General features: G+C 41.9%; 2 protein-coding genes and 1 long non-coding RNA gene across 4 annotated transcripts; 1 reads left to right on the forward strand and 2 right to left on the reverse strand.

Annotated features, from left to right (window-relative positions):
* The first annotated feature begins 10,246 nt into the window (after nt 1-10,246).
* On the forward strand, nt 10,247-20,808 carry ccn4a (cellular communication network factor 4a). Its single transcript, XM_035795896.2, has 5 exons — nt 10,247-10,506; nt 15,876-16,164; nt 16,557-16,811; nt 18,768-18,961; nt 19,186-20,808. The coding sequence occupies exons 1-5, from the start codon at nt 10,459-10,461 to the stop codon at nt 19,489-19,491; spliced, it is 1,092 nt and encodes a 363-aa protein (XP_035651789.1). The 5' UTR covers nt 10,247-10,458; the 3' UTR covers nt 19,492-20,808.
* LOC118399641 (protein NDRG1-like) lies at nt 20,402-55,412 on the reverse strand. Of its 2 annotated transcripts, XM_035795894.2 has the most exons (16): nt 55,220-55,412; nt 40,882-40,957; nt 39,906-39,941; nt 35,344-35,449; nt 34,854-34,974; nt 33,814-33,876; nt 33,073-33,133; nt 32,550-32,636; nt 32,270-32,314; nt 31,986-32,089; nt 30,234-30,296; nt 29,280-29,331; nt 28,889-28,936; nt 23,218-23,253; nt 22,870-22,921; nt 20,402-21,834 (listed from the first exon to the last, which is right to left on the reverse strand). In XM_035795894.2, the coding sequence occupies exons 2-16, from the start codon at nt 40,936-40,938 to the stop codon at nt 21,590-21,592; spliced, it is 1,176 nt and encodes a 391-aa protein (XP_035651787.1). In that variant the 5' UTR covers nt 40,939-40,957; nt 55,220-55,412; the 3' UTR covers nt 20,402-21,589. The 2 variants fall into 2 exon arrangements, with proteins under 2 accessions (XP_035651787.1, XP_035651788.1); XM_035795895.1 differs by lacking the exons at nt 39,906-39,941; nt 40,882-40,957; nt 55,220-55,412 and adding an exon at nt 36,240-36,385.
* LOC127909961 (uncharacterized) lies at nt 29,351-30,181 on the reverse strand. The gene is made up of 3 exons (XR_008073165.1): nt 29,784-30,181; nt 29,613-29,710; nt 29,351-29,563 (listed from the first exon to the last, which is right to left on the reverse strand). It is a non-coding gene; the product is annotated as an uncharacterized LOC127909961 (long non-coding RNA).
* Nucleotides 55,413-63,399: the final 7,987 nt, after the last annotated feature.

Genomic DNA, 63,399 nt, shown 5'->3' on the forward strand with positions numbered 1-63,399 from the left:
AACCACCGCATTAAACCATGGCAAGGTGACTGGGAATATGGCAGAATACAAACAGTGTCGTTATTACCTCTGCAAGGCAATCAAACAGAGAAAATGTCAGTATAGAGACAAAGTGGAGTCACAATTCAATGGCTCAGACACAAGACGTATGTGGCAGGGTCTACAGACAATCACGGACTACAAAAGGAAAACCAGCCACGTTGCGGACACCATCTTGCTTCCAGACAAGCTAACCACCTTCTTTGGCTGCTGTGAGGATAACAAAATGCCGCGGCCCGCTACCAAGGACTGTGGGCTCTTCTTCTTTGTGGCCAATGTGAGTAAGATATTTAAGTGTGTTAACCCTCATAAGGCTGCCGGCTCAGACGACATCCCGAGCCGTATCCTTAGAGCATGTGCAGACCAGCTGGCTGGTGTGTTTACGGACTTATTCAATCGCTTCCTATTTCAGTCTGCTGTCCCCACATGCTTCAAGATGGCCACCATTGTTCCTGTACCCAAGAAAGCAAAGGTAACTGAACTAAATTACTATCGCCCCATAGAACTCACTTCTGTAATCATGAAGTGCTTTGAGAGACTAATCAAGGATCATATCACCTCTACCTTACCTGTCACCCTAGACCAGACATGGGCAAACTACGGCCCGCGGGCCAAATACGGTCCGTTAGGCTTTTTAATCCGGCCCGCCGAACTTGTCCAAATTATAGTAAAAACCTCCTTTTTTCCCCTTTCCCTGCAATGCCCACGTTTCCCCAATAGATGGCGCACTCAAAACACATTGACCGTTGTTGGAGTGGCGCGTATTTCTCTTTATTTCACTTTAATTTTCACTTCGTTTCACGTCACCATTAAGCCCTTCTGTGAAAATGAGCGGACCAAAGAGAAGGAAAGTGGACAGCGAATGCCGAGTGTTTAATAAGGAGTGGACAACAAAATACTTCTTCACTGAAGTCCGATCAACGGCTGTATGTCTGATATGCCAAGAAGCTGTTGCGGTTTTCAAAGAGTACAATATCAGCCGTCACTTTGCCACGAAGCATGCAAACTATGCTAGCAAGCAGTCAACACAAGAACGGGCGGCTACTGCTCAGAGGTTGGCAGCTAATTTACAGAGTCAACAGAACTTGACTCAACAAAAGCGCATCACAGATCCAAGTTAACTGACCAACACCTCAGATCTGTCCTGAGAATTGCCACAACAAAACTAACTCCAGACTTTGATGCACTGGCAAAAAAGGGAGACCAACAACACTGTTCCCACTGAAATGGTGAGTTTTTCTGCTGTGTTATGAAAAAATGCATATGGAAAGTTTGGAAGTGCATCTTTTAATTAAGAGCAATGCGCATTTACGCACAGCAGCGGTACAGTAGCTTAATTAACACGCCGCACATCGCTCTTAATTTAAATTTAAATTTTCAGCTGCAGGTAGGATATTTAATACAGCCTATGTCTGTGTGCTTGGCAACGATACACGTGTACTGTTTGCGCGTGAAGGCGAGGGCGTCCGTGGCGAGTTTGTAGAGCGCGCGGCGATTTTGCGGAGTTTAACACAAGTAGATATTATTGAGCTTGAGTATTTCGTTGTGTAATAATATGTTTTGAATGTTGAAAGTGATTCCATTTTTCAATAAATGTTGATTTCTTTAACTGTGCACCTTCGATTGAAACTTATTAAAAACAGACGCAATCTTGATAAATCACAGTGCGTATGTTATTTTAATCTATTTACATTTCCTCCTCCCAGTATCTGCGAAATAGTATGTAAATGCCATATCTTGCATATTCCTTGAGACAAATTTATTAACTGATAAGGGCTATTTTTCACATTTGAAAGACAGTTAATAAATTGGGTTGTAGTGTTCTTACTGTGCTATGAGGTTTGCACACACTACATTTAATGCTTTAGTATATCCGGCCCAAACACTCCCTCCAAATGCTCCTGGCCCGGCCCCTCTGTCAAATTTTAGAACCCATTGTGGCCCGCGAGTCAAAAAGTTTGCCCACCTCTGCCCTAGACCCACTTCAATTTGCTTACCGCCCCAATAGATGCACACTGCCCTATCCCATCTGGACAATAGGAATATATATGTAAAAATGCTATTAATTGACTATAGCTTAGCATTCAACACCATAGTACCCTCCAAGCTCATCATTTTGCTCGAGGCCCTGGGACTGAACCCCGCCCTGTGCAACTGGGTCCTGGATGTCCTGACAGCCCACCCCCAGATGGTGAAGGTAGGAAACAACACCTCAACTTCACTGATCCTTAATACTGGGGCCCCACAAGGGTGCATGCTCAGTCCCCTCCTGTGCTCCCTATTCACCCATGACTGCGTGGCTAAGCACACCTCCAACTCAATCATCAAGTTTGCAGATGATACAATAGTAGTAGACTTGATTACCAAAAATGACGAGACAACCTACAGAGGGGGGGTCAGGGCTCTGGGAGTGTGGTACCAGGAAAATAACCTCTCACCCAATGTCAGCAAAACAAAGGAGATGATTGTGGACTTCAGGAAACAGCAGAGGGAGCACCCCCCTATCCACATTAACGGGACCGCAGTGGAGAAGATGGAGAGCTTCAAGTTCCTCGGCATACACATTACAAACTGAAATGGTCCATTCAAACAGACAGTGTGGTGAAGAAGGAGCGAGCCTCTTCAATATCAGGAGGCTAAAGAAATGTGACTTGTCACCTATAACCCTCACAAACTTTTTCAGATGCACAATCGAGAGCATCCTGTCAGGCTGTATCACTGCTTGGTAAGGCAACTAAACCACCCTCAACCGCAGGATTCTCCAGAGGTTGGTGAGGTCTGCCCAATGCATCACCAGGGGCAAACTACATTCCCTCCAGGACACCTACAGCACCCAATGTCATAGGAAGGCCAAAAAGATCATCAAGGACAACAACCACCCGAGCCACAGCCTGTTCACCCTGCTATCATCCAGAAGGCAAGGTCAGTACAGGTGCATCAAAGCTGGGACCAAGAGACTGAAAATCAGCTTCTATCTCAAGGCCATCAGATTGTTAAATAGCCATCACTAGCACATAGAGGCTGCTGCCTATATACATAGACTTGAAATCACTGGCCACATAAAAAAAATGGAACACTAGTCATTTTAATAATGTCTACATATCTTGCATTACCCATCTCATATGTATATACTTTATCCTATACTATTCTACTGTATCTTATTCTATGCCTCTTTGACATTGCTTGTCCATATATTTTTATATTCTTAATTCCATTCCTTTACTAGATCTTTGTGTATTGGGTATATGTTGTGTAATTGTTAGATATTACTTGTGTACTGCACTGTCGGCGCTAGATGCACAAGCATTTCGCTACACCCGCAAAAACATCTGCTAGACACGTGTATGTGACCAATAAAATTGGATTTGAAATGTCGCTGAGTTAAAGCAGTTCTGCATGGAAGAATGGGCCAAAATTCTTCCAATGTGAGAGACTAACAACAACTACAGGAAACATTTAGTTGTGGTCATTATAGCTAAAGGTGGCACAACTAGTTATTGAGGGCAATTACCTTTTCACACAGGGGCATTGGGTGTAGCATAACTTTTGTTAATTAAATAAAGTATCTATTTGTAAACTCAGGTTCACTTCATCTAATATTAGGTTTATGTTGAAGATCTGATAACATTCAGTATCAAAAATAGAGAAGATCAGAAAGGGGGCAAATACTTTTTCACGGCTCTGTATGTCAAGTTCCCTGATGCTGCTGCCCAAGCCAACTACAAGGTAGAGTTCTAGGAACATTGGAACTTCCCTGATGCTGCTGCCCAAGCCAACTACAAGGTCGAGTTCTAGGAACATTGGAACTTCCCTGATGCTGCTGCCCAAGCCAACTACAAGGTCGAGTTCTAGGAACACTGGAACTTCCCTGATGCTGCTGCCCAAGCCAACTACAAGGTCGAGTTCTAGGAACATTGGAACTTCCCTGATGCTGCTGCCCAAGCCAACTACAAGGTCGAGTTCTAGGAACATTGGAACTTCCCTGATGCTGCTGCCCAAGCCAACTACAAGGTAGAGTTCTAGGAACATTGGAACTTCCCTGATGCTGCTGCCCAAGCCAACTACAAGGTAGAGTTCTAGGAACATTGGAACTTCCCTGATGCTGCTGCCCAAGCCAACTACAAGGTCGAGTTCTAGGAACATTGGAACTTCCCTGATGCTGCTGCCCAAGCCAACTACAAGGTCGAGTTCTAGGAACATTGGAACTTCCCTGATGCTGCTGCCCAAGCCAACTACAAGGTCGAGTTCTAGGAACATTGGAACTTCCCTGATGCTGCTGCCCAAGCCAACTACAAGGTCGAGTTCTAGGAACATCCCTGGAATCATCGGTTGTAAAGATGAATGTCATATTCCTATCAGGTGTCCCTCTACAGCAGATGCTGAGGAGTACAGGAATCTTACAAACGGCTCTCAATAAATGTACAAAGTGTGTGCTCTTCCAGTGTGCTCTCCGCAGTTCTCCAACGTTGTTGCACATTGGAAAGGATTTTCCGAAACTCCTTCAAGCTCAGCTAAGAAGGAGGACAACATAGTGGAATCATACTTGGTGACAGTGGGTATGCACAGACCAACTTCTTGTTCACCTCCCATCTTCATGCAATATGACTTGAGCAACAACTGTACAACCAAGTTCATATCCACACAAGATGTGTAGTGGAGCGCACGTTTGGTGTATGAAAGAGTCGTTTCTAGTGTCTCAGAAACATATTGCGCTTTCAACCAAGAAGATGCTGCATTGTCAAAATTGTAACAGCAGTGCTTCCCAATTAGCTCAAACAGCATGGCTGTTAATCTCATTGAAGATTAAGATGACCTAGATGTTCCCATGGTTGAGGCAGACAATGACAGAAATGGACAAGCCTGCAGAGATGCTGTTGCTATGCAGCACTTCTCACAACAAAGATAGCTCAAGTGACTGAAGCAAACATTAGCCATGGATAAGATTTTTAATTCACAAATAGAAATATTGGGACCATGAACTGGTGCTGGTTTGAGAAGAACAGTGGTACTGCTGCTGCTTCGAGTTTCTCTCCTCCTTCACTTTTAAATACATTAGTTTGCACTCATGAAATTCAATGGCCAGTTTGTCATGCATGCTCAGCCTCTTGTCTCTGTCCTCTGGCCCAGGTTAGTGACATAATCTTCCCTCCTGGTTGCTGCAGTTGTAGCAGGTTGACCTTCATCCTGTTGAGCCCCCTCTAAGCTATGGTGATCATCTGCCTCTAAAAAATTAGTACATTGCTGCATTAGAGAACATTTATTAATTATGTTTTATTATCAGAGTGCAAGAAATGACTGACAACATTACATATTCCCTGCTGTCTGGGGATGAATGAATGTGTCCTACCAAATCAGGATTGGAACGGTCACCCATCTGTACTGTCCAAATGGTCATCAGGGATACCTTGAGGTTGCTGACTATCAAGGATCCCAGTTAACAAGTCCCCCAGCTCATCTGTCTCTGGTCTTACCAATCTTGAGTCGCTCCCTACAAGCAACAGCCTTTTTTCTCTTTTAATTGATTTTTTTTTTCCACAGGACCATAGAAATAAAAGACAATATAATGTTATTTGTAATTGTATTGTATTGTTTGTTTTACATTGCTATCTCACAAATACATTTAGGCAGTGGTGGGAAAAGTACCCAATTGTCATACTTGAGTAAAAGTAAAGGTACCTTTAATAGAAAATAACTGAAGTAAAAGTCACATAGTAAAATACTACTTGAGTAAAGTCTAAGAGTATTTGGTTTTAATGTACATAAGTATCAAAAGTAAATGTAATTGCTAAAATATACTTAAGTATCAAAGTAAAAGTATAAATAATTTCAATGTCCTTATATTAAAGAAAACCAGGTGACAATTTTCTTGTTTTTTAAATTTTATTTATGAATAGCCAGGGGTACTCTCCAACACTCAAGACAAATTACAAACAAAACACCCCCTAAAAAATACACATATTTGTTTTAAACAAAAAAACAAAGAAAATTATCATTACAAAATAAAACAAAATGAAAAAAGCATCTCATTAATCCAGCAGATCAGAGGCAGTACCAGAGTGACCAGAGATGTTGATGTGTGACTTGAACCATTTTCCTGTCCTGCTAACCATTCAAAATGTACTTTTGGGTGTCAGGGAAAATGTATGGAGTAAAAAGTACATTATTTTCTTTATGAATATAGTGAAGTAAAAGTAAAAATATAAATAGTAACGTAAAAGTACAGATACCCCCCAAAATGAGTAGTACTTTAAAGTATTTTTACTTAAGTACTTTATACCACTACATTTAGGCCCCACTGTGTTGTGTTACACAAGAAGAACTAACTTTTCAAAGTGACTGTGATTTTGTAAAAGTGGGCCAACAATAAATACAGTATTTTACCTGAAGTTGTTGTCGCCTCCTTTTGATGACTTTTTCAATTGAGTTGAATTCCTTATAGATGCTTGTCCAGGCATTATTTCATGCTGTTTATTCTCCAAAATTGGGTGGTGTGACAAAAGTAGCTTCAAGAGGGTCACTGACATTTTTTTTAGCGTTATTTTCCTTTAACCTCCATCCATTGTTTGGTTTAGGTGACTCGCTCCAATTCCACACAATGCAACGTATTAGTGTCCCATCCCTGGTTTTTGATGCATCCTCAGATCAGTACCATGTGGATATCGTTAATCTAATCAGGCATCAAAGATTAAGTGGTTAGTCCTTATTTACCCTAGTCTGTGACTCCCTAGTCTAAAACTAATTAATCTGAAGTTAATCAACATCTCAGAAAGCAATTTTTTAAAATCTGGATTAATTTAAGTAGAATTAGCCTACAAGTTTAAAATGTCCTGCATTGCAGCAAAGTTTAAATTTCAGATTAAGATTCTACATCTGTAGCCCTGTATATACAATGCCTTCGGAAAGTATTCAGACCCCTTGAGTTTTCCCACATTTTGTTATGTAACTGGGCAAGGACTGGAAGATTAGTCAGGATCGAGGCAAATGAAAGGAGGAAAGTACAGAGCAATCCTTGATGAAAACCTGCTCCAGAGCGCTGGGGCGAAAGTTCACCTTGCAACAGGACAACAACCCTAAGTACACAGCCAAGACAACTCAGGAGTGGCTTCGGGACAAGTCTCTGAATGTCCTTGAGTGGCCCGGCCAGAGCCTGGACTTGAACCGGATCGAAAATCTCTGGAGAGACCTAAAAATAGCTGTGCAGCAATACTCCCCATCCAACCTGACAGCGCTTGAGAGTATCTGCAGAGAAGATTGGGAGAAACTCTCCAAATACAGGTGTGCCAAGCTTGTAGCGTCATACCCATGTAGACTCGAGAATGTAATCGCTGCCAAAGGTGCTTCAAAGTACCTAGTAAAGGGTCTGAACACATATGTAAGTGAGCTATTTAAGTTTCATTCAGTTTGAATGACACTATTGTGTTAAAACTAAAGTTAGTAGCAGATGCATGATGAATGGTTTATCACCGGGACACTAGGTGAAATGTGTTCAGTCTTGGTGTTATCCTCTAGTAGTGGATAGTGACAATGTTTACTGGGCCGGAGAAGAGGACAAGGTGTGTGTGCTCTGAGGGGTAATGTCAGTGTCTGTCTGTGTGCTCTGAGGGGTAATGTCAGTGTCTGTCTGTGTGCTCTGAGGGGTAATGTCAGTGTCTGTCTGTGTGCTCTGAGGGGTAATGTCAGTGTCTGTCTGTGTGCTCTGAGGGGTAATGTCAGTGTCTGTCTGTGTGCTCTGAGGGGTAATGTCAGTGTCTGTCTGTGTGCTCTGAGGGGTAATGTCAGTGTCTGTCTGTGTGCTCTGAGGGGTAATGTCAGTGTTTGTCTGTGTGCTCTGAGGGGTAAATGTCAGTATCTGTCTGTGTGCTCTGAGGGGTAATGTCAGTGTCTGTGTGCTCTGAGGGGTAAATGTCAGTATCTGTCTGTGTGCTCTGAGGGGTAATGTCAGTGTCTGTGTGCTCTGAGGGGTAAATGTCAGTGTCTGTGTGCTCTGAGGGGTAATGTCAGTGTCTGTCTGTGTGCTCTGAGGGGTAATGTCAGTGTCTGTCTGTGTGCTCTGAGGGGTAATATCAGTGTCTGTCTGTGTGCTCTGAGGGGTAATGTCTGAGGGTAATGTCAGTAATGTCAGTGTCTGTCTGTGTGCTCTGAGGGGTAATGTCAGTGTCTGTCTGTGTGCTCTGAGGGGTAATGTCAGTGTCTGTCTGTGTGCTCTGAGGGGTAATGTCAGTGTCTGTCTGTGTGCTCTGAGGGGTAATGTCAGTGTCTGTCTGTGTGCTCTGAGGGGTAATATCAGTGTCTGTCTGTGTGCTCTGAGGGGTAATGTCAGTGTTTGTCTGTGTGCTCTGAGGGGTAATGTCAGTGTCTGTCTGTGTGCTCTGAGGGGTAATATCAGTGTCTGTCTGTGTGCTCTGAGGGGTAATATACTATGAGGGGTAATATACTATGAGGGATAATGTACTATGAGGGGTAAGGTTGATGTGGTAAGTATGGAAAACACACATCTCAGATCACCTCAGAGCATCGCTCTCGTCAGTTTACCTGGCTTTACACATAATACCATAATACACAGATGTATTGCTTTGGTTTAGTACTAAGAGGTTTTTCCATAGTATGTAGACCAGCAGACAGCTACACTTGGTCGGGAGTGAGAACTCCCTGTGTTGGAGAGTGTGAGCTGTCTGTGCTAAAGTGACTGTGGATCTGAGACATAACCACCTTTCACATAAATCAGTTTCCTTAACACATTTTCCACACCAAAGGCAATGTATAAACCTTCAATAGGCCCATGTCCTTTAACAGCGAAGGCCGTTAATTCCAGACATTTAAAAATACATCACTGTCTTCCTGAACTGAACATCTGTGAACCAGACGAGTATTCAACCAGACACGCTTCATTTAATTCCTCTTAACTTTGAGGGGAAATTCAACTCACCTTGGTGGCCATATGAAAACATCCAAAATGACTTCTGCCTCCTTCAGAGAATGTAGGACTGTCCCTCCCTAGTCCCTAGTCACACAGCTACGCATAATAATTCCTGTTTGTTTACAAATGCTATTGAATAATCTACAGCTCAGTGGCATAGCTGGGATGCACATTGCTCAGTTCATGACCAGTTCGTCGGGGACTTGTGCAACTTAAAGTGTCATAAAAAAACACACTCCCCTCTCCAACATTAGAAACATTTTCACATGACCCTCCCCGTTTACTGTAAAGAACATTGTACACCCTCCCCTGCATACAATCAACTCACAATATTGTTCCATGAACAGGTTTCTGTGCCAATGCACCAGAACCAATAAGCAAAGCATACTGATTTCGGGCACTTCAACATTATGGTATGCGTCAACATTATTTTAGGAAGAATGATGATCCAACAGATAGCGCATCTCAGTATCAGAACTTAACATACAGACAGACTGGCCAGCTACTGTGCCTTTCTAGACATTATAAACTGTCCAGAATAGACCCACAACTGGTCCAAATGGAATGAATGGAATTAAATATTCAAATCCCAGGGCTTTTGCGTCATTATTCAAATGAGATTTTCAATGCAGTTTACAACCCAGAGTAGAATTTTGTACTCACTTGAAAACAATAACGCACTTTTTCATTTCATTGTGGTGTTGTAGGCTAGTCTAGGTAGGATACTAATATTGTCCCTAAACAAGCTCAATAGGGGAGCTTTTTGAACTGTGTGTCTCATGTCTTCACTGTTCTTTCATGAGCAATGACATACCTGGCCTCTCCGCATTTACTGAAAATTACTGCAGCTTTAAATTAATGTATGTGTGGTATGATTACTAGTTAGCATATTGTAGATCTGGATGAACGATCCCACCTACCACTATTGTCACTATGAATGGTGGATAGAGGGCAGTTAGACTGGTAGACTACATTGACTTGTGGTATAGTTTGCAAAAGGAAAAGCATAGTGCATAAGGGAAGTATCAAGACACCTTGACAGAGGGGAGGTGCAAGTGTCTTGGATGGAATACATGATATAGTAAAACCTGCAAAAGGGCGAAGGTAAAACAACCCTCCCCAAAGCAAAACAAAAGTTTGACAATCGTCCCCTATTTTGGAAAACCACCACCCTTTCCCTAATAAATGTCGAACTGTCCCTTATAGACAAGCCACCTCAACATCATGAAAGGCTTTCGTGCCTGAGGAGCAGAGGGTGAGAGTGGAGGAGAGGGAAAAGACAGAGCGCTATGCTAGAAAAATGCGGGGCTCGTCCTAAAACCTGACGTCAGCAGCACGAGCTTTAATAACATCTCCAGTCCCAGTCCGAGACAGTTGTCCTCGCGGAGGAGATGACAACTAGAAGAAGCATAATAATGCCTGAGACTTGTGCAGTGCAAAATATTTTGTTTTTAGAAAAGGAGTAATTCTGGGTTCAATGAATTTAAAATTCCTAACCAGTGATGAGCTGGCTCCTGGTGTGGATTCTTATAGCAGCTGGGATTCAAAAGGTGAGAAAGTGTCATCAGAATTATTTTTATTAACACGTGGTTTAAACTTTATTTAGCAAATATATTTATTTCTGAAATACCAGACCTGACTCTTATGATTTATTTAGATTTATTAGGCCTAAATCATTTAATGTGTACATTTCCAGTGGGGGAAAAAGTATCCAATTGTCATATTTGAGTAAAAGTAAAGATATCTTAATAGAAAATGATTCAAGTAAAAGTGAAAGTCACCCAGTAAAATACAACTTAAGTAAAAGTCTAAAAGAATTTGGTTTTAAATATACTAATGTATCAAAAGTAAATGTAATTGCTCAAATAAGTATGACAAGTATAAGTATATATCATGTGAAATTCCTTATATTAAGCAAACCAGATGGCACAATTTTCATGTTTTTTTTTTATTGACTTATAGCCAGGGGCACACTCCAACATTCAGACATCATTTACAAACAAAAATTTTGTTTAGTGAATCCACCAGATCAGAGGCAGTAGGGATGACCAGGGATGTTCTCTTGAAAAGTGTGTGAATTGGACCATTTTCATGTCCTGCTAACCACTCAAAATGTAACTACTTTTTGTGTCAGGGAAAATGTATGGAGTTCTTTAGGAATGTAGTGGAGTAAAAATACAAGTAATCAGAAATATAAATAATAAAGTACAGATATGCAAAAAAAAACTACTTAGGTAGCACTTTAAAGTATTTTTCACTTGAGTACTTTCCACCACTGCTAATTTCCAATTAAGATATAAACATAGTCGCTAACGATCAAAAAGCTATATTGAATATAGAATGGCCTACCAATATGTGATTCCTTAGTCACCTTTAGGCTTCAGAATCAGAGAAGATAATTCTGCAGAATTCACTCCTCTGGCATTGGATCTACTGTGATATTTCGAGTAAAATCACCCGGAATTCCTTTTACACATCTCATTCTTAGTCATACTTTACTGCCACCTTGTGGTTGTGTGGAGTCAGGTTTTGCATTTTACTCCAGATTCAACAAGTTATTGGAAAATACTATTATTTGCATGGCCTCAACAAACAGCAATGTTTCTGTTTTGTTTTCTAGTTTAATTGTCCTCATGAAAGATTTTAAAGAACCTCAATAGATTTCAAAAGTTAAAACTGCTTACATCGTCTCTGATTTGCTGGGCTCAAACCTATGTTGTATCACTCACCCTCTATCAAGAGAATTAACAATTGATTGATCACTTTTTCAGTCTCAGCACTTTACAGCGTTTGATGATATATGTCTGTTTAAGGTCACAAGGTCAAACAAAGGTCACACAAAGGGTCAAAAGGTTATAACCCTGAACACGTCATGGTATTCACGTTCATCTCAACTCCAATTTCAGCTGTCTAGATATGATGGGGGTTAGGAATGATGCAACTATGCATAAATGTACCTAAACCGACATGCACAAAGCTTGTCATCTCATTAGAAAACCCAATTCAACTTCCTGTTATGCCATATGTATATGGATATTATGACATTATTGACTACACCTCTCTACTTTCTGTAGCTCAGTTGGTAGAGCATGGCGCTTGTAACGCCAGGGTAGTGGGTTCGATCCCCGGGACCACCCATACGTAGAATGTATGCACACATAAGTCGCTTTGGATAAAAGCGTCTGCTAAATGGCATATATTATTATTATTATTATTATTATTATTACTTTCTTTCCCTTTTTAGGTTAAAGAAGGGAAGCTACATGAAGACAACAAACTGTTCATGTCATGATCAGTTGTTGTTGTGGTCCGTGTGGGTTTCATTACCTTGAGAAATAACCATAAAATTCATTGTGAGGCGTAAAGTGACATTTTGTGATTGTGTCCCAAATGGCACCCTATTCCCTATATAGTGAACTACTTTTAACCAGGGGCCATACTGCTCTGCTCAAAAGTAGTACACTATATAGGGAACAGAGTACCATTTGGGACATATCCGTGTTCTCTGATGTTGTTGTGTAATTGACAGCCTGATGACAGCTGACTGGGCTTCAGCAGCAGAACCCCCTGGTTACTGGCTCTGTGCTACAACCGTGATTAAGCCTCGTTGATCTGTATTAAGTCTCCTATGCACGTCATGAATTTACTATTTATTAACAGAATTCTATTCGAAAAACGTAAAGGAAGCTTAAGAGAAAAAATATGAGAAACTTAGAAGATGATTAAGGGGTCTTTTTTACAATTAATTAATTGGAGAATAATTGTGTGTATAATTTACTTGGATTAGAAGCTCTTTGGTTTTTAGGATATTTAACATGTTGAGGCTGAAATGTAATTAGCGCTTTGTTTTACCCACATAATTTTTACCACAAGGACAAGTTATAAGATAAATAACTGCCTTAGTGGAGCACGTAATAACACCTTTGATTGGGATCTGTTTCCCTGTTTGGGGGTGTTTGAAGGATCAACTTTTATAAGTGCCATTGCATTGACCACAGCCATTACACTTGTAGTTTCCATCTAGTAGAGGCACAAATACACGTTGTGCAAGGATATCTTAGGGTGGTAAATCAGAGTTTACCGATTGATCTCTGAGTTTTCTGCCCCGCGAGAATACGACCAATGGATGGTGCGAAAACACACTCCCGATACCATCATCGGATCTTAGAATGTGCCAATGTTTGTGAATGATTCTCTTAATTTGTTCAGAGCACTTTGACTAGCGGGTAGTTTGAACGCAAGAATGCTAAGGGTTGTTCTTAAGCACGACGCAACACGGACTTCCTGGACACAGCCCTTAGCCTTGGTATTTTGGCCATATACCACAAACCCCCAAAGTGCCGTATTGCTATTCTAAACTGGTTACCAACATAATTAGAGAAGTAAAAATACATATTTTGTCATACCTGTGGTATATGGTCTGATATCCCACGGCTGTCAACCAATCAGCATTCAGAGCTAAAACCACCCAGTTTACACTAGAGAATTCTACCCTGCAGTAACCTGTATGTGAATCTCCAAGACAAGTTTGTTAAGCAGGGTTGGTCGGCCCATACTGGAGGCAGTGGTTGCTGTTAAGACAGTAACAACAGGAGTTCATATTGTTTTCAATGGGCCGGTTTCCCGGACACAGATTAAGGTTCTGGACTAAAAAGGGATTTCACTTTTGGGAAACCCGCCCAATATGTTCTGATTCTGAAAAAAACTCTCAAAAATGTGTCTGCTTGTTGAATGTTCAGACATCAGAAATAAGAGAAGCCACATCATTTTGGCCCACAGATGGCATGCAAGGCACAGCCAGAGTAGTGTATGACATTTTAAATTAGACCATTAGGCGATCTGGCTACTTGATCTGTAATAATGTGTTGTAGACACTGTGTCCTGACTCATACAAGGAAGTCATGCTCTCTTCACACTCAGACAGTCTGGATCCTAGACTAAGAATCATGTTTGTAGCCAGTCTGAGCCAGCGGACGGGCCAGTTTCCTCTGAAGGGACTCATACACTCTGGATCCTAGACTAAGAATCATCTTTATAGCCAGTCTGAACCAGTGAACGGGCCAGTTCCCTATGAAGGGACTCATACAGTCTGGATCCTAGACTAAGAATCATCTTTATAGCCAGTCTGAACCAGTGAACGGGCCAGTTTCCTCTGAAGGGACTCATACAGTCTGGAGTCTGAACCAGTAGACTGTGAAGAAGTCATCTTTATAGCCAGTCTGAACCAGTGAACGGGCCAGTTCCCTGTGAAGGGACTCATACAGTCTGGATCCTAGACTAAGAATCATCTTTATAGCCAGTCTGAACCAGTGAACGGGCCAGTTCCCTGTGAAGGGACTCATACAGTCTGGATCCTAGACTAAGAATCATCTTTATAGCCAGTCTGAACCAGTGAACGGGCCAGTTCCCTGTGAAGGGACTCATACAGTCTGGATCCTAGACTAAGAATCATCTTTATAGCCAGTCTGAACCAGTGAACGGGCCAGTTCCCTGTGAAGTCTGGATCCTAGGGAATCATCTTTATAGCCAGTCTGAACCAGTGAACGGGCCCAGTTCCCTGAAGGGGATCTGGATCCTAGACTAAGAATCATCTTTATAGCCAGTCTGAACCAGTGAACGGGCCAGTTCCCTGTGAAGGGACTCATACAGTCTGGATCCTAGACTAAGAATCATCTTTATAGCCAGTCTGAACCAGTGAACGGGCCAGTTCCCTGTGAAGGGACTCATACAGTCTGGATCCTAGACTAAGAATCATCTTTATAGCCAGTCTGAACCAGTGAACGGGCCAGTTCCCTGTGAAGGGACTCATACAGTCTGGATCCTAGACTAAGAATCATCTTTATAGCCAGTCTGAACCAGTGAGACGGGCCAGTTCCCTGTGAAGGGACTCATACAGTCTGGATCCTAGACTAAGAATCATCTTTATAGCCAGTCTGAACCAGTGAACGGGCCAGTTCCCTGTGAAGGGACTCATACAGTCTGGATCCAAGACTAACCGCCATTTGTTTGGTTGTAAAACTCTCTCTGCTGGCTTGTTCAGACAGCATCTGTTTATGAGTGCTTTAAAAATGTTCTATTTCTGTTTGTACAGGCAATATTAGGAAATGTCGGACACCTTTTATTGAACTTGTTTTGTCACTTCAGCTATGAACATACTTTATATTTTCAAAGAAACAATATGAGAACTAGGCAGAATAATATACAGCCAGAATATTATGTAGACATGGATCAAGTAAAGAGTCATATTGATTAAATAATTTTTTCAAATGTAGCCTTGGCCATTGGACAGGACTACAAACTCAAGACCTGTGGGACAGCAGGTAGCCTAGCGGTTAAGAGTGTTGGGCCAGAAACTCAGAGGTTGAATCGCCAAGTTAACTAGGTGTGCTTTTGGACAAGCAACTTAACTCTAATTGCTCCTGTATGTCGCTCTAGGTAAGCACGTCGCCTAAAGGACTAAAATGTCATTGTCTCTCCGTTACCCTGTAATTCAACATTGCTATGAAGAAGGCCTGCAAACCAGACCTTTAAGCCCATACAGGAGGTGCAACATTTATCCAGCCCAATAGGGGATTTGGGTCTATTACGTCGTTGGCCGAACCAGAGGGAGTTAGTTAGGACAGGTTAAAAATGAAAAGATTAAGTTAATTATGACTTTGTTCCTTGGGGTGAATTAATACTGTTTATGCAAGACTATTATTCTCCAGTACTGTTGCTCCTTCAACCGAGTGCTGAGAAGTGTTTTAAATGCTCCCAGATATGGTAGCCTACTCAGGAAAAATACATCATCGATGTCTGTTCTCTACTTACATGGTTTATTGTGTTACAAGGTCATAGCGTTTGACCATGCCAAACTAAAATATGTATTATGCATATCAAGAGCGCATAACCCTAACTCCTCCTTGTCCCTCTCATCTAGGCCTACTCCCAGACCCAGAATCCCACTGCCATGCTGCCCCTAACAGAACCCACAGACCTGGAGCCATACAACCGGACCCAGTACTGCCACTGGCCCTGTGAGTGTCCCCCGGTCCTCCCCGCCTGCCCCGCAGGAGTGAGCCTGCTCATGGACGGCTGTGACTGCTGCAAGGCCTGCGCCAGGCAGGTGGGGGAGGAGTGCAACGAGGCAGACACCTGTGACTACCATAAGGGACTCTACTGCGACTACAGCACGGACAAGCCGAGGTACGAAAAAGGAGTGTGTGCATGTAAGTGTCATTCTAACCTACTAAAGACTGTTGTCTTACGTCAAATCGCATCACTTCAACACCACACTCAACGTGTAGGTGGAATCAACTCGCTATCTGACGCAAGACAATGACTAAAGACACCAATCATAAGTCACAGTAACACTTCTATGATCATGTCCCGACACACTAATTGCACATCTAGTAACATAATCCTTGAAGAAAATGAGAAATGCAATGACAAATTAACAATTAAAAAGTGAACATGTTTTATAATCATATTACTCGATGTCATGACATGTTTGTTATTGTTCAGATATCACTAAAAACAAACGCTGCTACATTATCTGGTCATCATTACTACTGTGTGTCTCTCTGTGATGTAAGACTTCTGTCCTGATCTTCTTTGCCAGATATGGTTGGCACAGGCTGCGAGCATGATGGTGTGATCTACCGGAATGGGCAGAGCTTTAAGCCCAGCTGTAAATACCAGTGTCTGTGTGTGAACGGGGCCATCGGGTGCGTGACCCTGTGTACGGACTCCCAGCCCCCCCGGGTGTGGTGCCAGAACCCGAGGAGGGTCAAGATCCCCGGACGCTGCTGTGAACAGTGGATCTGTGACGAGCCCAAGAAGGGGAGGAAGACTGCTCCAAGACATGCAGTGGAGGGTAGGACACAGATCCATCAATCAATCAATCAATTAAGGTTAAGGTCATGTTTTATTATGCCATTTGTAAGTATCAGAATACAGAATACATACATGTCTTTTGTAAGAGCTCTCAACAATCATTCATTTAATCAGTCAATCAATGGTGGCTGGTGTCACTTTAAATGTGAGGACATGTTCATACTAATAGCTTGAATGGAATGAATGGAACAGTATGATACCATTCCAGTCATTACTATAAGCTGTCCTCCCGTCACCAGCCTCCACTGCAGTATGCTACAGTTGATATGTATGTATTGAGAATCTTAAAACACTAATAACACAGGTGCATATTGGGTATTCCTTTGTGAATTGTGAAGCAATTCACAGTGAGGACAGTTTGAGGACAGTGCTTCAGTGTAGCTCACAGGTAGTGCTGCTGTTGCAGCAGTATGTTGTGTGGGTTCTTGGAACAGTATCTGTGGTGGACCAGGGTGTAGCTTGTTACTCCAGGGAGGAACAGAGATGCAGCTGTGTAAGAGAAGAACAAACGCGTTTCCTGTACACTCTCTCTGTGTCTCAGTGTTATTTTTGGGTAGCTCAAGTGCTGAGTGATCCTGGCCAGTAGTGTGCAAAGCCAAAAGAGAACTTGGATTTACTAGAGAATGTTTGTTTTGGTTAAAAATAAAAAATTGCAACGAGACCGGTCACCCTTGCACAACTTAACTATCAATCTTGAAGGTAAAAGCACTTCTCATGGCAACAAGCTATTAGGTCCAGTTTTGATGAATAATTATATCACTGCCCATATTCAATTGTTATTATTCTCTGTCTCTCGCTCTTTATCTATGTATCTTTCCCTCTCTCACTCTCACTCACTCTGCTTCTCTCTCTCTCTCTCTCTTTTTCTTTCTTTCTTTCTTTCTTTCTTTCTTTCTTTCTTTCTTTCTCTCTCTCTCTCTCTCTCTCTCTTTCTCTTTCTCTCTCCTTTCTCTCTCTCTATGTATCTCTCTCTCTCGGTATCTCTCTCTCTCTCTTTCTCTCTTTGTATCTCTCTTTCTCCACGTATCTCTCTCTTGCTATCATGTATATCTCTCTCTATCTATGTATCTCTATCTATGCATCTCTCTCTCTCCATGTATCTCTCTCTAATGCTCTCTCTCTATCTAGCTACATATATATCTCTATTGCTCTCTCTCTCTATCTAGCTACATATCTCTCTATTGCTCTCTCTCTATATATCTAGCTACATATCTCTCTATTGCTCTCTCTCTCTCTCTAGCTACATATCTATCTCTATTGCTCTCTCTCTCTCTATCTAGCTACATATCTATCTCTATTGCTCTCTCTCTCTATCTAGCTACATATCTCTCTCTATTGCTCTCTCTCTCTATCTAGCTACATATCTCTCTCTATTGCTCTCTCTCTATCTAGCTACATATCTCTCTCTATCGAGCTACATATATCTCTCTAATGCTCTCTCTCTATTTAGCTACATATCTCTCTCTATCTAGCTACATATCTCTTTCTATTGCTCTATCTCTATCTAGCTACATATCTCTCTCTAATGCTCTCTCTCTCTCTATCTAGCTACATATATTTCTCTAAATTCTATTTTGCTTTATTGGCATGACATAAGCTTACTTTGGAGATTTACAATATTAACATAATTAAAACAATACGAACCAATATTGTCAACAATAATCAAGGGTAAAAATGACCATACATTGAACAATGACAATGGCATAGGGGACATGTGCAGGTTGGTTGGTCTGTCAGACACTGTCCCTCCTCTCTCTCAATTCAATTTTAATTTAAGGGCTTTATTGGCATTGGAAACATATGGTAACATTGCCAAAACAAGTAGATCATAAACAAAAGTGAAATAAACAATTTACAGTAAAAATGTACAGTAAACATTACACTCACAAAGTGTCTGTCTGTCTGTCGTTCTGTCTGTCTGTCTGTGTTGATATAGCTCTTCCTGCTGAGGCTCAGGGCCGGAGCAGGAACTGTGTGATCCAGACCACCTCCTGGAGTATCTGTTCTAAGACGTGTGGTCGAGGTCTGTCACTGCGCGTCTCCAACGCCAACGAGAGGTGTGAGATGGTGAAAGAGTCCCGCCTCTGCAACATACGGCCCTGTGGGGTGGACATCACCAAGCACATCAAGGTACACATTTCCACAATCAAATATGCACGCACACGTGGACACAGACACACATGTGCATGCATGCATAGACGCACATGCATGCATAGAGGTCAAATGTTTGTTCATGCTATCTATATTGAAGAGTTTGCCTAAAAAAAATACTACATTCCCAATATTATAGGAACATTACAGAGCATTGATTCAATCATTCAACTTGTCCTCTTTCTCTTTCTCATCGCTCTCAGCCAGGGAAGAAGTGTCTGAACATCTACAGAGAAGAACAGCCAAAAAACTTCACAATCTCAGGCTGTGTCAGTAAGCAGCCTTACTGGCCTAAATACTGTGGGGTGTGCATGGCCACCGACGATCGCTGCTGCATTCCCTACAAGTCCAAGACCATCGACGTGGAGTTTGTGTGTCCCAACGGGGCAGTGTTCACATGGCAGGTCATGTGGATCAACGCCTGCTTCTGTAACCTCAGCTGCAGGAACCCCAACAACATCTTTGCCGAGCTGGAGAATTACTATGGTTACCCTGAGATCGTGAACTGAGACATTTCAATCATTCGCCGTGAGCTTATTAAGGGCTCTATTCAGTCTGGATCGCTGAAGCGTTGCAGATTGCACAATATAAATGTACAGGTAATGTCTGATTGAGACGACCTATGCAGTGTTTACGGTGAATGCAGCCTTCGTTAACAAGAGAACATTGCCTTTAAATTTCAATCAGGCTGTAACACTGAACTTCCGTGATACGGAGTAGAGCCCTAAACTTCCATCTACCTACATTTCGATCTTCTTTTCCCTTCCTCGAACTGTTTTTTTTTGTCAGAACTCCCGAAAAATGGTTTTATTTGACGTTGGTATACATAAAGGTATTCAATCTGAGGCGCGTTATAGTGCAGAGCATCATACAACAGACAGTCCGCCCTTTGAAGGCATTTTCCCAGTGTCCGCAGATGTCATTCATGGTAAATGCTCTGATTGTCAGCTCAAGCCTAAATGTCCTTTACAAGCCTGTTATAGTGTGCTGCTCTATATCTTGCATTGGATTGAATCGATTAGATTGAATCTCACCCAAAGTATATTTCTTATAAGGGGATATTTAAACGTGAGAATTTTTTTTCAGAATATCTTTATGGTCTGTATAGGGTTGCTTTGGGAATGAGTGTGAAATATTTTAGTTTTAATTTATTCAATACTAAATGATTGAAAAAATGTTGCCATACAGGTATTTTATGAAAGTCACAGTAACAAGTTTCACGAAATCTCGTCCACACTCATGAAAAGATTGGTTTGATCACGTGGCTCTGAATTGAATGATGAGTAAGAGACGGCGTGAGATGCTACTATAGAATGCATGTACTATATACGGTTAAATAGCCATCTGTGGAAGTGTGGTGTCATTCTTACAAGGTCACATTCTACTTATGATCATTGAAGTAATCACAACACCAGGACAAAAAGTTATAGGTTTTTATTTATTAAATAAATACAAAACTGTTATGCCATATTTAATGCTTCTCATCTACAGCATTAGGCAGTTGTGCATCTTTAAAATGCGATGTAGGCCTGTGTTCTACAAAGCCGGCAAGTGTTGCTGTAGTGCACGTAAAAGTGGGAGGGTTTTTGATACGTTCTAAGGAGAACTATCCTCACATTACATTATGTGGATCTATCGGCTTGACTCTCTCAAATCCTTCACAACAAAATCATTTTAAGTTAGAGAAGGTTTCCATGGCACATCATCTTTGTTCTGCCGTGCTTGATTGCATAGAAAACATTTACATACACACACAAAAAATATCCAAAAGATTTATTTTGCCTGAAGCCATGATCTATTAATAAAGCAATAGGATTCAAAGCTGATCAATTTAGTTGTTGTTGTGTTTGATTAATGAAAATAATAGTGTATTATGGAATGTTATAGAATAGAACAGTTAAAAGTGTTTGATTCCAGAGTTGACAGATACAGAACATCCTGGAGACTTAACTCAAAATGAATGGACAACATCATAAAACAGAGGAATGGTTACAGGAATGTGTTGTATGCACATGATACATTTCCGATTCCCTCCTTCCCACGGTTTCAAAGAAGAATATCAATTTGAGCAAAAAAACTTGATGCACTTGCCTCCCTTTTCTTTCTCCACATCTAGGCCTAACACTGTCTATCCTATATCACACAGAACATGAATTATAACACTGAAAAGTTAATGAACAATAACAATGAGAACAGAAAGAAGCGCTCATTTACAGTCAGGTACGTATTTAAGAAAACTGTGTCAGGTGATAAAACACTACAAACAAACAAAAAAAATCATTTTTCGAGATTTAAAAGAAAAATGTACAAACTGGTGCACTAGGTACTCGCTCTGCAGCAACAGCTTTCTCCCACATTCTCTGTTGCGGTGTAGCTCAGCTGCGTTGCCCCTAACACCTAGATATTCCACTGGACTCTGCAATTGGGAAGGGATCAGTTAATTTCAGTTTGTTTTTTCTTCCCTCTACAGAATTTCCTTTATTATGCCGTAGTATATACTTGCATATCTTTACAAAAACATGTGTGTGTGTGAGAGAGAGAGAGTGGTTAGTGGCAGTGCAGCAGGAACCAGAGGGCTGGAGGTTAAAGGTCGAGGGTAAGGGTCGTCTAGCAGGACACTTCGGTGGACTTGAGAGTGGTGCTGCTGTTTGCTGTGCCTTCCATACTGTCTGTGTGGGAGCGGCCACGCTTCTCGTTGGTGTGAGACCGGCTTCGGTTTCCCTCGTTGGTGTGAGACCGGCTTCGGTTTCCCTCGTTGGTGTGAGACCGGCTCCTGTTGCCTTCCATGGAGTGGATGCTGGATCCGGATGCCGTGCGAGAGCGGACCAGTCTGGTCATGCTGGCAGCAGGCACTGAGGGAAGGAGGAAGAGGAGAGAAGGAGGAGAAAAAAGGAGGCAGGGGGAACAGGAGGAGGAAAAGGAGCCATAGGAGGAGGTGGAGGAGGCAGGGGTAAATAGGAGGAGGAAAAGGGGCCATAGGAGGAGGAGGCAGGGGTGAATAGGAGGAAAAGGGGCCATAGGAGGAGGTGGAGGAGGCAGGGGTGAATAGGAGGAAAAGGGGCCATAGGAGGAGGTGGAGGAGGCAGGGGTGAATAGGAGGAGGAAAAGGGGCCATAGGAGGAGGTGGAGGAGGCAGGGGTGAATAGGAGGAGGAAAAGGGGCCATAGGAGGAGGTGGAGGAGGCAGGGGTGAATAGGAGGAGGAAAAGGGGCCATAGGAGGAGGTGGAGGAGGCAGGGGTGAATAGGAGGAGGAAAAGGGGCCATAGGAGGAGGTGGAGGAGGCAGGGGTGAATAGGAGGAGGAAAAGGGGCCATAGGAGGAGGTGGAGGAGGCAGGGGTGAATAGGAGGAGGAAAGGGGGCCATAGGAGGAGGTGGAGGAGGCAGGGGGGACAGGAGGAGGAGGAGAGACCGGAGGAGGAGGAGAGACAGGAGGAGGAGGAGAGACAGGAGGAGGAGGAGAGACAGGAGGAGGAGGAGAGACCGGAGGAGGAGGAGAGACAGGAGGAGGAGGAGAGACAGGAGGAGGAGGAGAGACCGGAGGAGGAGGAGAGACAGGAGGAGGAGGAGAGACAGGGTTAATGATCCATTCACACTCCTGTGTCCATGGTCAGCTGGATTCCTATTGAGGGCATTATGTAATATATTATATTTAATCATGACATAACAGGTAACAGACTTCCTGTTGTCTAAATGTCTAATCTGAAGGTGAAATGACTAATCTCATCTCCTAGTTCCAGACAATGTCATTCTTACAGGTTGTCATGAAGAGCCATATTATTAGTTGGCAGCAACACTAATAGTGTAACTGGCTTTTATATTTCTACATACCGAATGTTAATATAATTACTGGTCAGTGTTGGTTACACAGAGAGAGTGTGTACTTACTGTAGCCCATTCCCTGAATGAAGTACTTGAAGGCCTCTGTCAGCTTTGCAGGCTGTTGAGAGCAAATGAAAGTTAGGCCCTTTTTTATCCACATAATTATCCACATAATGACATATCAACTGACAGGTTCGTGGCATATCCTACAGACGCTGTGATAACGAGATGACAGCTGTTGTAGCAGAAGGTGCTGAGCTGGGTATAAACTCTCCAGCCTGACGTCCGTGCCTCATTGCTACTGTCACTAATGCTCTTAAGTGAAGCTGCCCTGTATTAGCCCCCTAACTGTTATCCCTTGGCCACCCCAATCCGCCCGGCCTCCGTGAACATGTTAACAAGCTAGAAACACACCTGGTCAACCATGGGCAGGCCTCCACAATCAGCCATCTGGATGGAGGAGGGGAGAAAAGAAACAGGCTATGAGTTAGGAGTCAGTTAACACCTCACGGGGTGCGTCATTCAAGAGAGCAGAGTTAAGGTAGCACGTCATCAGCGGGACGACATTAGTCACCCGCCATCTTCATTACACAAAACAACTTCCCATTTACTATTTAACACTGTCTCAGCAAACAACAAGTTCCATTAACATCACGTGTCCATTAACATTAACATCACGTGTCCATTAACAACACGTGTCCATTAACATCACGTGTCCATTAACAACACGTGTCCATTAACATTAACAACACGTGTCCATTAACATCACGTGTCCATTAACATTAACAACACGTGTCCATTAACATTAACATCACGTGTCCATTAACATCACGTGTCCATTAACATTAACAACACGTGTCCATTAACATCACATGTCCATTAACATTAACATCACGTGTCCATTAACATCACGTGTCCATTAACATTAACAACACGTGTCCATTAACATCACATGTCCATTAACATTAACATCACGTGTCCATTAACATCACGTGTCCATTAACAACACGTGTCCATTAACATTAACAACACGTGTCCATTAACATCACATGTCCATTAACATTAACATCACGTGTCCATTAACATCACGTGTCCATTAACATCACGTGTCCATTAACATCACATGTCCATTAACATTAACAACACGTGTCCATTAACATCACGTGTCCATTAACATTAACAACACGTGTCCATTAACATTAACATCACGTGTCCATTAACATCACGTGTCCATTAACATTAACAACACGTGTCCATTAACATCACGTGTCCATTAACATTAACAACACGTGTCCATTAACATCACGTGTCCATTAACATTAACATCACGTGTCCATTAACATTAACAACACGTGTCCATTAACATCACGTGTCCATTAACATTAACAACACGTGTCCATTAACATTAACATCACGTGTCCATTAACATTAACAACACGTGTCCATTATCACGTGTCCATTAACATCACGTGTCCATTAACATTAACAACACGTGTCCATTAACATTAACAACACGTGTCCATTAACATCACGTGTCCATTAACATTAACAACACGTGTCCATTAACATCACGTGTCCATTAACATCACATTAACATTAAACACGTGTCCATTAACATCACGTGTCCATTAACATTAACATCACGTGTCCATTAACATTAACAACACGTGTCCATTAACATCACGTGTCCATTAACATTAACAACACGTGTCCATTAACATTAACATCACGTGTCCATTAACATTAACAACACGTGTCCATTAACATCACGTGTCCATTAACATTAACAACACGTGTCCATTAACATTAACAACACGTGTCCATTAACATTAACATCACGTGTCCATTAACATTAACAACACGTGTCCATTAACATTAACAACACGTGTCCATTAACATCACGTGTCCATTAACATTAACAACACGTGTCCATTAACATTAACAACACGTGTCCATTAACATCACGTGTCCATTAACATTAACATCACGTGTCCATTAACATTAACAACACGTGTCCATTAACATTAACATCACGTGTCCATTAACATTAACATCACGTGTCCATTAACATCACGTGTCCATTAACATCACGTGTCCATTAACATCACGTGTCCATTAACATCACGTGTCCATTAACATCACGTGTCCATTAACATCACGTGTCCATTAACATCACGTGTCCATTAACATCACGTGTCCATTAACATTAACATCACGTGTCCATTAACATTAACATCACGTGTCCATTAACATCACGTGTCCATTAACATCACGTGTCCATTAACATTAACAACACGTGTCCATTAACATCACGTGTCCATTAACATCAACATCACGTGTCCATTAACATCACGTGCCCATTAACATTAACAACACGTGTCCATTAACATTAACAACACGTGTCCATTAACAACACGTGTCCATTAACATCACGTGTCCATTAACATTAACATCACGTGTCCATTAACATTAACATTACGTGTCCATTAACATCACGTGTCCATTAACATTACGTGTCCATTAACATTACGTGTCCATTAACATTACGTGTCCATTAACATCACGTGTCCATTAACATTACGTGTCCATTAACATCACGTGTCCATTAACATTACGTGTCCATTAACATTAACATTACGTGTCCATTAACATCACGTGTCCATTAACATCACGTGTCCATTAACATCACGTGTCCATTAACATCACGTGTCCATTAACATCACGTGTCCATTAACATTAACAACACGTGTCCATTAACATCACGTGTCCATTAACATTAACAACACGTGTCCATTAACATCACGTGTCCATTAACATCACGTGTCCATTAACATTAACATTACGTGTCCATTAACATCACGTGTCCATTAACATTAACATCACGTGTCCATTAACATCACGTGTCCATTAACATTAACATCACGTGTCCATTAACATCACGTGTCCATTAACATTAACATCACGTGTCCATTAACATCACGTGTCCATTAACATCACGTGTCCATTAACATTAACAACACGTGTCCATTAACATCACGTGTCCATTAACATCACGTGTCCATTAACATTAACATCACGTGTCCATTAACATCACGTGTCCATTAACATTAACATCACGTGTCCATTAACATTAACATCACGTGTCCATTAACATCACGTGTCCATTAACATCACGTGTCCATTAACATCACGTGTCCATTAACATCACGTGTCCATTAACATCACGTGTCCATTAACATTAACAACACGTGTCCATTAACATCACGTGTCCATTAACATTAACAACACGTGTCCATTAACATCACGTGTCCATTAACATTAACAACACGTGTCCATTAACATCACGTGTCCATTAACATCACGTGTCCATTAACATCACGTGTCCATTAACATCACGTGTCCATTAACATCACGTGTCCATTAACATCACGTGTCCATTAACATTAACAACACGTGTCCATTAACATCACGTGTCCATTAACATCACGTGTCCATTAACATGACGGGACCATTAACATCAAGGACCATTAACATCACGGGACCATTAACATCACATGTCCATTAACATCACGTGTCCATTAACATCACGTGTCCATTAACATCACGTGTCCATTAACATCACGTGTCCATTAACATCACGGGACCATTAACATCACGTGTCCATTAACATCATCACGTGTCCCATTAACATCACGTGTCCATTAACATCACGTGTCCATTAACATCACGTGTCCATTAACATCACGGGACCATTAACATCACGTGTCCATTAACATTAACATCACGTGTCCATTAACATCACGTGTCCATTAACATCACGTGTCCATTAACATCACGTGTCCATTAACATCACGTGTCCATTAACATTAACATCACGGACCATTAACATCACGTGTCCATTAACATCACGTGTCCATTAACATCACGTGTCCATTAACATCACGTGTCCATTAACATCACGTGTCCATTAACATTAACATCACGGGACATTAACATTAACATCACGTGTCCATTAACATCACGTGTCCATTAACATCACGTGACCATTAACATCACGGGACCATTAACATCACGGGACCATTAACATTACGGGACCATTAACATCACGGGACCATTAACATCACGTGTCCATTAACATCACGTGTCCATTAACATTACGTGTCCATTAACAACACGTGTCCATTAACATTACGTGTCCATTAACATTACGTGTCCATTAACATTACGTGTCCATTAACATTACGTGTCCATTAACATCACGGGACCATTAACATCACGTGTCCATTAACATCACGTGTCCATTAACATTACGTGTCCATTAACATTACGTGTCCATTAACATTACGTGTCCATTAACATCACGTGACCATTAACATCACGGGACCATTAACATCACGGGACCATTAACATCACGGGACCATTAACATCACGGGACCATTAACATCACGTGTCCATTAACATCACGTGTCCATTAACATCACGTGTCCATTAACATCACGTGTCCATTAACATCACGTGTCCATTAACATCACGTGTCCATTAACATTAACATCACGTGTCCATTAACATCACGTGTCCATTAACATCACGTGTCCATTAACATCACGTGTCCATTAACATCACGTGTCCATTAACATTAACATCACGTGTCCATTAACATTAACATCACGTGTCCATTAACATCACGTGTCCATTAACATCACGTGTCCATTAACATCACGTGTCCATTAACATTAACATCACGTGTCCATTAACATCACGTGTCCATTAACATCACGTGTCCATTAACATCACGTGACCATTAACATCACGTGTCCATTAACATTAACATCACGTGTCCATTAACATCACGTGTCCATTAACATCACGTGTCCATTAACATCACGTGTCCATTAACATCACGTGTCCATTAACATCACGTGTCCATTAACATTAACATCACGTGTCCATTAACATTAACATCACGTGTCCATTAACATCACGTGTCCATTAACATCACGGGACCATTAACATCACGGGACCATTAACATCACGTGTCCATTAACATCACGTGTCCATTAACATCACGTGACCATTAACATCACGTGTCCATTAACATTACGTGTCCATTAACATTACGTGTCCATTAACATTACGTGTCCATTAACATCACGTGTCCATTAACATCACGGGACCATTAACATCACGGGACCATTAACATCACGGGACCATTAACATCACGGGACCATTAACATCACGTGTCCATTAACATCACGTGTCCATTAACATCACGTGTCCATTAACATCACGTGTCCATTAACATCACGTGTCCATTAACATCACGTGTCCATTAACATCACGTGTCCATTAACATCACGTGTCCATTAACATCACGTGTCCATTAACATTAACATCACGTGTCCATTAACATCACGTGTCCATTAACATCACGTGTCCATTAACATTAACATCACGTGTCCATTAACATTACGTGTCCATTAACATCACGTGTCCATTAACATTACGTGTCCATTAACATTACGTGTCCATTAACATTACGTGTCCATTAACATCACGTGTCCATTAACATCACGTGTCCATTAACATCACGTGTCCATTAACATCACGTGTCCATTAACATCACGTGTCCATTAACATCACGTGTCCATTAACAACAAGTGACCATTTCCCTTAGCCTCTGAACAGCTAACACAGTTAACGTTGGTAAAACGTGCCCATTTGGTCACAGCCGGGGGCATGCATTTCATAGGTAAGCCTAAGTAGGTCAAACAGGAAGAATTGTGATATGGGTCATGTTCATCAGGAACCAAACAGGGGTAAACAAACTCAAACAGGGAGGCCTCTAGCTGGACTTCGTGCAATAAATAATGCACATTTTTGTTTTCCGTTGCGAAACGTTTTATATTACATGCCTAATGAACAGGACCCTGGAGGCTGGGTACAGCAGCAGTAGCCTCAGCCTGTGGCAAGGCTAGCAAATCAGTCACCAGGTCATTACTGAGCTACTGGAAGCTTATCAGTGATCGCCTTTCCATGATCAGATCTGTTATGAGCAGCAGGAGGGAGATTGTTGGAGGCCACTCACCTTCAGCAATGTGGTCTTTGTCGGGTCCAGCTTAGTATTGCACTCCACCTGTGGACGCAAAGTCCAGAGTCTAATTTAGCGACTAAATATCATTAATTTACCATAGTAGAGAACTAAATAGGTAGTCAAATTAAAGGAATTGGGGGAGTAATATTTCATTGCTAGAATTGTTTTAGTTGTGTTTGACATCTTTCCCTATCTTGTCCCATGTTTGAATCATAAACTACATTTTTTACCTTCCATTGTTAATCTTTAAAAATCTGCTGTTAATTTAGGTGAATGTTCAACGCATCAACACATGTTCCTAGGGACCGGGAATGAGGACCAGAGGCATTATCGTTCATGATTTGTTTATGACATTTAGGATTACAGAGTGTGTACTTGAACTTACCACAGCGTCAACGGCCGGAGAGCTGTCTCCTACCACCAACAGAGAAGGACACCTGAGAGCAATAACAGGAATTGGAACAAATTTCAACCTGTTGGGTTAGAGGACTACAGGGCCTAGAGTTTCCTCGACTATGTGACCTATTGACCAGGCTATAACTAGGGCCTAGAGTTTCCTCGACTATGTGACCTATTGACCAGGCTATAACTAGGGCCTAGAGTTTCCTCGACTATGTGACCTATTGACCAGGCTATAACTAGGGCCTAGAGTTTCCTCGACTATGTGACCTACTGACCAGGCTATAACTAGGGCCTAGAGTTTCCTCGACTATGTGACCTATTGACCAGGCTATAACTAGGGCCTAGAGTTTCCTCGACTATGTGACCTATTGACCAGGCTATAACTAGGGCCTAGAGTTTCCTCGACTATGTGACCTATTGACCAGGCTATAACTAGGACCTATTGCCAGGCTATAACTAGGGCCTAGAGTTTCCTCGACTATGTGACCTATTGACCAGGCTATAACTAGGGCCTAGAGTTTCCTCGACTATGTGACCTATTGACCAGGCTATAACTAGGGCCTAGAGTTTCCTCGACTATGTGACCTATTGACCAGGCTATAACTAGGGCCTAGAGTTTCCTCGACTATGTGACCTATTGACCAGGCTATAACTAGGGCCTAGAGTTTCCTCGACTATGTGACCTATTGACCAGGCTATAACTAGGGCCTAGAGTTTCCTCGACTATGTGACCTATTGACCAGGCTATAACTAGGGCCTAGAGTTTCCTCGACTATGTGACCTATTGACCAGGCTATAACTAGGGCCTAGAGTTTCCTCGACTATGTGACCTATTGACCAGGCTATAACTAGGGCCTAGAGTTTCCAGGTCATGGAAAACTAGCAATATGCCATGTGAGGTGATTGAGGTATGGTGAAAGTCAGGTTTGGAACTCACGTCAGGGTTCTGACGGTGACTTTTCCACCAGGAATGGGCCTCTCAATCTCCAGATCCCGCCGGCTGGGATGGGAAAAGGTGGGATATCAGTGAGGCACCCAATTAACATACATATATTACAAATATAATAAATATACTATTAAACACATGAGACATTGAATATATTAGAAATACATAGATAATATATATGTTCATAGGCAGTTTTCAATGTACTCTGGAAGACTTAAGACTTGATAAAATATATACTGAACAAAAAAAATAAAACGCAACATGTAAAGTGTTGATCCCATGTTTAATGAGCTGTCACAAAACACAATTCCACAGATGTCTCAAGTTGAGGGAGCGTGCAATTGGCATGCTGACTGCAGGAATGTCCACCAGAGCTGTTGCCAGAGAATTGAATGTTAATTTCTCTACCATAAGCCGCTTCCAACATCGTTTTGGAGAATTTGGCAGTACGTCCAACCTTCCTCACAAATGCAGACCACGTGTAACCACACTAGCCCAGGACCTCCACATCCGGGCTTCTTCACCTGCAGGATCGTCTGAAATCAGCCACCCATACAGCTGATCAAACTTTGCACAACTGAAGAATTTCTGCACTAACTGTCAGAAACCTTCAAGGAAGCTCATCTGCGTGCTCGTTGTCCTCACCAGGGTCTTGACCTGACTGCAGTTCGGCGTCATAACCGACTTCAGAGGGCAAATGCTCACCTTTGATGGCCACTGGTACGCTGGAGAAGTGCGCTCTTCACGGATAAATCCCAGTTTCAACTATACTGGGCAGATGGCAGACAGGGTGTATGGCGTCGTGTGGGCGAGTGGTTTGATGATGTCAACGTTGTGAACAGAGTGCCCCATGGTGGTGGTGGGATTATGGTATGGGCAGGCATAAGCTACAAACAACAAACACAATTGCATTTTATTGATGGCCATTTCAATGCACACAGTCACCGTGACGAGATCCTGAGGCCCATTGTTATGCCATTCATTGGCCGCCATATCCTCATGTTTCAGCATGATAATGCACGGCCCTATGTCGCAAGAATTTGTACATAATTCTTGGAGCTGAAGATGTCCCAGTTCTTCCATGGCCTGCATACTCACCAGACATGTCACCCAGTGAGCATGTTTGGGATGCTCTGGATTAACGTGTACGACACTATGTTCCACTCCAGTCAACATCCAGCAACATCCCACAGCCATTTAAGAGAAGTGGGACATCATTCCACAATCAACAGCCCAATCAACAAACTCTAGGAGATGTGAAGGAGATGTGTCACGCTGCATGAGGCAAATGGTGGTCACACCAGATACTGACTGTTTTTTCTGATCCACACCCCTACTTTTTCTTTAAGTTATCTGTGACCAACATATCTGTATTCCAGTCATGTGAAATCCATTGATTAGGGCCTAAAACATTTATTTCAATTGACTGACTTCCTTATATGAACTGTAACTCAGTAAAATCTTTGTAATTGGTACCTTTTGCTTTTCTATTATGTTGATGAGTAGTCAAAATATGCTCATGGTATTCTTAAGTAATAAGGCTTGAGAAGGTGTGGTATATGGCCAATATACCACGGCTAAGGCCTGTTCATATGCACAACGCAACGCCGAGTGCCTGGACACAGCCCTTAGCCGTGGTCTATTGGCAATATACCACAAACCCCAAAGGTTCTTTATAGTTATTATAAACTGGTTTACAAAATAATTAGAGCAGTAAAAATACATGTTTTGTCATTTATTTACCTGTTGTAAGCTTTAACAAAGTGTTGAAGGTTGTACTGGTTCATGTCATTCATGATGTGATGGCGGTAGGTGGCGATAAGGTCATGGTTGTTGGAGATTTCCTCCTACAGAGACAATAATAAACACCTCCTCAGACTCTGATCTAGAGTCACAGTACTGAACATTCTAAGCCAGCTGTGAACTGTCATATCTATGTAGCCGACAATTAGAATAGATTCAGTGGGATTATGTTGACGTGATTTGCACTTTCAATCACCGTCTCTATCTGGGGGCTCACTGCTTACCTTTCCGAAGAGATGGCCGATAAGCATGTCAGGCAAAGGAGTGACCTGAAAAGAGATTCAAAAGCAGATTTATATCACAGCAACGTTGTGAGGCTGTATACACATACATAGTTATGTGATGCTTTGTTGTAATGGGTAGAGAATGTCCCTAGCTGATTGGGCGGGTGGGACTTTTGTGATTTTGTGACAACTGTTGACAATGTAAAAAGGGCTTTATAAATCAAAGTTGATTGATTTTTGTGGATCTGTGGTTGTGTGGACTTCAGGAGATGTGTAGTACCTTGTTTGTAGCCCAGTCCATCCACCCCTCAGCACAGGGGTTGATATTAATCAGAACCAGGCCTTCCACCAATGTGGGGTAGTCCAGCTAAAAACAGAAACAAACATTCAGCCACTGACTTCTTAATGGTGAAAATATTTTTTAAAGTACCCGTTGAAACTTCAAAGGGTTCGATTTTATTCACTATTCTTCATAACAGAGAGAGGTCAGATGTGGGTCACTTATGTGGGTCAGTTAGGAGTTAAAACATCCTTTGTGTTCCTCCATTGCTGGGTATCAGCACACTGAGACTGTCCCCACAGAGTCGGGTGTTTTGGTGCGGAGCCAGTCTAGAACATTCCACAGACTCTCAGCAGCAGGCTAAAGCAATAAGCAGGAGTGAACTGCCAAAATCAGCACAGCATCACTGGAAACATTGGTTTCAGTTCTAATCCCGGTTTGATTAAAACTCTTCATAATGAAGCAAACTTAAGCATAACTGAAGGGGGAAATAAGGAAGGAGGGAGGAGGACATCAAACTCACAGCGAATCTTGCAAGGATGTAGGCTCCAGCTCCGACGGCCATTCCAATGACGCTCTTCAGACTGTGGTTAACAAACAAACAGAGAGAATATCATCGGAATCTCTTTTTTGATCCAAAATGGATGCAGGTCTAATATACCATGGTCTGTATTCAGCAAAGAATCCCAGAGTAGGAGTGCAGATCTAGGATCAGTCTTATTCATCATGATCTACAAGGCAAAACAGCAGTTCTAATCTGAGACGCATTATGAATATGAATCCTGAACGTTCAGCAGTGTAAACCCTATGGACTGGGTTCAAATGTATGAGGATGTCACGTACTGACCATAGAAAGCCTTTATGGTGGAGTAGGTCAGGGCGTGACTGAGGGGTGTTTTAGTTTATTACTTCTATGTGTAGTTTAGTTTTTGTATTTCTATGTTGGCCTGGTATGGTTCCCAATCAGAGGCAGCTGTCTATCGTTGTCTCTGATTGGGGATCATATTTAGGCAGCCTTTTCCCACCTGTTGTTTGTGGGATCTTGTTTTTGTATTGTTGCTTCTGAGCCCTACAAGGCTGTACGTTTGTTTGTTTCTCTTTATTGTTTTTGTTGCTGGTTCACATTGAAATAAATTATGATGAACCCAAATCACTCTGCGCCTTGGTCTACCCATTTCGACGAGCGTTACAGAGGAGAAATACATTGCATAATGAAATGATCTGATCAATTTCAAAATTGTATAAAGTCCTTCTTTGGACTTACCCAAAATGCTTGAGGACCAGGGGGAGAGACTCAGACAGCAGATCCATGGAGGGGTACTCGTACCTGGAGAGAAAACAACAACCGTCAGGGTTATAGTACTTGAATTGTCAACACTTTACAATGCATCTTATCACAGCCCTCCATCTCTTTATTCCATCCATGGCCTTACACTGGATTCTGCTATCTGTTTTTCACTTTGAATATCTCTCCTATTCAAGTGTCAAAGCATTCAGGTAAAAACAAGCAGTGTAAACCAAGCTAATGATTTATCAAGAGAGTGTAAATGTGTCACAAAAGTAATCTAGATCAACAGTAAAAAACTTTGATGGGGCCACAAATAATCTGAACTCATCGTGCGGGGCTGCAGTTGCTCGCAGGGCTGCATCATTTTTTTTTACATTTTAGAGTTAATGTTGTGCAATTCACATTTTTCCATGGTGTGTAGAGAGAATGTTGCTGTTTTAAAGCAAGTTTGCTGCAATTCTACACATTTTAGCATGGGGCGGAGAGAAGATTTTGCAACTGATTTCATGCAATTCTAAAAATGAGAGAAATGTTTGCAGTTAATATATCTGACTGAGACTGTATCAGAAAATTGAATGGGGCCCCACGGCTGTAAATTCGACCATATTAACAAGTTTAGATAGCTGGCCGCAAAACTAATTTAGTAATCTTAAAAACGTACAACCAAATTTCGAAATTGCACCTTGTGTACTCTACTATCCTAACTCACAACAGTAAATTGAGACCCCGACTGAGTAAAAAAATAAATATAATAATAATAATTGATCTGGGGATCTTCAAAAGGAAGCACCCGGCTGGATTCTCTAGATCAGAGGTCAAAGGGTGACAGACAGATGGACACGCTGACAAACAGACAGGCAGGCTGACCTACATTTGGTGCTAAGGCGAGGTGTGGCGTGGACTATAGGTGGTTTAACGGTGGGTTCAATTCTGGTCCATTCTCTCCTCTATATTCCCCTCAGTACTATCCAATCAACAAAATCATCTGTGGGATGATGCAAGGCAACTGGACTCACCCGGTAGAGAAGGCGCTGGCCCCCTCGTGCTGTCCAGGGGCATCGACATGGCACACAGCAAAGTGCTGCATGATCTCCTGCATGTCCTCATGCTGGAACATGGAGTCAAAGCACGTCTTGTCTGAAACAACATGGAGGGCAGGTATAAGATGTTAGTGATGAGGTCTCGCATGATTTGTAGATGTCAGATGTCGAACACGGTGACATGGTGACCATTGAGTGTTTCTTCTCAACGTTAGATAATGCTAATGAATAGATAAATCTATTCCATTTACCATTATTTAGCCAATAAAGAGAACCAATTCTCTTCTACAACAATTGACTCAAGCTAAGTAAATTAACTGTCGTTAACCAGCCGTTACAATCAACAGACGTTCTCATTCACTCTGAAGGCAGTAAAACCAAAGTGCATGGGAGCTTTAGACTCACATTGGGGGGTGACATTAAATTCATTAAATATTATGGGATGAATTAAGTGTACAGGGCTTACGGTTCAGTCCAATGTCATGGAAGGTGAGGATGACGGGGCGGTCTCCTTTGGGCACCCCCTTCATGGTGCAGTGGATCCTTCCATGGGGAGTCTCTACATTGTGCTCCTAAAGATGGAATAAACCATGGTTAGCAAATAGGGGTACCACAGAACTCAGTCAACTTTCTGAGAAAATGTTATCCATAGCTAAAATAAACATTATTGAAGAACTCTACCCGACCTGGACAAGGTAAACCCTAAGCGAAACAGAGTTGAACTGCACCAAGGTATCCATGCTTAGCAGAGAATGGTATTCCAGAACACTGTTCAAACGCACCAATACAGCCTATAGCTCATGTGGTGAGCCCTGAAGATGGCAGTGGAGAGAACTTTATTTCATGTTTTACTTTGATCTGTATGTGTTTTTTCGCCAATACTCAACACATTGTAATCAGAATACATCCACTGACATAAAGTCCTTCTGAATAAGAGAAAATGCTAAATGACCAAAATGTAAATGCTTCATCCGTAAGAGCCAATCAAACAAAACACATCCATACAACACATGTATCCAACCTTCTGTATAAATTAGACCATTGGCTCATGCAAAAGAAGTTAGCCTTTCTGCATCTAGTTCTTTCAGTATGTTCCGTTTCTCGAGGAGTCGTCAGCCAGAGCGTCTGGCAGTAATGCTTCAAATAATCAACAATATTCAATCCCACATCATGATTTCTGACTGATGCATATTACTTCAAAGGGACCATTAATCCACAATATTTCTCACAGTCTGAGATGTTCTCTTCATTTCAATCCCACAAAGGTATAAACAGACGAAAAGCTACAGAAGGTAATCAAGCCCAAGAATATCCATCAAAGCACACTATCAACTATAGACAGAGAGACCCACTAGTACTCACAGAGGTTTCAATCTCAGCCATAACACACTCCATGTCCGAATCCCCCTCAAGAAGCATGTTTCCTAGTGCCTTTTCGGTCACCCGTAGGGAGTAGTGAACTGTGAACGGATGTAGTGTTCTGAGCTATAGATCGAATTGGTGGTAAGCTTATGTAAAGGTGCTTATGAGGGGACTTGCCTGAGGGTTGTGTTTTATACCCCTGGTACTTACTACTCTGCATAAGACCTGGCCTCCCATGGTGCTTTGCACGGTGGTCAAAACAAGCTAATTCTAGCTGATAGAGATCCTTAAATTGGATCAGCACAATGTCAGACAGTGGGGCAGCATGGGATATTTAGTGAAGAGTAGTGCAAAGTGAAGAGTAAGCAAGCCATCAAATCAATGGGAATATACAAGAGCAATGATTAACCTTTAACCCCTTTTGTCAAAATATCCTAATTTGTCAACACATCAGGCAGTCAAGAAAGTGACAAAATAGCACTGGCAACACTTGCAATATAATGAATTATTACTTTTCATAAGCATGTCTGACGCCTTTATAGTGTATAAACTTATGTTTATGTATGTTTATTTATGTATGTTAAGTCTGTCTTTGGTAATGTTTCAATAGATTGAAAATGACAAACTCAAGATCGTTATGAGATACATATCTTGTCTTATTGGTCTATTTCACAATAATCTAGGATAACAATCCACCATTATCAATGAGGGAGAACCATCTTTATACTACTACTTGATAAGATAAGAGACTATTGGCCCCTAGGGGGAATATTGTTTGAGGCATTGTGTGAAGGTTCAACTTCATAGGTGGCCGTTAGCCTAGTGGTTAAGAATGGTGGGGCCAGTAACCGAAAGGTATCTGGTTTGAATCCCTGAGCCAACTAGGTGAAATATCTGTGCCATCAAGCAAGGCACTTAACCCTAATTGCTCCTGAAAGTCACTCTGGATAAATTACTTTGTCATAAACACCATACACTGACCAAAACAACTCCAGTTTGAGACCCTTAGGAGGGAGGTTGGGTGTAGAATAGAAGGTCAGGGGCAAAGTCAAGACCCTAATGGCACCCCTATCTCACAGCTTTTGACCAGATTTCTAGGGCCCTGGTCCAAAGTAATACCCCACACCAGGAATAGGGTGTCATTTGGAATGTAATACGAGTTAATTACATAACTGAATCCAGTTCAACCAAGTCTTCCCTCCAGTAAGAACATTCACATAACCTGTTTACATGACTGGGGGTAAACCACTGAAGGCAGTGCCACCTAGGTAGCCAGGGCTAAATTAGTGGCCGTTTGATGCAGACACATGCTGAGCTAATCCCAGGCGAGGCCGAGGGAGAGGAGGAAGGAGGAGGGATACGTGTGGACCTAGTGTGTCTGAAGGCAGCCTCGGAATGAGACAGATGGATGAAGTGTCCCTCCTCTACCTACGTCACTAGGGCTCCAAGACACAAAGTGATTTTGAACGTTGCCCTGGAAACCTGAGTTGACTAATCCTAGCCGTCGTGAGGGTCGGTTAGCACGAGATGGTTGGCTGCAGGGAGCATACCTCTACTGGCCTCATTGATAACACTCTAGAAGGAAAGCTGTTTAACTCCCAGGTTGAGAGTCAAACATTTGTAAAGGCACTTCAACAAGTTAAGCATGATTGTTAGGTATTGGTTTCTATGCGGTGCTATCCAAGGTCCTGAATGTACGTAGTTGGTACAGTATGTATGCTGTACAGTTTAAGTTGGAAGTTCACATACACCTTAGCCAAATACATAAAAACAGAGTTTTTCACAATTCCTAATCATAGTAACAATTCCCTGTCTTAGGTCAGTTAGGATCACCAATTTATTTTAGGAATGTGAAATGTCAGAATAATAGTAGAGATAATGATTCATTTCAGCTTTTATTTTTTTCACCACATTCCCAGTGGGTCAGAAGTTTACATACACTCAATTAGTATTTGGTAGCATTGACTTTAAATTGTTTAACTTGGGTCAAACATTTTGGGTAGCCTTCCACAAGCTTCCAACAATAACTTGGGGGAACTTTGGCCCATTCCTCCTGACAGAGCTGGTGTAACTGAGTCAGGTTTGTAGGCCTCCTTGCTCGCACATGCTTTTTCAATTCTGCCCATACATATTCTATAGGTTTGAGGTTAGGTCTTTGTGATGGCCACTCCAATACCTTTACTTTGTTGTCCTTAAGCCATTTTGCCACAATTTTGGAAGTATGCTTGGGGTCGTTGTCCATTTGGAAGACCCATTTGCGACCAAACTTTAACTTCCTGACTGATGTCTTGAGATGTTGCTTCAATATATCCACATAATTTTCTACCTCATGAGGCCATCTATTTTGTGCACCAGTCCCTCCTGCAGCAAAGCACCCCCACAACATGACGCTACCACCCCCGTGCTTCACGGTTGGGATGGTGTTCTGTGGCTTGCAAGCCTCCCCTTTTTTCCTCCAAACATAACGATGGTCATTATGGCCAAACAGTTATATTTTTGTTTCATCAGACCAGAGGACATTTCTCCAAAAAGTACGATCTTTGTCCCCATGTGCAGTTGCAAACCATAGTCTGGCTTTTTTATGCCGGTTTTGGAGCAGTGGCTTCTTCCTTGCTGAGCAACCTTTCAGGTTATGTCTATATAGGACTTTACTGTGGATACTGTGGATAAAGATACTTTTGTATCTGTTTTCTCCAGCATCTTCACAAGGTCCTTTGCTGTTGTTCTGGGATTGATTTGCACTTTTCACACCAAAGTACGTTCATCTCTATGAGACAGAACGCGTATCCTTCCTGAGCGGTATGACGGCTGCGTGGTCCCATGGTGTTTATACTTGCGTACTATTGTACAGATGAACATGATACTTTCAGGCATTTGGAAATTGCTCCCCAGGATAAACCAGACTTGTGGAGGTCAACACTTTTTTTCTGAGGTCTTGGCTGATTTATTTTGATGTTCCCATGACGTCAAGCAAAGAGGCACTGAGTTTGAAGGTAGGCCTTGAAATACATCACCAGGTACACCTCCAATTGACTCAAATGATGTCAATTAGCCTATCAGAAGCTTCTAAGGCCACAACATTTTCGGGAATTTTCCAAGCTGTTTAAAGGCACAGTCAACTTAGTGTATGTAAACTTCTGACCCACTGGAATTGTGATGCTGTGAATGATAAGTGAAAAAATCTGTCTGTAAACAATTGTTGGAAAAATTACTTGCTTCGTGCACCAAGTAGTTGTCCTAACCGACTTGCCAAAACTATAGTTTGTTAAAAAGACATTTGTGGAGTGGTTGAAAAACAAGTTTTAATGACACCAACTTAAGTGTATGTAAACTTCCGACTCCAACAGTATGTCAAGTCAACAGATAGTCACACAAACGAATACTACAGCAGGCCATACTTTTTCCACTTCAGATTACACAAAGGGTGTCGTCATCTCTTTGTATCAAAGAGCCCAACATGTGGACAAATCTTCCACCACAAATTGCTAAGGGTCACCAAGTGCTGCAAGATGAAATATAAATCATTGCCCACTAGATGGGGCTAAATAATATTGAAATATCCTGACCTAATCCACATGGAAATTCAACTGAGAGTAGGCGCTACACTGAAACAAGTGGATCATGTGTGGATTTTTATGGATATAAGTGTGGACCATAGGGACATACCTTTATCACGAGTTGCGCTACAGCCTCTCTCAACCCCTAGAAATGACAGAAACAGAACAGTTATATAAAGTTAAAGAGATACTTCAGGATTTGGTGAATGAAGCCCTTTATCTACTTCCCGAGTCAGATCAACTTGTGGATATCATTTTTATGTCTCTGTGTGCAGTTTGAAGGAAGTTGCTAACTATTGTTAGCGCAATTGCTAACTAGGGTTAGCACAATGACTGGCAGTCTATGGTAACTGCTAGCATGCTAGTAGATACCATAGACTTTCAGTCATTGTGCAAGTCAGCATTGACTTGCAAAACTACTTCTAACTTCCTTTATACTGCAAAAATCCCAAAGTATTACTTAAAATTAAGCAATTAAGATATGATAACAGAGACAATAACTGTCCTTTGGGCTGAAATATGTTTTAAATATAAAGAAAGTGACAATTGAATGTCTGTATCCATAAGGACCAGTTTCATTGTACTGTGTACATATTTCAGACAATTCCTGACATGCTAAACAAACATAATTCATCTATGGAGTTCAGCTGTCATTTAACAACAAAGTATGAGCTACATGGCTGCATCATGTATGTAGTATCCTAGACTGTAGTGTACTGTACAGTGTAAAGTGCTGTGGTGTTAGCGCCAACCACAGCCTGTGTCAGGTAGGGAGGGGCTTTGGGATTCCAGTTCAGTGGGGGAAAAGGCCAGGGGGCAGTGGGTTGTTGTTGACATGGCATACAAAGTTAATATTTGCACTTGTCTTTTCCTACTAGCACTGACTTTGCTGATAAATACTTTGTTGAGGAAATATATACTTGCTTGATATGACACATTCTTGTCTCACATAACTGTCTTAAAATGAATGCACAAACTGTAAGTCGTTCTGGATAACAGCATCTGATAATGACTAAAATGTACATTTTTCACAGACAAGTAAACCTGCAGGCTATACATGCAAAGCAAATCACATGTCTACTTACTGGCAATTCCCTGTCAACAAGCAGGGGTGCTTTTGACGCAACCTGGATGTCATCCATGTCTTTCAATTGAGGAAACCTGGAGGGAGAGAGGGATGGTGGGAGAGAGAAAGAGGAGAGGGAGAAAGAGTGTTATTTAGACCCATGAGCACTGGTTCAGCCAGTGGTGGAGCGTTCCTTCATGTTGGGAACCTTTCAATGAAAGGAAGTTTCATATTACACACGTGCCTTTCTGATACTGTAGATGTGTTTTCGTATCATGTTATTAGGATAATAACTTACCACTGAGAAAAACACTGATACAATCTCGTTAAACAGGTTCCAATGTGGATCTTATATGTACAGATGTAGGATCTTAATTTGAGCCAGTTTGATACAGCAGGAAAATAGTCCTGCAGCAACAGGAAATGTGAATTATTATGTGGATTATAATGAAGAGACATTTTTTGTAGGGGTTGATACATTTTTTTGTCACGGCAAATCAATTCTGACATTTTTAAGTGGAACCTACAAACTTTGGAAGCTCTTTTAAACCTTGAATACACAACATGTTTGCTGAGAAAAATCTCAGCTAAAAAAAGTGTGTTCAAATTAAGATACTACATCTGATACTACACCCCAACCAACCAAAAGTGAGAAAAGGCCTTTTCATTTCCATGACAACATCAGACTGTACAATTAGAATAAATTCTTATTTACAATGACGGCCTACACCGGCCAAAACCGGACGACGCTGGGACACCCAATCCCAGCCGGTTGTGATACAGCCTGTAGCAACCAATACAAATTAATAACAACTTTATTACTAAAAAGGCATTACAAAGCCAAAATCGCTTTTCACTGCGCTACATTTTCTATAGCTACATTTCACTGTATAGCAGTACACCAGGCCCTATAGCTACATTTCACTGTATAGCAGCACACCAGGCCCTATAGCTACATTTCACTGTATAGCAGCACACCAGGCCCTATAGCTACATTTCACTGTATAGCAGCACACCAGGCCCTATAGCTACATTTCACTGTATAGCAGTACACCAGGCCCTATAGCTACATTTCACTGCTATAGCTACATTTCACTGTATAGCAGCACACCAGGCCCTATAGCTACATTTCACTGTATAGCAGCACACCAGGCCCTATAGCTACATTTCACTGTATAGCAGTACACCAGGCCCTATAGCTACATTTCACTGTATAGCAGCACACCAGGCCCTATAGCTACATTTCACTGTATAGCAGCACACCAGGCCCTATAGCTACATTTCACTGTATAGCAGCACACCAGGCCCTATAGCTACATTTCACTGTATAGCAGTACACCAGGCCCTATAGCTACATTTCACTGTATAGCAGTACACCAGGCCCTATAGCTACATTTCACTGTATAGCAGTACACCAGGCCCTATAGCTACATTTCACTGTATAGCAGTACACCAGGCCCTATAGCTACATTTCACTGTATAGCAGCACACCAGGCCCTATAGCTACATTTCACTGTATAGCAGTACACCAGGCCCTATAGCTACATTTCACTGTATAGCAGTACACCAGGCCCTATAGCTACATTTCACTGTATAGCAGCACACCAGGCCCTATAACTACATTTCACTGTATAGCAGTACACCAGGAACTATTGCTACATTTCACTGTATAGCAGTACACCAGGCCCTATAGCTACATTTCACTGTATAGCAGCACACCAGGCCCTATAACTACATTTCACTGTATAGCAGTACACCAGGAACTATTGCTACATTTCACTGTATAGCAGCACACCAGGCCCTATAGCTACATTTCACTGTATAGCAGCACACCAGGAACTATTGCTACATTTCACTGTATGCAGCAGTACACCAGGCCCTATAGCTACATTTCACTGTATAGCAGTACACCAGGAACTATTGCTACATTTCACTGTATAGCAGTACACCAGGCCCTATAGCTACATTTCACTGTATAGCAGTACACCAGGAACTATTGCTACATTTCACTGTATAGCAGCACACCAGGCCCTATAGCTACATTTCACTGTATAGCAGCACACCAGGCCCTATAGCTACATTTCACTGTATAGCAGCACACCAGGCCCTATAGCTACATTTCACTGTATAGCAGCACACCAGGCCCTATAGCTACATTTCACTGTATAGCAGCACACCAGGCCCTATAGCTACATTTCACTGTATAGCAGCACACCAGGCCCTATAGCTACATTTCACTGTATAGCAGCACACCAGGCCCTATAGCTACATTTCACTGTATAGCAGTACACCAGGCCCTATAGCTACATTTCACTGTATAGCAGTACACCAGGAACTATTGCTACATTTCACTGTATAGCAGCACACCAGGCCCTATAGCTACAGCTACAGTTTCCAATGCATTCTAAACCAAAATGAACTCAAATGAACTCTTATGAGAGTTGCTCCGGCTGCTTGCTATTTCGACAGAGGCGAGGGAGAAACGAAATCAAGCTGCTGTCTGCAGATCATGCTGTTGTGGATCGTGATGCCATTTTGGTAGGAGAGTGGGAGCGCTGCTGTGCATGCTAATCAAATCAGATGGTAAACAGGCGGGGGCTTTGTGTCCGGCAGGCCGAGGCAGGACAGGCAGGCAGGCCGAGGCAGGACAGGCTTGTATAGGGCAAGAATCAGGCTCGTCCTCTGTGGTGTGGTGTGCTAACTGGGCTTGGCCGGCTCACAGGAAGCTACTGACAAGGCACAGCTTCCATAGCTCCCATCACACACACATTCTCTGTGACGAATCCTCTCTCATACCCTCTCAGTAAATCTCTCGCTCTTCCTGCCTCACTCTTTCTTTCTTGCTGTGTCTCTCTCCCCCTCTGTCTCTCCTGCTCTCAGCTATAACAGTATATTTTGCATCTGATCTACCTACAGGTTTGAGATGCGTCTCTCCAGGTTTCAGATGCGTCTCTTCTGGGTAATCTTTAACCTTTTACTGCAGTAATGTTAAATCAGTGGGCTAAACATTATTGGTAGTCTTAAACAAATTTACTTTGAAACAAAAGTGTACACCTCACACACACACATGGTGGTCATGGGCAAAAAAAGGAGACACCTGTACCATGTCAGATATAATGTTGAAATGTATTACATTTTGAGTCTGCGTCCCAATATTACACTTTATATACATCAGAGAAGAATGAAATATTAAAAAACTGTGACATACTGTATGTGTCCATTTTTTAAACGCAATAATCTTTATTAATTATGAAAAATGTTAACAACATTCCACTCATGAGGCCAAAAGGGGCACTTTTGGCCATTGACTGCATGAAAGGGCTTTTCAACAAAACAGCCTCATGACTCTAGGGATTTGTGCCAAATAACACCCTATTCCCTATGTAGTGTTGGTCAAAAGTAGTGTACTACATAGGTAGTCATTTGGGATGCACTTCAGCCAGGCCTCACAATAGCGTAGAGATTAAGAGTAGTATAAAAATAATAATAATAATAAAAATAAAAAAAGGGAAATATTTCTGTGGTTTTTAGGAAAAACATGGACGCCTTCTACTGCAAATCCTTTGTTGGAGAAACTGTCTGCCAGCTCCCACTGACATTCCAACATTCAATTCAACTGAAAGCATGTGAGAGAAGTTACGTAACCATAAATCATCTGGAAATTCAGATAACAGAAAATATTTATTTACAGCAACAAGGTTAATCCTACTTAGCATAGGAAAGTAACATTAAACCCAAACCAGTTTCCAGGCCTGTAAATAGGCTAGGTGCTGAGCAAGTAGTTTGAGGCCACTAGGCAAACCTATATTTACAAGATAAGATTCCCTTCTGACACCCCATAACTAATATTTTACCTGGCGGTATCAAACACCTCTCAGGACATCAGTAATGTCTCATTGAGATCCACATGGGGCACCTCACGAGTACAGAATTCTCTCCCAATCCAATTCAAATGGCTTTAGTGGCATGGGAAACATACGTTTGTATTGCCAAAGTAATTGAAACCGGTAATAAACAAAAGTGAAATAAACAATCTAAAACGAACAGTAAACATTACACTCACAAAAGTTCCAAAGAAAGAGACATTTCAAATGTCGTATTATGGCTATATATATATATATATATATATATATATATATATATATATATATATATATATATATATATATATATATATATATATATATATGGATTTTTGTTTTAGATTCCGTCTCTCACAGTTGAAGTGTACCTATGATAACAATTACAGACCTCTACATGTTTTGTAAGTAGGAAAACCTGCAAAATAGGCAGTGTATCAAATACTTGTTCTCCCCACTGTATATATTCTTCCAGATCTGGAGAAGGTCTGTTTTGAGGAGTGGGCCAAAAATCCCCTGCTGCAGTGTGTGCAAACCTGGTCAAGAACTACAGGAAACGTATGATCTCTGTAATTGCAAACAAAGGTTTCTGTACCAAATATTAAGTTCTGCTTTTCTGATGTATCAAATACTTATGTCATGCAATAAAATGCAAATTAATTACTTAAAAATCATACAATGTGATTTTCTGGATTTTTTAGAGTCAGTCTCTCACAGTTGAAGTGTACCTATGATAACAATTACAGACCTCTACATGCTTTGTAAGTGGGAAAACCTGCAAAATCGGCAGTGTATCAAATACTAGTTCTCCCCAATGTATGTGTATATATATACAGTGTAACGATGTTCAAATAGTTAAAGTACAAAAGGGAAAATAAACATAAATATGGGTTGTATTTACAATGTTCTCCACTAGTTGCCCTTTTCTTGTGGAAACAGGTGACAAATATTTCTGCTGTGATGCACACTGTGGTATTTCACCCAGTAGATATGGGAGTTTATCAACATTTGATTTGTTTTTGAATTCCTCATGGGTCTGTGTAATCTGAGGAAAATATGTGTCTCTAATATGGTCATACATTTGGCAGGGGGTTAGGAAGTGCAGCTCAATTTCTACCTCATTGTGTGGGCAGTGTGCACATAGCCTGTTTAGGGCCAAATAGCATAGTTTGGAAGGAATTAACCAAAAAAACTGAGCAATGTGTCAAGTAATGATCTTTTTGTTATCTCGTGATTTGGTTGGGTCTAATGGTGTTGCTGTCTTGGGGCTCTGTGTGGTTTGTTTGTGAACAGAGCTCCAGGACCAGCTTGCTTAGTGGACTCTTATCCCGGTTCTTCTCTCTGTGGATAATGGCTGGGAATCGTTTCCTTTTAGATGGTTGTAGAACTGAACCACTCTTTTCTGGATTTTGATCATTTGCGGGTATCTGCCCAATTCAGCTCTGCATGCATTATTTTGTGTTTCACGTTGTACAAGAAGGATATTTTTTCAGAATTCTGCATGCAGAGTAAATTTGGTGTCCCCATTTTGTGAGTTATTGGTTGGTGAGCAGACCCCAGACCTCACCACCATAAGGGTCAATGGGTTCTATAAGTCAAGCATTTAGCCAGATCCTAGGTTTTGGCCTTTCTAGGGAGTTTTTCCTAGCCACGGTGCTTCTACACCTGCATTGCTTGCTGTTTGGGGTTTTAGGCTGGGTTTCTGTACAGCACTTTGATATATCAGCTGATGTAAGAAGGGCTATATAAATACATTTGATTTGATAAATGGTATATGTCACGCCCTGACCTTAGAGCTTTTTATGTCTCTATTTTGGTTTGGTCAGGGTGTGACTAGGGTGGGCATTCTATGTTCATTTTTCTATGTTTTTGTATTTCTTTATTTTGGCCGGGTATTGTTCTCAATCAGGGACAGCTGTCTATTGTTGTCTCTGATGGTGAACCATACTTAGGTAGCTTTTTCCCCACAGGGTTTTTGTGGGTAATTGTTTTCTGTATAGTTTAGTTTCCTTACAGAACGGTTCGTTTTCCTCTGTTATTTATGTTTTCATTTAATAAAATATCATGAACATGTACCACGCTGCGCTTTGGTCCAGTCACTTACAGGAAGAGGAGTGTGACAGTATGTCAAATTTCATGTTCATTTTGATGGCGTAGAAGGCCCTCAGATTGTTTACAACTTTGAGGAAGTCACCTGTTGTGCTGATGTTTAGGCCGAGGTATGTATAGTTTTTTGTGTGCTCTAGGGCAACGATGTCTAGATGGAATTTGCATTTGTGGTCCGAGCAACTGGACCTTTATTGGAACGCCATTATTTTTGTCTTACTGAGATTTACTGTCAGGACCCAGGTCTGACAGAATCTGTGCAGATCTAGATGCTGCTGTAGGCCCTCCTTGGTTGGAGACAGAAGCGCCAGATTATCAGAAAACAGTAGGCATTTGACTTCAGATTCTAGTAGGGTGAGGCCGGGTGCTGCAGACTGTTCTAGTGCCCCCGCAAATTTGTTAATATAGATTTGAAGTCGGAGGTTTACATATAACTTAGCCAAATACATTTAAACTCAGTTTCACAATTCCTGACATTTAATCCTAGTAAAAATTCCCTGTCTTAGGTCAGTTAGGATCACCACTTTATTTTAAGAATGTGAAATGTCAGAATAGAGTGATTTATTTCAGCTTTTATTTCTATCATCACACTCCCAGTGGGTCAGAAGTTTACATACACTCAATTAGTATTTGGAAGCATTGTCTTTAAATTGTTTAACTTGGGTCAAACATTTCGGGTAGCCATCCACAAGCTTCCAACAATAAGTTGGGGGATTTGTGGCCAATTCCTCTTGACAGAGCTGGAGTAACTGAGACAGGTTTGTTGGCCTCCTTGCTCGCACATGCTTTTTCAGTTCTGCCCATATATTTTCTATAGGATTGAGGTCAGTGCTTTGTGATGGCCACTCCAATACCTTTACTTTGTTGTCCTTAAGCCATTTTGCCACAATTTTGGAAGTATGCTTGGGGTCATTGTCCATTTGGAAGACCCATTTGCGACCAAGCTTTAACGTCCTAACTGATGTCTTGAGATGTTGCTTCAATATATCCACATCATTTTCCTACCTCATGAGGCCATCTATTTTGTGAAGTGCACCAGTCCCTCCTCCAGCAAAGCACCCCCACAACATGATGCTGCCACCCCCGTGCTTCACGGTTGGGATGGTGTTCTTCAGATTGCAAGCCTCCCCCTTTTTCCTCCAAACATAACAATGGATTAAAGGGCCAAACAGTTCTATTTTTGTTTCATCAGACCAGAGGACATTCCTCCAAAAAGTATGATCTCTGTCCCCATGTCTGGCTTTTTTATGGCGGTTTTGGAGCAGTGGCTTCTTCCTTGCTGAGCGGGCGTTCAGGTTATGTCGATACAGGACTCGTTTTACTGTGGATATAGATACTTTTGTATCTGTTTCCTCCAGCATCTTCACAAGGTCTTTTGCTGTTCTGGGATTGATTTGCACTTTTCACACCAAAGTACGTTCATCTCTAGGAGACAGAACACATCTCCTTCCTGAGCGGTATGACGGCTACGTGGTGCCATAGTGTTTATACTTTTGTACTATTGTTTGTACAGATAAACGTCTGAAGATACCACGTTCAGAAATTGCTCCCAAGGATGAACCAGACTTGTGGAGGTCTACAATTATTTTTCTGAGGTCTTGGATGATTTCTTTTGATTTTCCCATTATGTCAAGCAAAGAGGCACTGAGTTTGAAGGTAGGCCTTGAAATACATCCACAGGTACACCTCCAATTGACTCAAATTATGTCAATTAGCCTATCAGAAGCTTCTAAAGCCATGACATCATTTTCTGGAATTTTCCAAGCTGTTTAAAGGCAGTCAAGTGTATGTAAACTTCTGACCTACTGAAATTGTGATACAGTGAAATAATCGGTCTGTAAATAATTGTTGGAAAAATGACTTGTGTCATGCACAAAGTACATGTCCTAACAGACTTTACAAATCTATTGTTTGTTAACAATACATTTTCAGAGTAGTTTAAAAACAAGTTTAATTGACTCCAACCTAAGTGTATGTAAACTTCTGACTTCAACTGTATGTTGAAGAGCTCAAGCTGCATCCCTGTCTCACCCCACGGCCCTGTGGGAAGAAATGTTTTAACCACACACACACACTTGTTTCTGTACATTAATTTTCTAATGTTGTATGTTTTTCCACCAACAATGCTTTCCCTCAATTTGAATAGCAGACCCTCATCATGCCTAATTGAGTCAAAAGCTTTTGACTTTATTTTTTTTGTTTGTCAATTAGGTTGTGCAGTAGAGGTCGACCGATTAATCGGAATAGCCGATTAATTAGGGCCGATTTCAAGTTTTAATAGCAATCGGTAATCGGTATTTTTGGACAAGTTTTTTTATATTTGCCTTTTTTTTTTTTTTTTTTTTTTTTTTACACACCTTTATTTAACCAGGCAAGTCAGTTAAGAACACATTCTTATTTCCAATGACGGCCTATGAACGGTGGGTTAACTGCCTTGTTCAGGGGCAGAATGACAGATTTTTACTTTGTCAGCTCAGGGATTTGTTTTTGCAATCTTCCGGTTAATAGTCAAACGCTCTAACCACCTACATTACATTGCACTCCAGGAGGAGCCTGCGTGGCAGGCTGACTACCTGTTATGTGAGGGCAGCAAGAAACCAAGGTAAGTTGCTAGCTAGCATTAAACTTATCTTATGAAAAACAATCAATCTTAACATAATCACTAGTTAACTACACATGGTTGATGATATTACTAGTTTATCCAGCATGTCCTGCGTTGCATATAATCGATGCGGTGCCTGTTAATTTCTCATCGAATCACAAACGGGTGATTTAACAAGAGCATTTGCAAAAAAAAGCACTGTCGTTGCACCAATGTACCTAACCATAAACATCAATGCCTTTCTTCAATACACAAGTATACAGTTTTAAACCTGCATATTTAGTTAATATTGCCTGCTAACATGAATTTCTTATAATTAGGGAAATTGTGTCACTTGTCTTGCAGCAGTTTGGGCCGCCTGGCTCGTTGCGAACTGTGTGAAGTCCATTTATTCCTAAGAAAGGCCGTAATTAATTTGCCCGAATTTTACATAATTATGACATAACATTGAAGGTTGTACAATTTAACAGCAATACTTAGACTTATGGGTGCCACCCGTTAGATACAATATGGAACGGTTCTGTATTTCACTGAAAGAAAAAATGTTTTGTTTTCAAAATTATAGTTTCCGGATTCTACCATTTTAATGACCAAAGGCTCGTATTTCTGCGTGTTATTATGTTATAATTAAGTCTATGATTTGATAGAGCAGTCTGACTGAGCGGTGGTAGGCAGCAGCAGGCTCGTAAGCATTCATTCAAACAGCACTTTTGTGCGTTTGCCAGCAGCTATTGTGCTGTTTATGACTTCAAGCCTATCAACTCCCGAGATTAGGCTGGTGTAACCGATGTGAAATGGCTAGCTAGTTAGCAGGGTGCGCGCTAATAGCGTTTCAAACGTCACTCGCTCTGAGACTTGGAGTAGTTGTTCTCCTTGCTCTGCATGGGTAACGCTGCTTCGAGGGTGGCTGTTGTCGATGTGTTCCTGGTTCGAGCCCAGGTAGGAGTGAGGAGAGGGACGGAAACTATACTGTTACACTAGCAATACTAAAGTGCCTATAAGAACATCCAATAGTCAAAAGGTATATGAAATATAAAATGGTATAGAGAAAAATAATCCTATAATAACTACAATCTAAAACTTCTTACCTGGGAATATTGAAGACTCATGTTAAAAGGAATCACCAGCTTTCATATGTTCTCATGTTCTGAGCAAGGAACTGAAACGTTAGCTTTCTTACATGGCACATACTGCACTTTCACTTTCTTCTCCAACACTTTGTTTTTGCATTATTTAAACCAAATTGAACATGTTTTATTATTTATTAGAGGTTAAATAGATTTTTATGACATTTGCTCACTTCATTGTTTTCACTGATGAAATGTATGCAGTGCAGTGTAATTTGGTGACTGTTGTCTCTCTCAATTTTGCTCACTTAATTACTGATGAAATAGAGGCTCTCTCTCTCTCTCTCTCTCTCTCTCTCTCTCTCTCTCTCTCTCTCTCTCTCTCTCTCTCTCTCTCTCTCTCTCTCTCTCTCTCTCTCTCTCTCTCTCTCTCTCTCTCTCTCTCTCCTCTCTCTCTCTCTCTCTCTCTCTCTCTCTTTCTCTCTCTCTCTGTTCTCTCTCTCTGAAATCTCTCTCTCTCTCTCTCTCTCTCTCTCTCTCTCTCTCTCTCTCTCTCTCTCTCTCTCTCTCTCTCTCTCTCTCTCTCTCTCTCTGAGCGCACTAAGATCTTACAACCTCCTAAGCACATCTAGAATAAACATGTATACCCTCCTAGTGAGCATGATTCACATAGGCAAAACGTTCTGCTACAGACTGGCGTAAACTGTAAGGTAGGCTAAACGGCCTAAATAATGTATATACCGTATTCTGACACTAATATTTCAGTGACATTTCTTGTTAAATTCAGGGGAAGGCAAAATATGTTAACTTTAACATGTCAGTGGTGGTAACCCATGGAGGTGTTTTGTTAGTTACTCTCCAACTATAAATAACTTGTCAGTGGTGGTAAACCATGGAGGTGTTTTGTTAGTTTACTCTCCAACTATAAATAACTTGTCAGTGGTGGTAAACCATGTAGGTGTTTTGTTAGTTACTCTCCAACTATAAATAACTTGTCAGTGGTGGTAAACCATGGAGGTGTTTTGTTAGTTACTCTCCAACTATAAATAACTTGTCAGTGGTGGTAAACCATGGAGGTGTTTTGTTAGTTACTCTCCAACTATAAATAACTTGTCAGTGGTGGTAAACCATGGAGGTGTTTTGTTAGTTACTCTCCAACTATAAATAACTTGTCAGTGGTGGTAAACCATGGAGGTGTTTTGTTAGTTACTCTCCAACTATAAATAACTTGTCAGTGGTGGTAAACCATGGAGGTGTTTTGTTAGTTTACTCTCCAACTGTGTGGAAATATGACAATGACAGTATTGCCACAGATACAGCTGTGTGGTGGTCAACTACGTTATCAGATCCTAAGCTTCCTGAGGTTTCCTTCCATTCTTCTGTTCTCCTACAATTTGTGCGTAGACACGAACAACAGACAATTCACTAAAATAATCTGGCCTGCAGAAGTGAGACTGCCTTATGCAATCATCCAAAACAGGAAATATTAGAGGGATAAAGTGTCTGCGTTACAAATATTCAACACTTTCTGACTGAGAAGGCCTTAAATGTTGAGATCGACTGCTTAAAACAAGATAATGTAAGTTATATGTTACAAAACACCAAATCTCCGCTACTTTGTTGACAAAATCCATTTGTGGACTACTGATTAGAATTGGGAAGCAAAGTCTCCCTTTTAGATAGATAGAATTAAGGCCACTGCCACTCTGTCTTCCCCTTCATATGGGTTAAATCCAGAAACCAATCCAGCTACATCTACACAAACAATGATTACTTCCCTAATCTTTCGTCGCCCAGTTAATCTGTCAAATCCCCTCATTCTGAAATATTAGCAGCAGGGCAGGCTGCTGCTTGCTAAATTAAGCTCTTACAGACATACATTTTGAGGTGGTAAAAGATATCAAAATGTATGTGCATGGCTCATACTAGGGGGATGATACACAGAGTTATTTTTGTCTTTATGCACACTCACAGGACCCTACACACTTACCCACACCGACAATCCAACACACATACGAACACTCACTCCATCATTGCTCACACACACAAATATGCACATACATTTACACCCACTCACATACAATCATCATACAGTGGGGCAAAAAAGTATTTAGTCAGCCACCAATTGTGCAAGTTCTCCCACTTAAAAAGATGAGGCCTGTAATTGTCATCATAGGTACACTTCAACTATCCAGAAAAATCCAGAAAATCACATTGTAGGATTTTTAATGAATTTATTTGCAAATTATGGTGTAAGTATTTGGTCACCTACAAACAAGCAAGATTTCTGGCTCTCACAGACCTGTAACTGCAATAGGTATGCAGCTTGGTTTGAAGAAATCAACTGTGGGAGCAATTATTAGGAAATGGAAGACCTACAAGACCACTGATTATCTCCCTCGATCTGGGGCTCCACGCAAGATCTCACCCCGTGGGGTCAAAATGATCACAAGAACGGTGAGAAAAAAATCCCAGAACCACACGGGGGGACCTAGTGAATGACCTGCAGAGAGCTGGGACCAAAGTAACAAAGCCTACCATCAGTAACACACTACGCCGCCAGGGACTCAAATCTTGCAGTCCAGACGTGTCCCCCTGCTTAAGCCAGTACATGTCCAGGCCCGTCTGAAGTTTGCTAGAGAGCATTTGGATGATCCAGAAGAAGATTGGGAGAATGTCATATGGTCAGATGAAACCAAAATAGAACGTTTTGGTAAAAACTCAACTCGTCGTGTTTGGAGGACAAAGAATGCTGAGTTGCATCCAAAGAACACCATACCTACTGTGAAGCATGCGGGTGGAAACATCATGCTTTGGGGCTGTTTTTCTGCAAAGGGACCAGGACGACTGATCCGTGTAAAGGAAAGAATGAATGGGGCCATGTATCGTGAGATTTTGAGTGAAAACCTCCTTCCATCAGCAAGGGCATTGAAGATGAAACGTGGCTGGGTCTTTCAGCATGACAATGATCCCAAACATACCGCCCGGGCAACGAAGGAGTGGCTTCGTAAGAAGCATTTCAAGGTCCTGGAGGGGCCTAGCCAGTCTCCAGATCTCAACCCCATAGAAAATCTTTGGAGGGAGTTGAAAGTCCGTGTTGCCCAGCAACAGCCCCAAAACATCACTGCTCTAGAGGAGATCTGCATGGAGGAATGGGCCAAAATACCAGCAACAGTGTGTGAAAACCTTGTGAAGACTTACAGAAAATGTGTGACCTCTGTCATTGCCAACAAAGGGTATATAATGAAGTATAGAGAAACTTTTGTTATTGACCAAATACTTATTTTCCACCATAATTTGCAAATAAATTCATTACAAATCCTACAATGTGATTCATTGTCTGTCATAGTTTAAGTGTACCTATAATGAAAATTACAGGCCTCTCATCTTTTTAAGTGGGAGAACTTGCACAATTGGTGGCTGACTAAATACTTTTTTGCCCCACTGTATATGCTGCTGCTACTTTGTTAATCATATATCCTGTTGCCTAGTCATCTTACCTCGATACATATCTACCTCTATCGATCCAGTATCCCTGCACATGGCAAATATGGTGTTGAACTGATCCTGTATACAGTATGCTTATTTACTTTATTGTATTCTTATTTTTATATCTTCTGTGTTTTGTTTCTACCGTGTTATTTTTAGTATTATATTGTTATTGATTACTGCAACGGCATTTCACTGTACTTGAGCATACCACAAAAACATACGCTAATAAGGTAAAAGTTTGAACCAATTAAAATGAGAGGGGATGCTACAGAAACTGAAGGATGGGTATTTCACTACTAGACGGTCACTGCGTAGGCCATCTGACATTGGACTTAGCTACATTCATTAGTGATAGCTGCCAAGCATACTTGTGAAAACAAAAATAATGTATCATCATTGGAAAAATATCCTCTCAATCCTGAATGACTCTGTCCTTGTTATATCTCTTAAACAGAACTGTATCTTGAAATAGTGAGAACACGGACATTACTTCCTAATGAAAGAGACAAATATTTCCCTTTTGTATGATATTTTGTCACTTTTCTTCTGAAAATAATTGTCATGCCATCTTAATGTCACACTGCATCTTCTGCCCATGCTGTCACGTCCACAATTACTTGACTGTAGGCAACCACCCCTGGGTATTTTGACTACACATACTAATAAAAACACAAACGCAAACTTGTGCACCCACTATTACACAAACAAAAGCAGAAGGTATACGGTTGTTTCGTTGTGAGGTAGAGGCGTCAACAGAATCCGGTCACGCAGCCACTCCATTGTTGAAAACGTAAACAAACAATCTTCCTGTGTGGCTTAGCGGTGCTCGTGGCACGTGCATAGCAGCATGTAATATGTTTACACGCAATAGTAGCTACACTGGCACGAGCATCTGGACAGTCTAAAAAGGACCTGTATATTTAGGACCTGGATTTAATGTGAAATGCGTTGTAATATCCTAAGATCTACCAATTCAAAAATAAAAAAATACATCTCGACTTTCAAATATCTGACTGAGTGGAAGTTATAACACCAAAAATAGATACTATAAAAGGAATACAAAATGTGAAAAATATCGATATCACTGTAGTCAATGAAAGTACGATTTTATACAAACCAGAAACAAAAATAAAATGCAGACTTACAAAGTGTAAAGTTGTATAGAAATTACAACGTCATAATAATTATGATAACCATATTTCTCGTTCTATTGTATGCAACATAACTTACCTGTAAAGCTTGATTGTCCACTGGTGATCACCCACAACAAGTCCTTAAACACTCTTTAAATGGTTTGCAAATCGCCTCAGGACTATTTCTTCACTATAACAAAGATTTGGTTATTTACTACGTGCAACTGAAGCGCGGATGTATCGGACGTTTATAAAGACCTCAGACCAGCCTCTTTCCCCTTCTCCACTTGCTATTGGGCAATATCGCTGTATTTGGTAAAACAGCTACACAGTTTACAGCGGTTGCACGACAAAATGGGATGACACAGAGACTGATGATTAAAGTGTGTCAATAGCACAGTTGTAGTGAAGTATTAGTACATTCACTTCTCACCTCTTAACTACATATGTATATCTCCGGACATTTGTGCATTTATGTAGTGCAGTTATTGCATTTACTCATTTTGCAACGCGTTTAGAATCAGAGAGGGATCACTTTGATGTGAGTTTTTTTCGGGGAAGTTTGTTACTTTGTCAACAGTCCATTTTTTGTGGTTAGGTGATAATTACTGGGATATTACTTGGGTACACTTTCACTAAACTGTGGCTGGGTGTGTTCTGGAATCTTGGCAACACTGTCGTATTTATATGAGACCATGCCAAACTAATGAATCTGCTTAGAGTTTTAAGGGAAAGGGAGGCTGGGATGTATTTCTCACTCCCTCTATGATGTTGTCAACCCGCAAAGTGCAACTTTTAAGCTTTGGAAGAGGAGGAGGAGCAAGAGAATGCCTGCAACCTTGGGTTTGTATTCTCCAGAGAGTAGCTCTGGTCCAGGTCCTTCACTAAGGATCACACACTCACGCCCTGGACCAGAAATAAGTCTGTATGAAGGGAAGCCATGCCCCTTCCCTCAGCATTTCCGGAAGGGATATTGGGGATCCTCTGCAGATGGAAAACACTATCTCTGTGTTGGTCAATCAATACTAGAACCAATACTAACTCCAGTTTGACCTCTGGTCAAAAGTAGTCCACTACATAGGGTGCTGATTGGGACGCAGGCATGATCTAGGAAGAGGTGCACTTGTACTTTTGTACTCTACTTGACTGATTCATACTGTATGTGGTCAATAACATTTGTAGCTTCTTTGTCCTGATAGATCCTGTGTATACGATCATCCACACTTATTTGACAAATAACACAAATGTGGTTTCATCCATAAACTGTTGAATTGGAATGACTGTGTGTCTGTGTAAAGTCTCTGGGGCAGTACAATGCCTTCACTGTGGTTTTGTAACTGTGAGGCCCTCAATAGGAACACGTGGAATACAATGGACGCGTTGGATAGAAAATATAACCATTATGCTAATCACTAAGTCACTAAATACTAGACCAATAAACTGAATAAGAGCCAATGACGATAGATTCCTTACAACATTGTAGTTTCCCCGGCCACATTCAAGTGTACTACAAATATAACTTCAGTGTTGAATAATGATTCTCAATAGATTTCATTTTTGATATTGTGAGTAGCTAATAGAAGTTTTAGGACTCTGTATTTGGGTCAAAGTGTCTCAACACTTGATAAGAATGGTGGACTTTTACCTGGCTGATTACAGTGTTTGTGAGAACATTCAGAAGACCTGTGTGTGTGTGTGTGTGTGTGTGTGTGTGTGTGTGTGTGTGTGTGTGTGTGTGTGTGTGTGTGTGTGTGTGTGTGTGTGTGTGTGTGTGTGTGTGTGTGTGTGTGTGTTGCATGTATGCATATGCAGCTGAAAGAGGGCTATGGACATGCCCTTGAAACCCACATACACTATCTGGTGTGTGACATGTACCAACACATGTCAGTGTGATATGTTAACCAGAGTCTGGGAGAGTAGGACTTAGGTTATGTGGGGTGGTGTATATAACTTTATTATTTATTATTATTTATTTGATGTATTTATTAATTATTTGATTCATCATCATCATCATCATATTGTAGCGTATGGCGGGAGGTGAACCTGATCGGTGGAGTGAAAGGCAAACACCCTAGCTTCATAGAGGATCAGTCTGTTTGAACTGTGAACACACTGGGTTCATTCATTCCTCTACTGCCTTGATCTTCACTGCAAATACACTACATGTCCTCTTTGTCCCACCTCACCTCACCTCTCTCTGTAATGAGATGAAATATTTGTTGGATATGTAAGTTAACCTTTCTCCCTCATCCCAGGCTCTTAGGAGATAAGGAAACAGGTCTGAGTAGAGAGAACATGTAGGTCTTTAGTCTGTAGTACACTCTTAGAAAAAAAGGTGCTATCTAGAACCTTAAAGCACTGTTTGGCTGTCCCCATAGGAGAACCCTTTAAATAGCCCTTTTTTGTTCCAGGTAGAACCCTTTTGGTTCCAGGTAGAACCATGTTGAATTCCATGTAAAACCCTTTCCACACAGTTCCCCTATGGGGACAGCCGAAGAACCCTTTTGGAACCCTTTTTTCCAAGAGTGTACTCTTCAGAGGAAGGATATTAATTCATAGACTTTTAGCAGACGTTTTTTATTCTTAAAGCAACGTACAGTAGCGTGTGCATAAGCCTGTCACAAAGTCATCAGGATGTCAGTTTAGCCTGGATCAAACCAGCCATCAGCATTAAGAGGTAGAGTGATGCAACTGGGGTGTTACAATGACGAGGGCTTGTGACTCAGACACTTGTGACATGACAGTTACAATAGATTGCATCGTAAAAGCTGGCAAGGCCAATGGTAATAAGATAACTAATTTAGTGAAACTCTTTCCATTGATGGTACTTAGCATTTCCACAAGAACACAGAGACATCCAACATAAACAACCAGAGAAGGTGATTTTAGGGATGATGACACAGCAGTCTCTATTATTGTGCCATAGAAAACACATTTCCCCTTCACCCTATGACCTTATAAATTATGAATAGTGCCTCATAGACAATTCACCGTGCAGTATGATGTTCAACTGTAATCTCTACAGACGGATCAGCAGTTGTTGAGATTTAAAATGTGATATGTATGTATGCATGAGTATGTATGCATTCCAAATGGAACCATATTCCCTATGTAGTGCACTACTCTTCACCAGGGTCCTTAGGGAATAGGGTGCCAGTAGTGCACTATGTAGGGAATAGGGTGCCAGTAGTGCACTATGTAGGGAATAGGGTGCCAGTAGTGAACTATTTAAAAATCTATATTTATTTAACCTTTATTTAACTTGGCAAGTAAGCTAAGAACAAATTCTTATTTACAATGACGGCCTACCAAAAGGCCTCCTGCGGGGACGGGGGCTGGGATTAAAAATAAAAATAAAATAAATAAAAATATAGGACAAAAAAACACACATCACGACAAGGGAGACAACACAACACTACATAAAGAGAGACCTAAGTCAACAACATAGCATGGCAGCAACACATGACAACACAGCATGGCAGCAACACAACATGACAGCAACATGGTAGCAACACAACATGGCAGCAGCATAACATGGTAGCTGTCTCTACCTTCTTGCCCTTTGTGCTGTTGTCTGTGCCCAATAATGTTTGTACCCTGTTTTGGGCTGCAGTGTCCATGATTGAATCTTTGAATGAAGAGATTGAGATAAAACTGTCCAGTTTAAGTGTTTGTTGTAGCTAGTTCCAGTCGCCAGCTGCAGCGAACTGAAAAAACGAGCAACCCAGGGATGTGTGTGCTTTGGGGACCTTTAACAGAATGTGACTGGCAGAACGGGTGTTGTATGTGAAGGATGAGGGCTGCAGTAGGTATCTCAGATAGGGGGGAGTGAGGCCTAAGAGGGTTTTATAAATAAGAATCAACCAGTGGGTCTCGCGACGGGTATACAGAGATGACAAGTTTACAGAGGAGTATAGAGTGCAGTGATGTGTTCTATAAGGAGCATTGGTGGCAATTCTGATGGCCGAATGGTAAAGACCATCTAGCTGCTCGGGAGCACCCTTACCTGCCGACCTATAAATTATGTTTCCGTAATCTAGCATGGGTAGTATGTTCATCTGTATCAGGGTTAGTTTGGCAGCTGGGGTGAAAGAGGAGCGATTACGATGGAGGAAACCAAGTCTAGATTTAACTTTAGCCTGTAGCTTTGATATGTGCTGAGAGAAGGACAGTGTACCATCTAGCCATACTCCCAAGTACTTGAATGAGGAGACTACCTCAAGCTCTAAACCCTCAGAGGTAGTAATTACACCCGTGGGGAGAGGGGCATTCTTCTTACCAAACCACATGACCTTTGTTTTGGAGGTGTTCAGAACAAGTTTGAGGGCAGAGAAAGCTTGTTGGACACTAAGAAGGCTTTGTTGTAGAGCGTTTAACACAAAATCTGGGGAGGGGCCAGCTGAGTATAAGACTATCATCTGCATATAAATGGATGAGAGAGCTTCCTACTGCCTGAGCCTAGTTGTTGATATAAATTGAGAAGAGCGTTGGGCCTAGGATCAAGCCTTGGGTGCACCCTTGGTGACAGGCAGTGGCTGAGACAGCGAATGTTCTGACTTTATACACAGCACTCTTTGAGAGAGGTAGTTAGCAAACCAGGCCGAAGACCCCTCAGAGACCCCAATACTCCTTGGTTGGCCCACAAGAATGGAATGGTCTACTGTATCAAAAGCTTTGGTCAAGTCAATAAAAATAGCAGCACAACATTGCTTAGAATCAATGGTGACATCATTGAGACATCCATAATCTAAGCGGAAATCAGATTGCATACCAAAGAGAATACTATAGACATCAAGAAAGCCAGTCAGTTGATTATTGACAAGTTGTTCCAACACGTTTGATAAACAGGGCAAAATAGAAATGGTCCTATAACAGTTATGATCAGCTTGATCTACCCTTTAAATAAAGGATGCATCATGGCTGCCTTCCAAGCAACGGGAACCTCCCCAGAAAGTAGAGACAGGCTTGGCGATTATAGAGGCAGCAACCTTATAGAAGAAACGGTTTAAACCATCTGACCCTGATGTTTAATGGGGTTCAAATTTAAGAATCTCCTTTAGCACCTCAGAACCAGTGACCGCCTGCAAGGAGAAACTTTGTAGAGGGGCAGAGGAAAAGAGGGAGGAGCTGTGGGGTTAGTAGCATTAGAAGGGGTGGGGAATGAAGAAATGTTGGACGGGCAAGGAGGCATGGCAGAGTCAAATAGGAATCCTGAATTAATGAAGTGGTGATTAAAGAGCTTAGCCATGTGCTTCTAGTCAGTAACAACCACATCATCAACTTAAATGGACATGGGCAGCTGTGAGGAGGAGGGTTTATTCTCCAGGTCTTTAACCGTTTTCCAGAACTTCTTGGTGTTAGACCCACAGAGAGAGAACTGCTCCTTAAAGTAACTAACTTTGGCCTTCCCGATAGCCTGAGTGCACTTATTTCTCATTTGCCTGAACGAGAGCCAGTCAGCCTGAATATGTGTGTGCCGAGCCTTTCACCAAATGCAATTCTTGAGGTGGAGTAACTCTGCAAGGTCACGGTCGAAACAGGAGCTGAACCTGTTTTTAGTTATAATTTTTTTATGGTGGTGTGTTGGTTAACAATATCACTGAAGATATTAAAAGAGAAGGTCCAAGTGTCTTCGACAGAGGGGATCAAGCTGATTCTGTACCAGGTCATGAAGGAAGGCTTGCTCATTAAAGTTTTTTAGCAAGCGTCTATGAAAAATCAGGACAGGTCGTTTCACTGAGCAGCCTTTACGAACACAGGCTGTAAAACAGTGATCACTAAGGTCATTACAGAAAACACCAGACTGATACTTATCAGGATTATTTGTGAGGATAACATTACATTTACATTTAACATTTAAGTCATTTAGCAGACGCTCTTATCCAGAGCGACTTACAAATTGGTGCATTCACCTTATGACATCCAGTGGAACAGCCACTTTACAATAGTGCATCTAAATCTTTTAAGGGGGGGTGAGAAGAATTACTTTATCCTATCCTAGGTATTCGAGGAGAGTAGCCTTTTCTAGGTGTTTGGAGTCATACCTTGTGGGATTGGTAATAATCTGAGTAATATTTAGGGAGTCCCATTGCTTTAGGACTTGATCAGGTGGTTTAAGCATGTCCCAGTTTAGGTCACCAAGGACAAATTCAAACTTAGTGTAAAGGGGCCAGGAGAGAGCTTAGGGCAGGTAGGGTACAGGCTGGTGCTGATGGAGGACGATAGCACCCAGCAACAGTCAACGAAGAGCTAATTGAAAGTTTAATGTTTAAAACCAGCAAATACAATTGTTTGGGGACAGACTTGTTGGAGACATCCGAGCACTGAAGGTGATCCTTGGTAAAGATTGCCACTCCCTCACCTTTGGAAGATCTGTCTTGCCGAAAAAGGTTATAACCAGAAAGGTTAAAATCAGTATTCAAAACACTCTTCCTTCACCACTTCTCAGTAATGACCAACACATCTGGATTGGAGCTGTGAACCCACACTTTCAATTGATCCCTTTTAGGTAATAAGCTTCTAGTGTTAACGTACAGAAAACCCAGGCTTTTACGAGAACAGAAATCAGTGAATCAGATATCAGAGCACAAGTGAGAATTGGGGCTAGCAACAGTAGATGGGCCAGGGTGTACATGCAAATTTCCAGATATTATCAACAGTAATACAATCAAGGCATGGCAGAGGACAGGGAGAGCTCTGCAGTGTTGATTTATGACATTTGAATGTGCATTAGATGGCAACAATATCATATTATACAACAATTTCATCAGGTAACAAAAGCCAGCAAGAGGTGGTTAGAATAGAATGGGAGGCCAAAAGTCTGTGTAACCAATAGAGTCAGAGTCCCGAGTGTGGGAACAAACAGTCTGTCCCACGGTTGGGTAAACAAGAAAGTTCATAGTCAACAAAGCATTCAGGAGGCATGAGGCAAATAGCAAAATGCACAATAAAACAAATATATATATATATATTTCAAATATATATAACGACTTGGGGCTAGCCATTGTAAGTTCAGAGTCACCCGCCTCCACAGTGCCTGTGTGCCGGAGGCGAGCGAAAGCTGGGGAGAGAGGGGGGGGAGTGTGGTGGGGTTACCTATACCAGACAGGGGGAGACAGGCCAGGCCAGACGGTGAACAGAGAGGGGGGAGTGTGGTGGCGGTACCTGTACCAGACAGGGAGAGACAGACCAGGGCAGACGGTGAACAGAGAGGGGTGAGTGTGGTGGGGGTACCTATACCAGACAGGGAGAGACAGACCAGGGCAGACGGTGAACAGAGAGGGGGGAGTGTGGTGGGGTTACCTATACCAGACAGGGAGAGACAGACCAGGGCAGACGGTGAACAGAGAGGAGGGAGTGTGGTGGGGGTACCTGTACCAGACAGGGAAAGACAGACCAGGGCAGACGGTGAACAGAGAGGGGTGAGTGTGGTGGGGGTACCTGTACCAGACAGGGAGAGACAGACCAGGGCAGACGGTGAACAGAGAGGAGGGAGTGTGGTGGGGGTACCTGTACCAGACAGGGAGAGACAGACCAGGGCAGACGGTGAACAGAGAGGGGGGAGTGTGGTGGAGGTACCTATACCAGACAGGGGGAGACAGGCCAGGGCAGACGGTGAACAGAGAGGGGGGAGTGTGGTGGGGGTACCTGTACCAGACAGGGAGAGACAGACCAGGGCAGATGGTGAACAGAGAGGGGGGAGTGTGGTGGAGGTACCTATACCAGACAGGGGGAGACAGGCCAGGGCAGACGGTGAACAGAGAGGGGGGAGTGTGGTGGGGGTACCTGTACCAGACAGGGGGAGACAGGCCAGGGCAGACGGTGAACAGAGAGGGGGGAGTGTGGTGGGGTTACCTATACCAGACAGGGGGACAGGCCAGGGCAGACAGTGAACAGAGAGGGGGGAGTGTGGTGGGGGTACCTGTACCAGACAGGGAGAGACAGACCAGGGCAGATGGTGAACAGAGAGGGGGGGAGTGTGGTGGAGGTACCTATACCAGACAGGGGGAGACAGGCCAGGGCAGACGGTGAACAGAGAGGGGGGAGTGTGGTGGGGGTACCTGTACCAGACAGGGGGAGACAGGCCAGGGCAGACGGTGAACAGAGAGGGGGGAGTGTGATGGAGGTACCTGTACCAGACAGGGGGAGACAGACCAGGGCAAACGGTGAACAGAGAGGGGGGAGTGTGGTGGGGGTACCTGTACCAGACAGGGAGAGACAGACCAGGGCAGATGGTGAACAGAGAGGGGGGAGTGTGGTGGGGGTACCTGTACCAGA

The sequence above is a fragment of the Oncorhynchus keta genome, chromosome 20, assembly GCF_023373465.1.
Source record: "Oncorhynchus keta strain PuntledgeMale-10-30-2019 chromosome 20, Oket_V2, whole genome shotgun sequence".
NCBI lineage: Eukaryota > Metazoa > Chordata > Actinopteri > Salmoniformes > Salmonidae > Oncorhynchus > Oncorhynchus keta.

Bases quoted from the DNA above. Each gene is read 5' to 3' on its own strand.
- ccn4a (XM_035795896.2), top strand. From the start codon at position 10,459: ATGAGCTGGCTCCTGGTGTGGATTCTTATAGCAGCTGGGATTCAAAAG. The intron at 10,507-15,875 runs GTGAGAAAGTGT...CCTCTCATCTAG, and splicing joins TAGCAGCTGGGATTCAAAAG to GCCTACTCCCAGACCCAGAA. The intron at 16,812-18,767 runs GTAGGACACAGA...GTGTTGATATAG, and splicing joins TCCAAGACATGCAGTGGAGG to CTCTTCCTGCTGAGGCTCAG.
- LOC118399641 (XM_035795894.2), bottom strand. From the start codon at position 40,938: ATGGATGACATCCAGGTTGCGTCAAAAGCACCCCTGCTTGTTGACAGG. The intron at 39,942-40,881 runs GTAAGTAGACAT...TGTCATTTCTAG, and splicing joins TTGTTGACAGGGAATTGCCA to GGGTTGAGAGAGGCTGTAGC. The intron at 21,835-22,869 runs GTAAGTACACAC...TCCTTCCCTCAG, and splicing joins CATTCAGGGAATGGGCTACA to TGCCTGCTGCCAGCATGACC.